The 72,089-nt window shown below is 42.2% G+C and overlaps 3 protein-coding genes across 3 annotated transcripts; 2 read left to right on the forward strand and 1 right to left on the reverse strand.

The window, feature by feature from the left end:
- Positions 1-2,516: 2,516 nt before the first annotated feature.
- LOC133418716 (proteasome subunit alpha type-6) lies at positions 2,517-13,000 on the forward strand. Its single transcript, XM_061707557.1, has 7 exons — positions 2,517-2,679; positions 4,939-5,033; positions 5,711-5,792; positions 9,108-9,263; positions 9,372-9,550; positions 9,727-9,821; positions 12,783-13,000. Exons 1-7 carry the CDS (start codon positions 2,604-2,606, stop codon positions 12,838-12,840), a joined length of 741 nt encoding a protein of 246 aa, XP_061563541.1. The 5' UTR covers positions 2,517-2,603; the 3' UTR covers positions 12,841-13,000.
- Positions 13,001-14,088: 1,088 nt separating this feature from the next.
- LOC133418715 (NF-kappa-B inhibitor alpha-like) lies at positions 14,089-16,451 on the reverse strand. The gene is made up of 6 exons (XM_061707556.1): positions 16,116-16,451; positions 15,426-15,531; positions 15,125-15,332; positions 14,937-15,025; positions 14,571-14,831; positions 14,089-14,462 (listed from the first exon to the last, which is right to left on the reverse strand). Exons 1-6 carry the CDS (start codon positions 16,325-16,327, stop codon positions 14,433-14,435), a joined length of 906 nt encoding a protein of 301 aa, XP_061563540.1. The 5' UTR covers positions 16,328-16,451; the 3' UTR covers positions 14,089-14,432.
- Positions 16,452-33,151: 16,700 nt separating this feature from the next.
- Positions 33,152-46,836, forward strand: brms1lb (BRMS1 like transcriptional repressor b). The gene is made up of 10 exons (XM_061746861.1): positions 33,152-33,381; positions 33,579-33,669; positions 38,884-39,011; positions 39,107-39,186; positions 39,829-39,925; positions 40,666-40,755; positions 40,886-40,950; positions 41,039-41,078; positions 41,283-41,412; positions 44,646-46,836. Exons 1-10 carry the CDS (start codon positions 33,258-33,260, stop codon positions 44,761-44,763), a joined length of 963 nt encoding a protein of 320 aa, XP_061602845.1. The 5' UTR covers positions 33,152-33,257; the 3' UTR covers positions 44,764-46,836.
- Positions 46,837-72,089: the final 25,253 nt, after the last annotated feature.

Consider the following 72,089-nt stretch of genomic DNA (forward strand, 5'->3'; position numbering starts at 1 on the left):
AATCCCTGGTGACAAACGCACACCAGCAGAACGGCACAAGAAGAAGGAAACGGGATTCGGACATCTAGCGACACATATGTAACAGTGAAAGGAAAAATAAATAAGCTTCATTTTCATGTTCCTTCTACATGATGGTATCATTTCCATGTTGGCGTGTTATATGATACAGAAAAGTAAAACTCTCACTGAATGTCACTGTTGGTGACACACGGCTACATTTCAGCTCTTTTTAAATGCAGGTCATAAATGATGTCCAATAATGATATATGTCCATATGGATATTATTATTATTATTATTATTATTATTATTATTATTATTATTATTATTATTATTATACATTGATACAGCTTTCCTGAGAGAACATCCACCTGAAGTCCGTGAGGGCTGAAAGATGACTTCAAGAAGGCGATGTGGGTCGCGTTCTCAGTAAACGGTGATTGAAACGGTGATTTACAGGGAAAGAACCTGGTGCAGCAGAACACGTGCACCTCTTTTCCTGGTAGAGGCATTTAAGCGTTTCGAACCAGGAACCGGAACGGCGGGAGCCGAGCCACGAGACCGTCAGCACTCACGGTGGTTCCCCTGCTAAACCTCTGCCAACGTCGCTCTTATGTACTAACAGGAAATTATAAAACACATCACATCTGCATTTTGGGCCCCACAAATCTTTCTGTGTCACCTGTTGACCCGAACTTTTGCCATGAATTGGACCTCAGACCATTAAGCTCTAAATCAATCATCAAACACAACATATACCTTTTTTTTTAAACTAAAAATAGCTTTTTTTGATAATAATAATAATAATAATAATAATAATAATAATAATAATAATAATAATAATAATAATAATAATAATTATAATAATTATAATAATAATAATACATTTTATTTGTTAGGTGCCTTTCATTGCACTCAAGGTCACCGTACAATAATCAAAATACAAAAACACAATTTAAACAATAGAGAACAGCAAAGTTTGCAGCAGAACACAAAAGACCATGTAAGGTGTAAGTGTACTTAGTTGATTAAAATCTCGATGCTACGTTTAACTCCAAACGTGTCAGACAGATCTTTGAAGTTTCAAAGTAAAACAACTACACAATCTTTGCTGTGTCATCTTTGGTTAAATAATGGATCAAAACCGCTTTGAAATGCATGCAAACAAATGAGAGGTGCACACATGTTGGGATTCTTTAGTAACAGTCATTATTTTTCGATTTTATTTTGCTGTGGCAAAGATATGTAGACACACAGTGAGAGAGAAGACAGATTTTCCTCTGATTTGATGAGAAAAGGAGATAGCCTATGTGAAGTGAAAACTGTGGGCTCGCACACATTAATGAACCCCTGTGGGTTCAGTGTCTATGCAGACTGGGCTTTGTTTTTGTCAATTATTTAATTAATTTGTTTGTTTAGGAAGCAATTGTTGTATGAGAGACGTCATAGGAGTTGCCATGAGAAGGGTTTGCTACTTTTGGCTCTACTTCATTGAAAAACAAAAGAAAGAACAGGAGTAATGTGCAGAAACATCTGTACCGAGTGTGGGTTTGAGGTCCCAAAGCCAAGGTGGATGATACCTCCAAGCATGACGGAGAGGATAAGGCTCAAGATCCTGTGGGACTTGCAGGTTGGGGCACTCGGAGGTGTGAGGCCGTGACCTCCGGCCTGGGACAGTCATGTAAGCGTCTAGTCCCAGGAATACTGCGTAAGCTACTAGGACCCTGGTAGAGGACCCGAACTTGGGAGGGGCAACTGCCCACAGGGGGGGATGGGAGAGCATATAATATAATGTATATATATATATATATATATATATATATATATATATATATATATATATATATATATATATATATATATATATATATATATTCTTATATTCTTATATTATATATATATTTCTTATATATATATATATAAGAAAAATAAATACAATTAAAAAAAAGGATATTAAGTATTTTTATATATGTATATATATATATATATATATATATATATATATATATATATATATATATATATATATATATATAGATATATATATATATATGTGAATATGAAGATGTAAATGTTTATCTTTTTTATTTTTACTTTCATTTTTATATACACGTTCGAAATTAAAAAAATGATTTCATCAAAATCAAAATGATTGATTGATTGATTGATTGATTGATTGATTGATTGATTGATTGATTGATTGATTGATTGATTGATTGATTGATTGATTGATTGATTGATTGGTTGATTGATTGATTGATTGATTGATTGATTGATTGATTCATTCATTCATTCATTCATTCATTCATTCATTGATTCATTGATTCATTCATTCATTCATATATATATATACATTTTTAAAAATGATATTAATTATACATGTTTCATTTTCACAACAACATATGGTCATTATAGTTTTTGTAGTATTTCAGCGCTACATGAAAAACGCTGCGTCACCATGGAAACGCCGTCCGTCTTCCACCGGAAGGAGTTCCAGTTTCTCTCAGTTCCACTTCCGGGTGAAAACATTGTCCGTGGAGTGAAATCAGCTTCAAATTCATTTCATCCCGGCGAACTTTCTCTCGGTCCAATCTAACTTCGCACAATGTCCCGAGGCTCGAGCGCCGGGTTCGACCGACACATTACCATCTTCTCCCCCGAGGGCCGGCTCTATCAAGTCGGTCAGTATCTCACGTTTGTGCATGGGCCGGGTGACAGGTTTCCAGAGCTAACAGGCTAAATGCTCAGTCATGCTTCAGCTCAGCTCCACTTCAGGCGGATAAACGACTCCCTCACGAACGAAAGTGGACTGAAACTCGACCACCAAAGTCTCTTTAGCGGTCTGAGTGTTCGTATTTCACCTCAGCTCCGTCAAAGCTGCAATAAAACCAGGAAAAACGCGAGTGTGAATCGGTAGCTTGTTGTTATATAGTTAGCACGGTTAGCATCGCCCTAATGCAGCTGATTCATTGTAGAGACTTAAACCTCTGATTTAACACAATATTTCACTCGTTAAAAGTCTATATCTCCAAGTTGCACCATTATTAACATATTTGTTTGACTTTGTAGTTTCTAAATGATTTGATTTATGTTTTTAATTTAAAGTGACAGTTGGTTTAGTAACAGGTTTAGTTAATAAAGGGATTAAAACTAAGTAACAGCGTTTTATTCATGTTTACTCTTGCAAAACTTCAGAGTTTGGCAGTAATTCAGCATCTTTTGGGCCAATCTGATGTCACCTGATAACAGTTTTTTATTTGTTACTCCAATTTTCCACATTTTAAGTCTATATTTATATTTAGATTAGATTAAATTAGGGGTGTAACGATACACTAATCTCACGATACGATACACGATATTGAGGTCACGATAAAGATACGATACGATATTATGGCAGTATTTTTTTAACAACCTTGCATGAGGAACATATGACTGGAAAAAATGGTCTTTTATTTGAAAGACACAAAACAATACTGTGCGTTTGTTTGCTCTATTGTTACAGTTTGTAATGCTTTATAACTGTTTAAGTTTTAAAGAGAAAGCCAGGACAACCATTTTCCACAAACTGAACTAAAAGTAAATGTCAGGTTTGCATTATGCATCTTCAGTTTCATACAATAAAAATATTTTGCCACAAAATGAATAGTTTCTCTCATGTATGATTTGACTTTTTTCTTTTCAGATATTTAACAACTAAAAGTAAATAAATACATTTTTAAATCATAAAAAAGATTGATTCATGCTCACTTTATAAGTGTAAGAGGAGATTTATTTTTGTTAAGAAGGTTATTTTGGTAATTCAGGGTTCATTATTTTATAAATATATTCTGATGTAAATCAGGGACTATAATCAGTTTATCTGTAGTGATTAGTCTGTTTTATATTGGGCGGAGTGATACGCCACAGTACGGCACTGCTGTGTTGATGTTCTAAAATCCTACACTGTTTAGCGGACATTAAAGTACACTGGAACTCACGCAGTTGTCCCTGTGTTATCCTACTCACGACCCGAAAAAGGTTTAATTTAATAAGGTAAGGCTTAACTCTACACCAGACTTAAAAGTTCAGAGCTCAAAACCCTGCAAGAGTCCCGTGATCGGGACCGCAAAACGGTACTACTTTCTTCTGAGCGTAGTAAGATTTTGGTCTGCGGGTCGAGGCGCGGCCGGATGCGCGTTTCTAGTCAACACAATAGATTAATATAAATAATCCAATATCGCGATACAGTTTGTCACCTCCACGACACGCATTGTGATGTTTTTGTATCGTGAAATTTCGTGGCACGATATATTGTTACACCCCTAGATTCAATTCAACCTTATTGTCATTACACATGTACTCAAGTACAGAGCAACAAAATGCAGTTTGGCATCCAATCAGAAGTGCAACAGAAAGTATTATAGTAAATACAGTATATATAAACTAAAGGTAAAGGTTGACTTTATTCATCCCCGATTCTTATTCACAGCAGCGCGACGCAGAACAGAAATAAACAGGACAGACGAAGAATATATAAATTACATAAAAAACATAGAAAGATTGTATTCTGGATAAAAAAAACGCTCATTAAAAATAAAGGATATAAAAACAGTAAAAGTGCAGTGGTTTAAAGTGGGTTTTTTTAGCAGTAATGTCATGCGACTGTCACTAGATAATGACAGCAACAAGAACAACAGTGAAAAACTACATGGAACTGTTAAAAAGTCTGACTGCCATTGGGATAAAAGACTTCCGGAAACAAATAAATAATGCAGAGATAGAAACAACCTATCTGAGGTTGCTTAACTAGTGCAAATATTCAGTGCATATTGACTCGGGAGTGTAAACAAATGGCATAAAGTGTCTACAGTGCATATTGAAATATCCATTTCAATGCCTCCTTTCTCTGTTGCACAATTCTGACGTTCATTGTTGATAATATGTACTCATCTTTTTTTCAGAATATGCTTTTAAGGCTATAAATCAAGGTGGGCTCACATCAGTAGCTGTTCGGGGGAAGGACTGTGCAGTTGTTGTAACACAAAAAAAAGTACCGGTGAGTTTGTGTCGTGTTGCAGCTGAACGTATTTCAATATTTGAATTGTACGTCTACACTGGATTGCAATGCACTTAGGTCAGGCCATGAGATATAACTGGACTGACAAATGGGGTCCCATCTGGGATTGTTGGTGGGGTTCCTGTTTCCCCCATGAGAATTGCTCGGTGGTTATGTTCAGGTACATGGGAGATAAATTGTCCCAAAATATGTTTTCTCTGGTTCCAACCTGGGCTAACGATATAAATAATCCCAAGTGTGAAACTAACATGGGGCCTATTTTTTTATATGCCAGATCGGACGGTGTTGGATGCGTATCTAATAAGCTTCTGGGGAAAAAAAGAAAATTGCCTTATTTGTTGTCAAAGACAATCCTGATGTAGTTAAAATGTAAAAAATGTATATTTGAAAAGTGTTATTTTATTTAAATTTTTTCTTGATACAACCCATTGTCAAAAAACTCTTCAGTTCATTATAGACTTATATAAAATGATAAACTCCATTAATTGACCACCAGGCAATGTTATATTAAGTAAATAATGTATATATTAGGTTATTGGCATAATTGTGTTGTGGTTGTGTATGTAACTTACTCACTTAATAATAATTCAGAATATAGTAGTGCTATTGAATGGTGAACCAGTAACTATTCTTTTTCTTTGTCTTTCTTTCAACAGGACAAGCTTCTGGATGCTTCCACAGTAACCCACCTCTTCAGAATAACAGACAATATTGGATGCGTAATGTCTGGGATGACAGGTAAGATAGGCTTGTGATTATGGAGAGGACCAGCTATCAGTATTGCTGGCATCAACACACGTGGGAAACAAATTATGGAATCTGTAACCACAGTCCAAAAGACAGCCTTATTTGTCAATTTTCCTTCTAAAAGTTAACTTTCATATGACACTTTGCATGTAAAATTTGAGATTTTGTAAACTGCAAACATATTTGTCCATGTAGTAGATCTAAAAGATGCTGAGTGAGCTGTATTCAGCATGATGTGATTGGAAGTATGGTCCCATAAAGCCAACTTTGGGGAATTAGATTATTTGCCATCAGATAAGCTAAGAGCTCGATTAGAGGCTAAGTACCACTCTCTTTCGTCAGTGCATCCAGAAACCCAGTCTGCCAAGCCCCTGACTTTGCAAGTCACTTAGCAAAGCAACTTGTTTATTGGAAAAATAAAGTTCATAGAAACTCAAAAATGTCCTTATTTACATCTTATGACTTGTATTTACTTTTGGCGCTTTTCCACTAGTACCTACTCAGCCCGACTCGACTTGTCTCGCCTCGGTTTTGCGCTTTTCCGCTAGGGGTCTAACGTGCCGAGTAGATACTTTTTCTACTATCTACTCTGCTGAGGTTCTAAGCGGCTGAGTCGGCTGAATCTGATGTCATCACACTACAGACCACCGATTGGTCGGGGGGTTGGAGTCAGACGTTTGAGTCAGGAGGCGGAAATCAGTGAAAGAGCGACTCTGACGGCTTCTTGTTCATTTTATTCAACAGGCAATGGCAGCGCAAAAGTCTGTTTCATGATCCAACTCTGAGGTGCAGATGTTCATAAACCTGGTGGCTGAGGAGAGAATTAAAAAGGGATCTAGACAGGCGATAAGGAACGACCAGATCTACCAGGAGCTCTGTCACTTCATAGCTGCTTGCAGCTCCAGCTGACTTTTCAGCAGCGCCGAGACAAACAAACAAAAAAACCGTCGCCGCTTGAAGCCGCTCTTTCGAACACAAGACACAGACCCAGCAGCACAACTATCATCTCCTCCAGGTTCTACATCTTTAGTGTTGTCTTCTTCGTTTAGATCACACAATCAAATACGTCACAGCAGCTTCACTCCAACCCGCCTACTTCTCATCTGGGTATTGAAAAGAAACCGAGGGCAAGGCGAGTCTAGTCGAGATGAGACATGGCGTGTCGAGTCAGGCTTCGTATGTACTAGTGTAAAAGCACCATTTGTGTAGAGCTAACCATGCCAAACGAGATGCAACAACTTCATAAACGGTTAGAAAGGAGGAACCGCATTAATTTTGGTGAAGCACCAAGTACCTGGATGCAGTGATTGTGTACAGTTGCAGGGCTGCCTAATGTGTGATGACAGGGTTGGAGAAATCTGAGGTCAAACAGTTGGCACAGAGTTTACAAACGGCTCCCAAAGCGTCTGCTTCTTCCTTTTGTTTATTCTGTTTTGAAAATATATGTCTGGATTGTTTGGCCTGAAGTAGTAATAATGATAATCATCATCGTCATCTGACGAGTGCGTGTTCACACAGTCGCCCGTAGTTAGCAATCATGCTGGTGACTGGTGATTCACACTGCTGATGGATGTCACAGCAGGGTGTGAAGATGTTGTGCATGACTGAACTCAGCTTGTGGCAAGATTGTTGCAAAGTTATCAGTTTATGAAGTAAATGCACAAGTCACAAACAGTTGTTTGTTTTTTCATGTACGCTTGGTGTGGCAATCCACCTCCAGCAATCGTTTGCACAGAGAAAAGAGCCTCGTTTACCTTCTTTTCAGACTTTTGGGTTGCCAATTCCCCAAATGTTGCATACGCTTCTAAATATCAAATTTGGTGTCACTAACTTTAATGGCTAAGTAGTTGTCATTTCTACTGTATGTAGTGATCTCCTGCACCCATTTTCTCTTTTAAAACAAAAATGGTCTTCGTACACAGGCCACGGCTCGTAAACTGGAAATGGCGGGTTCGGCTTCCCTTCAGAACCAGAACAAACGTTGCTCCAGCCAACCACAGAACAGAGTTCATGCTTGTGCTTGGAAAGTTTGAGATGGGGACGCGTTTTCTCTGGAGGAAGGAGGAGGAATGTTCTCGCTCTGTCTTTTGTTGTTTTCTTTTAAATATCAGCAATGTGATGCCACGCAAAAATCCCTTACCCTACCTTTTAAAAGAGCATACATTAGTGAAATGCTAGTAAAAGTTTTAACTGATTCCAAACATTTGTAGTTTTAGTTGGTTTTCAGGCTCTTTTTCTTCCCAGACTTCCCTGAAACATCTGAATCTGAAGCTCTGAACTTAAAAACTCTTTAAAAGTAGTGTTTTGACTTGAATAGCGATTAAGCTTTGGGATTACTTGACATGTTTTCTTTCACAATAAAATCTGGGAATACTGTAACCTCTCATTGGAGATTTAAGATAAGAGCTTGATAACAGAAGGAACCAGAGGTTTAGAAAACTACGAGGATTTTTCTTTGTTTGACAGTGAAGTTGAGGAAACGTGTCCATTTTTAGGTCTGTTAGGATTCAAGATGATGTAGATGTAGCAGGGAAATGTAGGAATAATAGAAGAAGGAATTTTATGCTCCAAGGTAAGAAGCTTTATACTCAAAGGTGATTGTGGCCTGTAGAAGTGCACATGATGAATGTGTGCATGATAAGTGTTTGCAAGGCTAACGGACATTTGTGCTAGTTGGATGCTCCCCTGCAACTGCAAGCACTTGTTGTAGACTGCGTTGCTGCAGGGGGTTTGTAGTTGTGACAAACTAGAGGTAAAGAATATTATACAGATCATTTGAATCAACACGCCTGCCGAAAAACTAAAGCTTGGGAATAGATGGGCCTCCCAAACGAACTGTGAAACCAGTTTAGAGGTATATTTGGTCTCCAAAGAGGTGCAAGGACAACTGAATGAAGATATTGGAGTGACCGTCTCAAACCCAGTCTGATAAAACATGTCAGCGGCATTGAAAAGGCGTTTGGGAAGCAGAATACCCAGAAACAGGACTCAACCCACCAGTTTCTGGAGCAGCGCTCTTGTGAGAAGCTAAACCAAACTGATTTAGTTTCAAAATGTAATTGTACTGAATACAAACCAAGAGCGTGCAAACTTCTGACTTTGAACAAAGTCCCATGTTAATCCTTGAAGAAAATATCTCATTATTCCGATTAAAAAAAAAACAACAGAAAAACAATCAGGAATGATTGCAGACCTTCAGCGGGAAACGTTTTTCTCAACCTTCTGTTGTTGCAGATGTAACTGCTTTTGACACAAACTATTTATTTTTTCTGTTCCCTCTTTAAACACGATCCCACCCCCCCACAGCTGACAGTCGGTCTCAAGTCCAGCGAGCTCGCTACGAGGCGGCCAACTGGCAGTACAAGTACGGTTATGAGATCCCGGTGGACATGTTGTGCAAGAGAATTGCTGACATCTCACAAGTCTACACGCAGAACGCTGAGATGCGACCACTGGGCTGCTGTGAGTTCCTGCATCTGTCTGCCGCACCTCCAAGGACCTTTTTATGCGTTCAGATTCCAGACTAATCTAACACTGCCTTGTTCGTGGTTGCCGGGTGGGAACCTGCAGGTATGATCGTGATCGGCGTAGACGAGGAGTACGGCCCCCAGGTGTACAAATGCGACCCGGCCGGCTACTACTGCGGCTTCAAGGCCACCGCCGCCGGCGTGAAGCAGACGGAAGCCACCAGCTTCCTGGAGAAGAAAGTGAAAAAGAAACTGGACTGGACCTTTGAACAAACTATCGAGGTACTAATCTTGTTTTGCTGATGTAGGATGATGAGGGAGGGATATTCTGGTGGTTTCCAGCTTATCCCTTGTTTTATAACCATCTTGTTTCCTTGTGGAAATTATAAGAGCTGTTAAACTGTAAAACACAAATCATTAAATTGCTGAATGGAGATTTCTTTCCCGTGTTCCCTCAGACGGCAATCTCTTGTTTGTCAACTGTGCTCTCCATTGACTTCAAGCCCTCTGAGCTGGAGGTGGGCGTTGTCACAACACAAGACCCCAAGTTCAGGTAAAAAAAACTCCAAATACATAAATAACATCACCTTGTTGCAATGAAACTTCTACGTTGTGACGATGTGGCTGCAGTTTAAAGCAATTTTGATTACCGTATTTTCTGCACCATAAGGCAACGGAATATACGGTAAGATACTGTACTATAGTGGCTGGGGTTGAGTTATGTATCTACCTGATGGAGCTGCGCTACAGGGAATAAAACAAAACAAAAAGAAAAGTACCGTAAGTCAAACTTTATTAACAAAATAAAAACCAGCTTTCTGAAAACCTCATTCACTCCCAAATAAAATGCGGAGGAGAACTTTTCCAGTTCATCCCAAAATCTCTCGAAATCTCCTTCTTCTGGGTCGGAAGGGAACAGCTGGGCGACTGCAGCATCCGATGGTCCCGTCTCGTCACAGTCGCCATTATGCGAGTCGGCGTCGCTGCTGTTGTTGAACGTCTGACGATTCCTGCCTTTGTGATACCGCTGTTACTTCGGCCACATCGACTACATTACCCAAACTCCCCGACTACAGTAACAGAAATTACTGTAATGATCATATATAAGGCGCACTGCCAGTTTTTGAGAAACTTAAAGGTGACCTATTATGGCATTTAATGTATATTTTAAACAGGCCTTGAATGTCTTAAAAACAATCTAAAGCTTGTTTTTTCTACATAAATCATAAATCCAGCCTGTGGGCCCTGTCACTAGTTTTACCGCTTCTAACCTCTTTTTCTGTGCTCCATTCTAAGGGAAGGGGGGGGTATGATAATGAGGCTCTGTGCTGATTGGCTCCCTGAATGACGTGTAGCAGGGGAGGAGGATAAACCTCGCTCCGCCAGAGCAGCCCGAGTCTGTAAATAAATCCCAACACTGAATTTTCACAAATGGCAACTTTATTGTTAAAAAAATAAAATACGAGTTGTATATAAATAACATTTATGCACTATTTAAGCCGGATCTACCCGGCGGATGCTGAACGCTGGCCCCGGAGCCACGTCGGGCACCCAGCGTGGCTCCGGGGCGCATAGCCCGTTACCGGTGATCAAACCGACAGATTTCTTTGAAAATCTCGGAGGGTGAAGCTGGTCCAGCCTGGGACAGACCCCAGAAATCCCTGCTCCCAAAGCGGCTGGGAACCTGGACAATTTAGTCGGACGGACCGCGCTTTGGGAACCAGAAAGTAAGCTGGAGCAGCGCGCATCACCGCGGCTTTAACCGGGGAATCTGACCGGTTCCGACCGGCCGGGACCGCAGGAACCGGCCTGGACTGGTAGCAGGGACTCCCGGGGACTGACCAGCGCAATTTCAGCCGGATCTGCCCGGCGGATTCTGCGCGACGGGCGCCGCAACTCCACGGCGGGCGCACAGATCGGCTCCGGAGCGCATCCGCGGCGCATCGCCCGTTACCGGGGATCAAACCGACAGATTTGCCTGAAAATCTTTGAGAGTGAAGCTGGTCCAGCCTGGGACAGACCCCCGGGGACCCAGCTTCCAAACCACCCGGGAACCTGGATGATTTAACCCGGATCTGCGCCGCGTCCGACTGGCTGAAGGAAGCCCCGCTCCAGCCAGAGCCAGAGAGCTGGTTGTGGGCGTGGTTTCAGCAGCGGAGGCTGAACCTATGGAAATGAGCGCCTATGGTGACGTCACCATAGGCGCAGATTCAGAATGGCTCAAAAAAAGGTCACTAACACTGGGGGACTCTGTAAGGCGGGGGTCAGAGACCCTGCAGAATTTCATGGTATTTTGTCTCCCCTGTGCTGGCAGGGTGAGGGGAGACCACTTTATATATGTTAAAACAAGAAAAAACCTGTTTTTCATAATATGTCCCCTTTAAAGGCTCTTAGGTGCGCCTTATAGTGCGGAAAATACGGTACTGAATGAATTGCTTTGTGACCTCATTTTTTTCCTATCAAGGAAATAAGCTACAATATTTGCAAAAATGTAGGTGGCCAGTGATGACAGCCATCCATCAGCTGCCACTTAAAGAAAACAGAACAGAGCACCTAATTGTGCTGAATTTCTGACGTGAATCTGGACGTTTTCATGTGTCAACTGATGCCTACGTGGTTTCAGAGCCCCAAGTGGTCATTCGAGGAACTGCACATCTTAGCACCTCGGCATTGGTAGTGGTTTAGCCTGATGTAGCATCCTGGGGACACGAGTTGCTTTGTTTTTGTTGGAGACACTAATTTTCTGTCAAACTTCTCATCCATTTCAGGGCGGCCGCGGGTCCTTAAAAAGTCTTAAATTCCATTTAGCTAAAATAAGGCCTTTAAAGAGGGGAATTTACTTATCTTACACTTTGAAAGTTCATTAAATAGTTTTGAGGAATAATACATTTGTTTTCCAGTTGTTAAACATGCACTTGCTTGACAACGCCTCCGTCAGTGTTGCCAGATTGGGCGGGTTTCAGCCCAATTGGGCTGAAAAATACAGGACTGGGCGGGTTGATTACATTTGTGCTGCTTTTCCTGGTTTTTACTAAATGTTTAGGAGAAATTATTAACAAAAAAAGTTTCCATTATGGGAGAGAAAAGTTGAAACCTACACAATAAACTCACTGATATTATATTTGATTTAATCTACTCAATTTAATTGAAGTCTTTGTTTGGAGCCGGAACTTTTTTGGCTTCATTTGCTTACGACTTGAAATTTATTCCGCATTTAATACGACGGTTTTAGCAGAGAGAATGTTTGAATCGGGCAGTTTTTTCATTATTTCGGTGGGTTTTACATCGCGTTTGGGCTGGAACCTGTCAGATCTGGCAACCTTGACCTCAGCGTTGGATTTCTCAGTGACTGACTTTTTTGTCTTAAATTTTGTTTGAAAATGGTATTAAAAAGGTCTTAAATTTAGCTTGGTCAAACCTGTAGACAGCCTGCATTTATCCAGGATGCTTTGCAGCTGCAGTTGGGATGATGGTAGATTGTGTAGTTGGAGTCATCTTGATGTTTTCCCTGCAGGATCCTGACAGAGACCGACGTAGATGTCCACCTCATGGCTCTGGCAGAGCGGGACTGAGCAAGCAGACCCATCACCCGCTGGATGGACTTAGAGCATGATGGGAAATGCAGTTCCCAGATGGAGGCTGGTGTTATCTTTGTTTGCTGTACATTTATCCCCCCTCCCCCACCACTGTTTAATTCAACAATTAAAAAAATAAAAGTTTTTGGAGTAAAAAGATCCTCTCTTTTTATTTAAATTTCAGAACCCGTTTTGATCATTTTTACAGATGAACATTTTAAAATGCGTGTAAGCCTTTGAGCTCCTGCACCTCTGCTGGGTTTAGCAGCAGGTGAAAGTGTTTATGGGAACATCAACACGTGCCGAGCTCCACCTCTGGGCTTCCTGTCGTGGCTCTCGGCGCTCTCAAAAATCACGACGCGCCGAGGAGCTGCTTTTACTACGCTATGAATCATGTGGAACAGATCTGACCTCATTTTCTCTACTTTTTTTTAAGAAACAATGTCAGAAATAGATTACTTCATCTTACCGGAATTACTCTTGCGAGAGCGAGACTTGGTGTAGCATTCCTGTCAATGATCATGTCCAGCTCACCATCCCTGAAGATTCGTCATCAGCAACATGTCAACACCACTTTCATTACGTCACTCTTTAAATCCAATTAATGCTTTCTCATAAAATCAGGAGTTGCATTGGGGACTCTTGTTTGAATTAAAGTTAATATTTCTGTTTATACGGTACATAAGTGCTTCTTGGGCCATAATTCAGACTGTTTCCAGCTCTGCTTGTTTTCTGTGACAAGTTTCCCCTCCATGTTGGGGAAGAGTCAACGCTGCCAGTTGTTTAAAGAAATTCCTCTCAGAGAAAAAACCCCGACTTCACCAAAAAGGGAAGGTTTGTACTTCCCAGACTTGAAAAGTTTCCTGGTCGTTGTGACACGGCCGTAAATCCAAACTACTTGGGAAGTTTCCCCCCCGGTACTTGTGTAAAACATTTCCTCCTCGGTGAACGTCGTGCCGGATTATTCGAGCACAGTTCCTCTTGCGCTGCCCGGGGACTTTCTGCGCGGTGACTCAGAGACCTGCTGACCTCGCCCAACAAAGGAAATCCCAAACTGTTCCCAACGTGGTCGAGCTTCTTTTTTCTTTCTGTTTTTTGGCCTGTCGTTTACACGTCTGGGTGATAACTCCCTCATGACTCGGCGTGAGTGAGAAGTGACGCTGGAAAGGCCACAGAACAGTCATCCTCACGGAGAGGGAGATTCAACTCTTGGCTCATTCAGAGAAAACACGCCAGTCCCAGCTGTTTATATTCATAAAACATTTTATTTTAACACTTTCTTTTGATAATAGTGTTTAAAATTCACATTAGGTACAAAAATAATATCTCTGTATTTACAATATCTTACACGTCTTTGTACAATAATACAGTTCTACAGTTGCTGGAGGACCGCGGTCGCTCCGGCGGGGTTTCTCAGCGCTCTCGACCGGACCGGACGCCATCTTCATTGTCGCTTGCGGTCCGGGGGTCGGCAGCTTTGGGCCCGGACCTGGACGGGTAGGAGGAGGGGGAGGCATGACCCCCGCTGGGCTCGGAGAACCCAGTAGCAGCTTGATGTTTCCACCACCAGCAGAAGGGCGGCCTTGGCTTTACTTCCCGAACTTGATGTCGTCATAAAGCTGCAGGAAGAGAGAAATAATTAAATTTAATGATTCGTTGCATTTAGGATTCGATTGTAAGGAAATCTTTCGTTAGTCAAGATGGCGTCGCTCTGAAACGTCGCGTACCTCTTCGTCGAGCAGGTCCAGCTCCTCCATGTCGCTCTCGTCCGTCTCGCTGTCGGGCAGCTCCCTCAGCTCCTGCGCCGTCCGGTCGTACAGCTGGCTGCGGATCGCCTCGTTCTGCCGCCCGTAGGTGAGGTGGTACGGCGCAAAGCCGCCGTAGTTTAGGCAGTTGACGTTGGCGCCGAGCTCCAGGAGCCGGCTGACCAGCGTGGGGTTCTCCAGGTCCACCGCCAGGTGAAGCGCCGTCCGACCGCTGCACGGTTCCTACGGAGAAAACGATTCAAAACATGGAGTTAGATTCCTGGATCCGACTTTTTCGTCGTGGACAGAAGAAAGAAAGCGTCGGGTTTCCGTATCAAAGACGCCTACCTGTGCGTTGATGTCGGCGCCGAGCTGAACGAGGCTTTCAACCAGAGAAATGTAACCGTTGATAGACGCCAAGTGGAGGCAGTTGTGTCCTGTGAGGAGGAAACGAGGAAAGCTCAGGTTAAAAACCCATTTCCACGAAAACGGGGCTCCGACTTTTCCTTGGTTGGTCGTTGGAGCCAAATACCCACCACTGTAGTTGGGGAAGGAGGCGACGGCGGCCAGGTGGCGTTGGCAGTTCTGGGTGATGACGCCGAAGCAGGCGAGCGAGCCGCGCTTGCAGGCGATGTGGAGGGCCGTGTTGCCGCTGTTGTCCACCAGCAGCGGGTCGGCGCCGGCCTTCAGCAGCCTGTCCACGAGGGCCGGCTGCTCCGTGATCACGGCTAGGTGGAGCGCGGTCTGCAGAGGGACGTATCGGTTATTACAACACCTGCCACAGGTGGGGATCACGCAGGTAAACCCTCCCCATTCCACTGTCGGGCCGGCCCTTACCTGTCTCTGGTGGTTCTGGAAGTTGAGGAAGGGGTGCTTGTGGGACAGCTTGATCATCTGAGCGGCTTGTTCCGAGGCTTCGTGGATGACGGCCAAGTGGAGAAGCCTGTGAGAAACAAGAGGGGAGAAAAAGGGGTTAAAATAAGCTCTTTAAATTAAAAAAATAAAACAAACTACACACAGGGGAAGTGGTTCCAGTCATGTAGGAGAGAACAAAGCCCCGAGCAGTGGAGCGTTTCGCAAGAGTGGAGTTTTGTCGGGTTATTTCCACCAGTTGTGGCTTGACACATCTGATGCTTTATCAGTTACTGGCAGCGCGCCAGGGACTTTCCTGAGTGCGCACAGCGGACTTTAGCCCCGCCCGCCGAACACACACTCACACACACTTACACACACTCACTCACACACACACTTGTACACACAAGCACTTTTTCTTTTCCAAATATCTTCTATTTTGGTGCAACTTTCCACATTTCATTGCGTTGTTTTGCAGCTTTTCTTCGATGCGCTCCGGTGCTCGGGTCTTCATCCACCTGATTTATGGTCCCGCGTTACACCGACGCGCAACCTACGCAGTAGGCTACGCCGTAACCCTACGGCGTAGGCTCTGCGTCGATTTAACGCGGAACCATACTTTTTTTAGGCTTGAAACCGCTTAAAATGATGATAAACGCGAATAAATCCACTTACGTGTCACCGTCCTCGGTCGAGGCCGTCCTCCAGGGCTCGCATTCCTCCGTGTGGAGCTTGTCTCTGGCCGTCTGCGAGGACAGGCTGAAGTCCTCGAAGTCGCTCACCAGCTCGTCCTCCTTCAGCGAGTCCAGGCCGCTGTCAAAGCGCTCGTCCTGCAAGTGTGCACCCTTCCCCTGCTTGCCCTCCATGCTGTCCAAGTTATAATCCATTTCTGCGTGTGTTCTGGTCACTCCGTGGACGTCCGTTGCTGAGGTTTGTGTGTGTGTTTGTTTGCGTGTTTGTCTTGCAGATGCGTCCAGGTCGGTGCGTAAAAGCGCAGTGGAGCGGCCGAGGGAAGCGCGCTGGCTTATGTGCGCTCTGAGGGGAGGAGCCCTGGCGGGGATTTCCGATTGACTTATCTTTGAAAAAGCAAGGGAAATCACACTGTGCCTGTGCTTTTGTGAGAAAAATCCCCCCCCTAAAAAAAGAGAGTCAGAATGAAAACTTTGTAGTTTCCTATCCGACACCTATTTATTTCACCTGCGACGTGCGGTTCGGGGACAAAAGTCGGTGATTTCAGTGAATGAGACACGAGGGGCATGAATGAGATGCAGCAGCAGCCCCTGAATGGATCGTGAAGAATTCCCTTCTTCACAGGGGGAAAATATGTGTTTCAAGTGGCTAACCAACCAAAACACAGAACTGCACATTTTCCTACTGCTTCTGGCCCCAAAACGCATGCGACTTTCCAACATTTCAAAATGCAGAACCCTGGTACATGCTGTGGTTGTGGATTATTTTTATTTTCCCCTGAATATAAACGAGAAAGCATAAAACATATGCATCTTAAATAAATGAATTTAAATTCTGCAAAATGTTTGCAAAAAACATCCTGATCAGTGACTTCAGATTTGGTCAAAAGTATTTATTTATTTTATGAAGCACACTTTAGACTTTTAATAGTGTGGATTAAAGAGGGATTGTTCTGTTGGTTTTGTTTAAGCTGCTCTGGTCTGCACAATAAATAAAATACATAAATAAATCACCTCGGTCAGTGGTTCATAATTGTCATTAAACTTGTGTTTGTTGAGTTTAACAGGTCTTAACTAACCCAGATCCCCGGGAACCTTCCAGGCCGACCCAGAGCCAGCCGGCCCCAGAGGTCTGTTAGTACAATTAACACCACAGCAAACAGTATTATCTCTAAAATAAGATAAATAAAATGAAATAAAAAGTTTTATTAGGTTTTTTTTCCCCCGCTGAAGTCAGGTTTTGTAAATCATAGCTAAAGTGAAGATGGCGAGCTGTTGGACACGGTAGACTAAATAAATACAACTAATTACATATACATTTGTGATTTAATATACATTTTTAACTGATAACATTCATGGAGACATTTTATCATCGGAGGTCAATGCAATAAAACTTTATCACTCCTCAAGGAGGAATATGTCACAGTAACTGTTTACATATCTTTAAAGAGCTATTGTAGATGGGGGATTTTCCACATTCCTTTTAATGTACATTTTTCTAACTATTGAATTTCCACATCAGATGTGGGGGGGGGGGCTGCTTCTGAAACATTCCCCATGGATGCTCCTGCATGAAAGCAACGTTACATGTTCAAGAAGTTCATGATTTATCATCAATGCATGTGATTGACACTCTTCAGGAGGTGAAATCCTGCAAATAAAAGTATCTGAAATTCTGGAAACCCCTGCAGCAACAGGAAGACTGTTGCTGTTACAGTTCTGAGGTTTGTTTGTTTCCAGTTTAGAGAAGGAAACTCCTCACTTACTAAGTGGCGTGACAGAGCTACCTGCCTGTGCTTCCCTGATCTTTAAGACAGAAATCCCAGGATTACTTGTGTTTGCATTGTGAGCGCTGGGCGGGGGAGGAAACATAGCAACGGTATCTAAACGCAGCCGAGCGTGTGCACCTTTGTGGGAGGGGTGGTTGCTTGTGGTTACGGTTTACAAGCCAAACAGGTACACACCCAGGAGGGGCCTGCTCGCAGAGGCCCCACCGTATCAGCATGCGTGTGAGGCTGCGTGACATCAGATAAACGTCACTTGTCTCCTCTGCGTTGGATTCCAGACATTCTTCCTGCCCTGCCAAGTATCATAACGAGGAATCTGGGGACAAACTGTTCTTGCAGCCGAGCGTGTTTTCCTTCTCCCCCGGTCGTCAGGATTGCATGTTTATGTATTTACATGGTTAGATTGACTCTCCGCGCGGGCAACGCTGGGACTTCCACTTTTGGGAAGTCGTTTTTGTTAAGCCGTGTCAACGTCTCCTGTCTCTACTTGCCTTGTTTTCACAACCGGTTGCCGTGGTAACCAACTGCTGAGAGAGTTTCGAGCACCCGTACGTGGCTCTCTGTCCACATGCTGGTGCAGCGAGACCCGTCTGAGTCAGTGCCAGGCCCCGGGGTGGAGGGGGGCATCACACCCTGCTGGCGTGGTGAAGGCAGCCGGGTCAGCTGACGGAGCAGCAATCAGGAAAACTTCCCCGTTTTTCTCTGCTGAAGTTCAACAGCCGCTGCAGTAAGTCCTGCTGCTGCAGGGAGGGCTGTAGCGCCCCTGCGGGGTTTCCTGAAGCAAAGTTCACGTCTTTGCTGACGTGCATGAGTGAAACAAACAAGCTTCAAGGTCCTTCGTGACCTTAAAGTAGAATTTAAAGAAGCACAGAGAAGTTGTTGGGTTTTTCTTTGTTTTTTTTCCCCACTTTAAAATATCGGTTTTGATTTCATTTGCAGGAATTTATTCAGACTTTCATCCAGCTGTTTATACTATCGGCTCAAGCTTTCCAAAGTAAATTTGTGCTTCTCAGCGTTGTGTCACACATCAACAACTGTGACAATTAAATCCCAAAGCCAGCCGTGCACCGGCGGAAACGTTTTAATCGGTTATAGACTAAAGATTTGTCAAAAACTGGAAATCTACACAAAATACGCCATACAGTGACACACTTAGTGTGAGACAAGACTAAATTCTTGCAACAATATGAAACGTGTGATTTTACCATGGCGCCAACTGTGGAAATTGTCTCAAACCTTGAAACCATTCATGAAACTGTTAATTATGTAATCAGCTTTGGTGAGTAAAGAGAGTAATGACGGAGAAATGAAAGTGACCAAGGCCTAAAACAAGTTATTCTTGTACAGCGTTTTCAAAGCGACTTGATCTCCAGGTCTGCGGAGGCGCCGGCTGGGCGAGAAGCTGCAAATTCCTGAGTAAAGCCTTCAGGGTTTAAAGTGACTGTATGTAGTAATAACATGAGTGACCACATGGGGGCAGCGTATCTGATGAAAGTTTACGTGTCGGCTGCATACTGACAGTATTACAGGCCGTGCCGGACCGTCCCCACTCATTAGCCTGGTACTGTCAGCGGCTCTTTCTTCAACACAGCAGATCTCATTTAACCTTTCATCTCACCACGCGTCACGTCATGGATTTTCTTAAGAAAAAAGAAAAGAACAGCTTTCACCCAGAAGATCTTGTAAAAGTTGTTAAACTCTGCTTAAAATTATTATATTTTTTTATAAGTAATGAATTGTGGGGGATCGGCCTGCAGAGCTATATTTAATCCTTTTCGTAATTTTCTGTAAATTTTGACAATTGTACGTTTTTTTTTCTTGTTAGATGAGAAGTTTGCAAAAAGCATCCATAAACCCTAAACTAAAACAGTTTTTACAGTAATAAAATCAATGAATATATCACTCTTTTCCAGCATAATAAAGAATATTTAAAAATAAAACGTTTGTTAATTTTCTTGGAAATTCTGAGAAAATTAATCAAAGTTCTGTGCTGTTTTGATATATTTGTCTTATTTTATTTTATTTTATTTTATTTTTCCTTAATAGCTTATTCTGCAACAATAACATTTAAAATTAAACTTGTTTAAAAAAAATATGATTTTTAAAACTTTCAGGATGGATGAAATGTTAAAGATATATTTTATTACAGAAACATAAATACTTGAGATTTGTCGCATCTTTCATTCACTGGCTAAATTTCTTAGAAACTCTGAGTGCACGTTCTTCTATCTTTGTGTGATTTTCTTCTCAGCAGCTGCGTTATTTTATTTACCTGCAACATCTGATGCAGTCCAACACAACGGACTGAGTTTACCAGCTCAGACTAAAATACACCGCAGAAATGTCTTTAACGGACATTCTTAGTGGTTAGAATTAATGCTAATGCTTTAAATTTTTTTCCCCCTCAAGAGATAAAACCTTGATGATGATGAAGGCTGTTTGAGTGGGCTGGCATTATAATTATAATAGTGAAATTACATCATGGCTAAAGTGTGAAACTGAAACGCTTGTAATTTCTGAAGAGCATCCACGGCTGTCGCTTGAAGCAATACTTGTGACATTTGTGAAGTGGGCAAAAGACTCACCGGGACACGTCAAGCTGAAGTGCGCCGGCCACACAAGCAGAAAACATGAATGTAAAATGCCAACTGCCACATCTGCTCACCATCTTTTACCACACGATAACACATGATGACTGGCTGCGTGGGGTTGGCAGGGGTTAACAGGGGCTGCAGGAGCTGCAGGAGGTGCAGGAGGTGCAGGATTCTTTGTGGCGTTGGCTTGGTGGTCAACACAGAGAATCTCTAATTCTCTAATTAAAGCAGTTCATAACAAAAGTACTTGAAAAAGTCATTTGAGTGACAAACAAAAATTGATTATTTGCAAGCGTCACCAGACCAGCAGCAAGCTTAATGTAACTTCACATTCAAGGTAGACAAAAGTGAGGAAGTCCCAGAAAAGAATGTTCAGATAACTTACAAAGAGATGTTTGCTATAATATATAACTTTTGGACACGTAAGTGAAGTTTCCACTGCAGGGCAAGGTGACACAGCGGTTTGGCGATCATGTTGCTGCGGTTTTGCTTCACAACATACCACATACTGTATGTTTGGTTGTAGATTATGAAGGTTGTTATTTTTGGGTGTGTCCAACACAGGACTGACAGCTACTCCCAACAGGGTGATAGACAGACTTAAAGACTGGATGCAGCCTCCATATCTGACAAATGAAGCCAATGCAAAAGTGACGGCCAAGTACGGTAAAGGGTTGCTAACGGAAGTCCGATTTCAGAGGAGTTCATCGCAAAATGACACCATTTGATTACAGTTTTGATTTGTTGTTTAAATGTTCTTTCATACAGTTTGCTTTTAGTAAATTAATGTCCAATTATTAAAAAAAAAAAGTATAAAAACGCCAAGTGTGCATTAATAAAGGGCTTACTCTACTAAGGTCTGTAAACTCTACTAACACAAAAGATGTTTATATTCTTGTAGAAGATCATCACAAGATAAATTATCCAACTCTTGGTTCTTGCCATGTTTGTAATTTAACGTGAAAGAATATTTTATTCCAAAATGAAGATGATGCTGCTAGTTACTCTGTTACATATTATCTATGGTCCCACCACTGCCACATAGATGCAGTCCTGAGCTTTTTCATTCATAAAAATACTAAAAAGAGTTACATAATTAGTAACGACGCATTACTAGCATTCTAGTATCTGCCAATTTATTCTAGTGATGCAGTGACTACCTCCTTAGCAGATGGGGGTCAATGGCGTTGTGGCTTGTATGAAGCTAAGGTGAGAGGTATCCAACCACTACGCTACTGAAGGCACAGTTTTACCTTTTTCATACCATGCTGGACTGGCTAACTGTTTCCACCAGCCTCGTCTCTAGGGTTTCATCAGGTCTTGCTACGTTCCCGTTCCTGTGCCCTCACCTCCTCAGCCAGTCAAAGCTGATTCCTACCCTTCATTCGTCTGGCTCTGCTGGAGGTTTTTTCCTGTTAAAAGAGAGTTGTTTCTACCTCCAGCCTTCCCCTCTCTATCTCTCAATACACTAGCAATCCTGTAGTTAAAAACACTTTAAAAATCTGGGTTCAACTTAGACGGAGCTTTGGGTTTAAAAACCTTCTCCATCTAAGTCCCATTCACAACAATCACCTTTTCCCCCCAGCTAGGTTAGACTCTGGATTTGCTCTATGGCAGAGACGAGGCATTCATAATTTTAAGGATATGTACATAAATCGTGTTTTTGCAAGTTTTGACGATTTCTCACGCAAATTTGGCCTACCTCGGTCTAGCTTATTTCGTTATTTTCAAGTTCGCCATTTCGTTCAGCATCAAGACCCCAACTTTCCACATATAACATGGCCCTCCTTTAAAAACGCAACCCTAACAAAAATCAGGGCAGATTGGGAGAATGAATTAGGGGAGGACTTGCAGGAGGACATTTGGGAAAGCGCTCTATTAAGAGTTAATGACAGCACCTCCTGTGCCAAATTAAACGTAATACAGTTCAAGATCCTACATCGCATGCATTTTTCCAAAGCAAGATTGGCTAAAATATATCCTAACACAGATGCGAGTTGTGACAGGTGTCAAAACACTCCTGCTGATTTAACACACATGTTCTGGTTGTGTCCTGCCCTGGTAAATTACTGGTCCAACATCTTTAAAACGTTATCAAAAGCACTGAATATTGATCTTCAACCCGATGCTGCTATGGCCATATTTGGTACCACAAGTGTTAGATATACAACATTAAAGAAAAGCTATAGAAATATTATTGCATTTACAACGCTACTTGCAAGAAGAAGAATACTATTGCACTGGAAGTCAAAAAATCCACCCAAAGTGTCTCTATGGTTTAGCGATCTGACACATTTCATACAGTTGGAAAAGATCAAATATACTCTCGGGGGGTCCAAGGACAAATTTTTCTCTGTCTGGGATCCGGTGTTACTGTACATCAGCAAACTTAGAACTGTGCCCACTTAGATATCGCATAGCAGCCACCTGTATGTGTGTGTATATGTGCTTATGTGCATGTTGACTTGCTATAGTCATTATTGGTCTGTTTTATTTGTTTTTTATTTTTTTTCATTCAATTTTACAATTCTGTTGGTTAGGTGTCCAACCTGTTCAGGGGATGGGAGGGCAGGGGTGTTAAAATATAAAAATGAGCATTGTGAACCTTTTTGTATCAGTATCCATGTGCTGTGCTATTAATGCTCAATAAATAAAATGATCAAAAAGAGAGTTGTTTCTGTCAGCGGTCGCCTTGTGCTTGCTCAGGATGGGGGATTGTGACCAAAAGTGAATATTCAGTTCATGCTCTTGGTCGTCTTTCCTGGACTGTCATTGATTGGTATTATACTTTGAATTGGACTCCATTGGAATAAATTGAATACTAGTATTATAATGAAAGGTATTTAATTGCGTTATCTCTAACTGGACTGCACTAAACGTGTTTGCTTTCTGTGTAAAAGTCCTTGAGATGACTTGCTGTGAATTAGTGGCTTAAATCAAACTAAACTGATTTAGGAGTTAAAACAAAAACATGATTGTGGTATTTCTCTTCTTCTGGAACACATTTACCAAAATGTCTCAAAAAACAAGTTTACAAAGTAAAAGATAACTGTGAATCCAAAGTTGTGTATGACTATCTATACAAAAGGTCTAAAAATGGATCCAGCTTCCCAGATGTCAACCGTGACAACCTCCTTCCTCTGTCAGTGGGAGGCTGTCACTTCGTATTACAGTAATACCTGACAGCCATCATGAACCAGCCCAGTTCTTGGGTGGGTCCTGTGACACAGCACTCAGCCTTTACACAGATTACACTCACTATACTCACCCCTGTATTTTCATAGCATGAAAACAAGACTATTTTTTTTAAATGACAATTTTCACACGTGGCTGTTCTCTATGGATTATTAGATAATGAGCAGGAATCATGTGAGACAGAGTACTTCTCTGTTAAAAGTACCTCACCACAGTCACGTTGCATGAAACATCATACGTAATTAAAAAGTTAAGTCATATAACCTTTTACCTCTGAATGTTTAAAGCATTAAATCAGTTGAATGTGATGATTTCATTCAATATCCAATCAGTTCGTAGAGGCTCTTTCATTTGTCGCCTCGCATTGACATTCGATGGCATTAATAATGCCCTTTTTGCGACGAGCCGCCTTGTTTCCTTCGCTCTCTTTTGTTACGACTTCGGAAAATCTTATGGAAGACATCTGACACACTGATGCATTGATTGATACTTTCAAAGTGAGGTGAAAAACTTTGAGATCCTCCCCTGTGATGCCTTGGTTTCATGCTGAATGTACAAATGCATACTTTTTCGGGGAAGCGTAGGCGTCTTTCACAGTAGGGGTAATACCTCTGTTTCCGTCGCCAGGCATTCCCACAGGGTTACACACCAAACATAGACGAAGGAATTTATCTGATATCTGCTGTCCTACCGTTCAATCTGCCCTCCAGGGGCACGTACATTAAACTCCTACTGAGGCACCAACTCGTCAATAATTAAATCCTGCATCTGTGAAATGCTTCGTAGTGAGCTGTATGCGCTTCAACTGCTGGCCCTTTTGTTTTTGTCACAGATCTGACAGTGAAAGTGAAACAACAAGTGGTAAAAAAAAAAGTTTTTGGCCTCATATGTTAATATTTATGCAAATTTGAGTATTCTTATCATGCTTTTATACTGTAATGTGCAGAGAATAATTAAATCTAAGTTATTAAACTACTGCGTGTCAGCCTTTTTCTACAATCCATGGTGATAAACAATTATGTTTGTATACATTGCATTCCAAAAACGTTATTTACTGTATGCAATTATAAGAAGTAGAAAAAAAAATTCCCAACAGTTTGGCAGAGTTCAGCACGCTATGTCCAGTGTCTAAACTTGTATTTTGCACAGTAGTGTCTCTACACAGATGATTTCAGCATGCACAAGCCATACGGGATGTACATAGTCACCACCAGGTCTGTTACGTAAGACTATTGCAGAAGTGGCTCCAATGGAGTACTTGTTAATGGTGTCTTGATATTCAAAACTTGACCTGAGCCTAAAAAAAGACAACTCATTTGCAACAACTTAATTGGCTTGATGGTCAACCAGCTATTAATGCTGCGATACCACAGTAGAGTTATGGTTACGGGGGCCACAAAACAATGGTAGATTTCCCTGTAGAGACCCTACCCTCACTTTGACTTCAATGTAATGACATTTACGAGTCCTGTCAGAGGCTTAAAGTAGCAATTTATTTAGATGTAGGTTGATTGCCCCAAGTAGGTAAGAATTTGCTTCAAAAGCATTTTTGATTGGAGCGGCTTTGATCAAATTAAAGCCTATATCTTTACCATCTAAGAATAGCCCCAGGGTTGGTTTGACTCATTATTATTCCTTTAGCTCATTAGCTTCATTTTTGCCACTTGAGGCTTCAGTGTTGCAGTCCATGTAGACCTGAGTCAGTGTGGCTTAGTTGATCTCTAACATAGTTAGCAGGCTTTTTTAGGCTGCCTCTCCAAGAGCGGAGTGATGTGCCCTTGTTAATTATTGGCATCCTGGGGGGTGGGGGAGGCGGGTTGGGGGTCGATGTTGATATGCCTCAGCAATGACAAGACTGGTAGTTGCAGAGGTGCACTGGCATGCATGTGTTAAGTGGGAAGGACCACATCAATGAAACTCTCTTCGCTCAGCTGATCCTGTGGTAATGGCTTGCTGTTTGTAAACACACACTAATATACACCAGTACGCTGACGATGTCTGGTTGCTTGAAATCACCGACGGAGAACCGCAGTGGTTTAACAAAGATGTCTCTTTATTACACCAGTAAGGCAGAACAGACGTTGAGGCAAAAATGTGCTTGTATAGAGAACATTATGGGCCCGATTTACTAAAGGTTTGCGTGTGTTAAAACGTGTGCAAACTTGACAGCACCCGCAAACCAAAGTGCCAGCTGATCTACTAACAGCGTGCAAAGAGGACTGCGTCTCTCAAATGCGCAAAATTGCACACGCAATTCAGTTAGTACTTTTGCCCTGATGAATAATCAATATGGGGCGTACCTGCCAGAACGCGCTAAATACTGGGAGGGGAAGATGCAAATTGCTCCATTTACCACGCGCAGTGAGATTTACCAAGCCTGAAAGTAATTGCGCGTATTGTGATTGCGTCTGTATTTAATACGTTTGAAAGGAAGGTGCTAATCTGCTGCTGCTGTTATTGTGGCAAGGAGGCGACATCCAAAATCAAAGAATACGCAGAGATAGAGTCTTTATTCTGCTGCATGCTATTTTAAAAATGGTTGCACAAGTTTTATTAAAGGCCACTTTTTCTTTAGTTCTTCGCCTTATATCTTTGCCACCTTCTTTTATTGTGCCTCCCTCCACTCGCCCACAAGCAGGCCAAGCCTTTCTGCAAAACTTTGTATTTTATTGATTACTTATCTTATTGAACGTGAAATCATCCTTCGTAAATTACATTTAATTAAAACCCGTGCTTATTAATCACAAAACACAGGTTAAACATCATGACCAAATCTGCTCCGTCCCGCTGTGTCAGGATCAGCGCAGAGACTGCAGCTTCGCCTGAATTATGGTTCTGCGTTAAATCGACGGCGTAGCCGACGGCGTATAGGGTCGCGGTGCGGTGTGCGTCGCCGCGTATCCTACGCCGTCGGTTCTGCGTTGGTGTGACGCGGAACCATAAATCAGCCTGTAGTGTGCGCTGTGCGCTGTTCTGAACACTTCTCTTCTTTCGGATGATGGTCCCGTCTGTCACACATTTACTGTCAGTGTTTGCTATATAATATATAATATTTGCAATATACTGTGGACATCTGAATAAAAACGTAACTCATAAATAGATTGAATCAAAGCGCTCTCCAGCTCTGCGTCTGATATAGCTGATGTCTTTTTCTCCTCAGATCATGCCGAGCACCGCCGGGTCACGTAAACCCGACCAATTCAATATTAAAATCAAATTCAGTCCTGTGGCCCGTTTTTCTATTTCGTATTTTTGATCTGTGCCTAAAATTGAAATATGAAAAACCAGACGTTTTTCTGTTTTTTGTCTTACCAACTGCATTTATTCTATCGCAGGTTTTCTCCGATATTGCGTTTCTTTTGGTAATGTTTAAATTTCTTTGCTGTAGTTCATGAATGTGTTTATTTGCCTCTTCCACTAATATCTCTAACTCCAACTCGTTCAATTTCATTTTGCGCTTGTGACTGTGCTTTCCATCCAGACTCTCCATGGCGCAAACGTAAGACACGCAACACCTCATTTAAATACTGCAGTTTGCACCTGTTATCAATTGCGAACGCAATCTTAGTTGATCACCCGCAAACCACGCAACAACTGCACGCGCAAACTTTTTCAGTGCACACGCAATTTAGTACTCTTTATTTAGGATCTTAGTAAATCGGGCCCTATGTGTTTCTTCAAAATATTGTTTAAGTTTGACGTCTTTGGAAATTCTCATGTCTGCAGCCACCAGCTGATTAGCTTCGTTGAGTAGAAGTAGACGATGCAGAGGAAGCAGCTAGCCTGACCAAAGTTGGGGTTTAAGTGTCACCATCACCACGTTGCAAGGCAGACACTGGAGTTTCCGAGAACAAATTTGTACAAACAAAAAAGTTTCAGCATGCGACTCACTTTAAAACAAACACATTTCTACTTTTACCATTCGCAGAGGCGGATCTAGGGGGTGGCTACTTGGGCTCAAGCCCCGAATGTTTTTCCAAAAGCCCTGGATCTGAGAAAACAAAACAAACAAACAAACAAAAATCGTCTGGTCTAAATGTTCAATTCGGGCGCAGGCGCGGCGGAAACAGTGCGTCAGGTGCCGTCTCTCGCACCGCCGAGGTCGGTGGCGAAGCGGTCACTCTGGACGCAAGCGCAGACCGAGCTGGTGTTCTGTCGATTTCTGCTGCTTCGTCGAAAAATGCTCCCGCCGCATAAACCGATAGCGTCTATCTGTTGATTTTTGCTACCCTATCAGAAAAAGCTCCCTAAAGGTTTTCTACCTTTGTAGAGCTACAATTTTACTGTGTTTTACTCCCTAAACCACTTCCTTTACCCTCAAGTGGCCCTTGTCTCTTGCCAGGCTGTCTTTGTATATAAGAATGTTCTTAATGACCTGCCTGGTTAAATAGAGGCGAATGACTGAATGAATATCAAATAAAGCGGTAGAATTGTTTTTTTTCTCTTTATCGTATAATGTTCACAAAATGTAATGCAATTAATGTCATGGATCGTGTATTTTGAAGGATCAAATACTCAACATCCCATGTTATCCATTTTAAATCAATATTTCAGGGGTAGCATAATTTGATAGTCCAGTAACGTCCTATCAAATAATGCTCCCGTCACTTAATGCATTCAGGTAAGATACTAATCACCTGTCACTGCAGGATGAATCTCAGCATTCCTATACCTCAATTCATCCATTTTGAATCAATATTTCAGGGGTAGCATTACATAGTCCAGTAACATCCTATCAAATAATGCTCCCGTCACTTAATGCATTCAGGGCACGGGAAGCATCTAAAATGATCTCTGCTGGCCTGATACTGCGCCGCAAAATATGTAAAATTATCTAAATATCTTAAAATATTTGCCTGCGCCCAAATTGAAAATGTTTTAATTTCACCCTGCCGCGCTGTGACAACATCTCGGCGTGTCCAATTGGAGAGAAGGTGGTGGAGGGTGAAAAAAAAATTACGGGTTGTAGATCAGAGACAATCAGGATGGAAGAAAAAATGGCTGTGAGTCTGTGTGAGGAGCTGTGGGATACGAGACTGCAGGCCTATCGTGACATCAATAAAAAGGGACAAAAGTGGAGAGAAATCTCCCACAATTTGGGCATACCAGGTGTGTTTAAAAGTGGTATAAAAATTTTGGTAGTGGTAGAGAGCTTTTCAAACCGAGCTGTAGGCTACTGTACGTCCAAATGAGTGGGAAAAGGATGCCAGACCGGAAAAACTTTTTTTTTTTTTAACTTTTTCTGATGAAAGAAACCAGTTCAAGCAGCTGCTGACTATTGTAACATTTATATAGTAAAAAGGTCTGAATTTGTTGTCCAGTGCTTTTTGTTCACATTTTCACCACCTGAGCACCTGTTAATGTAAGTTCAGGGGTAATTCTGAGGTTTCTGTGCTGCTTTTTTCATGTTGTGTTGTGCTGTCCTGTTTACTGTTTAACTCAGCAAGAATGAAAATAGGCTTAAACTTCTAGCTGTTACGTACATCAGCTAACCTGTTAGGCACACGCCCCACCGCCTTCGTGAGTTTTTGTGGTGTTACAGATTCAGAATAGTGTTTGTCGACTTCAAGATCTACTTGAAGATGCTAATGAAACGGTGTGAACAAGCACTGAGGAGCTCAGCAGGATCAGGCAGTGTAATGGATCTATTGAGCAAAATAGGCTCTGAATATATTAAAAATTCAACAAGATGACATTGTAGTAGGCAGAGGAGGAATGGAAGTATATAGCCAAACAACTGTATACATTCACACTTATGGAGAATTTAGAATCACCAGTCAACACAACATATATGTATTTGGACTGTCGCAGTAACCGGAGTACCCGGAGTAACCGGAGAAAAGCCACACAAGCATGGGGAGAACACACGGTCTCCATACAGGAGTAAAATGAAAAACTTCTTGCTGTGAGGCCACGGTGCTGATGCAAATCAAATAATATTATTTAAAATTAATATACATATTAGACACGTTTTTCAGAGCATCCACAAAGTAGCTGCAGTAGTTAACTAAGGCTGTTACAAAAGTTTATGAAACCAATACAAGCCTTTATCTGACTTTGAATTTTTTAAATATGAGTGAAAAAAAACTTGGCAGGCAACTGAGCACATATTTTCTACAAATTGTCCAAAAAAAAAAAAAAAAAGAGAGTGCAGCAGGCAACCCAGCATGTACTTCAACTTTGACTTTCCCCGACTTTCCTCCGTGTCAGTCTTCATTGATTAACTGTGCGTCGTACCGGCATTGCAGTGGATGAGACTTTCAGAAAAATAACTATTATGAGCAACACGACAAAAACCACAAACGCAGCTCAGACTTTCTGCCCTAAATGCATGTTAAACCAGCAGTTTCCTGACGGGTCGTGAGAAAACGTACGCGACTGGCAGCCTGTTACACAACACGGAAATAGTGTGCCAACCAGACCCACCGCCAATTAACAAAGCAAAATTTTCACTACTGTAATGTGCAACTGGTAAAATTAGAGAAGTTTCTGCAGGCGCCCTGCCTCCTGTCTCGGTTTAGGTGTCACCGGCTTCCTGCCATCATCACAAGTACGAGAACACACGTCTCCGTCTCAGCTGTGTGTCGTCTTAACCAGTTAAACTGTACTTCAGTATTTTTCATATTTAAACTTCGTAGAGGTCTTTCTGTTTGTAGTTCAGCTTTTTAAACTAACACTAATTCTTCATCATGCAAAAGTTAATGGGAGCCAGTGCAAAAGATTGTGATGCATGAAGTCCAAGATGGCCGGAAGAGGACGCCATAGACGTGGGACATGCCGTGACTGCTGTGTGGAGTCAAAGCTGCCTTTTAAGGACAGGATATAAACACAGCCAGCAGGAAAGACATGATTCATTTTGGGAAATTTTGCACGAGAAATCCCAATATCCAGCTTGAATGTCCTATATTTACTTAATCATAGAGCATTTCACCTTAAGGAGCAGAGAAACACACTAAAGGACTTCAGTGGAAATTGTCACGCAGAGTCTGGGATCTGCTGCAGAGAGGATCTTGGTGGGCAACACCAGACAGACAAAAGATGATGGAAGGGACATACTAATTCTTTTTGAATAATTATCTAGATTGTATGTACTAATGTTTATTTGTGAAACTAGACACTACTTCATACATTATAAAACAAAGCAAAAAAAACAAAAACAATCCACAATAGTGTCACGCTGTTCAGGGTAAAGGTCTTTACCGCCCTCACGTGGTTGAAACATGAACTGACACTGGTGGATTTTACCAGGCCCTTCATAAACACCTGAAGGTTGGGTAAGAGAAGTTTTTATGAAGGCTTGAGAAGAACGCCTTGGTGTCCTGGAAGACCTGGAGGATGTCACCTGAAAAAATCTGCATGGATAGATGGATGGATGGATGGATGGACGGACGGACGGACGGACGGACGGACGGACGGACGGACGGACGGACGGACGGACGGACGGACGGACGGACGGACGGACGGACGGATGGATTCTTACACAGACAGCATTTGAATAGTGCATAAACTGAAGTACTATGTAGGGAAAATATTTTTTCTTTCCATATTATATTTTCTCCATATATTTCTATATTAAATCCACTCACTTCTTCTTAAAAAATATATATTTTTATCTCATTTTATCACCCAGTGCTCCTACCTAAGTAACAACCCTGGGCATTGGTCACTGAGCTCAAGCCTCCTTCTTTGCTTGAGGGGTAAGCAGGCCCTACACCCAACAGGGCTCATGAAAGAAAGTGGATTTATTTGACACTTTTGACACTTTGAACTTCGGCAAGTCGTCTCGACCACATCTACATGGCTAAATGCATTGTTTAGATGCCGTGTGATTAGCTGATAACATATTTGCGCTTTCAAGGGAGTGGTAGTCTAGTGGCTGCAGAGATGGGTTGGGTCTGGAGGACCTAGTTTCAAGGACCCTGGAATGGCAACCCAGATGAACCACCTTGGGCTCTTGAGCAAGGCCCTTAACCCTTATTTCTCCCCGGGCAAAATGGTGTGTTTTTTTCTCTCAGATGAAAGTCTGCGAAATGACAGTAGAAGAACCAGAACCAAGCAAGGTGAGGCAGCGTTCAGTTATTCTGCTCCTCACTGGTGGAACAAACTTCCTGTAGACCTGAGGTCTGCTCCAACTGTCAGCTCCTTTAGATCAGAGCTAAAAACATTACTGTCTACTCTTAAATTAAATACCTACCCGCTGTACTCTACTGCCCTTACTTTTTAACAACTTGTGCTTTTTATTTCTTATCATTTTATTTCATTGTATTTGTTTTTACTGTTTAATTGTGTCTTGCTGCTTTTAATGTTGATGTAAAGCACTTTGAATTACCTTGTGTTGAATTGTGTTATACAAATAAACTTGCCTTGCCTAGAAGTAGTAACAAGTAATTAAATAGGTAGAGGCCTACCTATGTGTGTGTTGTGTGTACTGCTGCTGCTCAATTTCCCCACTGAGGGATAAATAAAGGAATATCTAATCTAATTTAATCTAATCTAATCTAAATGGCTGGTTAGTTATCATGGAAAATATGACTGAGCTCATTGCCCATGTCGCTGATTTAATGTCTTATCCAAAGAAAGGATTTTAAACGGATAAAGACGGATTTAACTTTCCCCCAAAGTGGCAATTCTACACTTTACAGCATTGTACCAGCACCAATAGACGCCCCATCGAGCGCTGAGCCGTACGTCAACATCGCCGCCATATTGAATGTGGCAAGACTGCGCTGTAAACTAATACAAGTAAATGGACTTATTTTCATAAAGCACCTTTCTACAAAGAAATGTATGTTTTACGTCTCATTTATTCATTCACACACGCACTAATATACTTGGGAAACTTTTAGGCACCAAATATAATATATTTAATTTTCTCAGATGACAAAAATAACTTTATTGATCCAACATTAATGTTATATCAGCTATAGAGAACAAGGTAGTGCCAAAAACCAATATATATCCCCCCTCACAAAAATAATAAAAATAGAGAAACATATTTTCTCATCTACAAAACATATTTAAAAATTTTCAAGTAACAAAATAACATATTTGAACCATTTTTCAGACAATAAAATAACATCCTGGTCCTGTTTGCGGGATGGAGAAGACGACGTGTCTACAGAGCAGCAGAAACAGCTTTTATTGTCTGAAAAATGGTTCAAATGTTATTTTTTTGTCTGAAAAATTGTTCAAATGTTATTTTATTGTCTGAAAAATTGTTCAAATGTTATTTTATTACATTATTTTATTACTACATAGACTCTAGTCTACAGTCTGTTATGTATGTATGTCTTTGCCAGCACCCACATACAGTTTAATAAAAAAAAATAAAAAAAACTACAAATCCCTACAACCTTTCAGCTGTTGTGTCATGCCGACATCTGATTGGTCGACGCCCTCAGCGCCTCTCCTGATTGGTCGAGGGCGCCCACGTGGTTGCGTCCAGATGGTGGCTGATGCGGGCCCGGGCTAAGCTCTCTCTCTCGGGGGGTAAATGTGAAGCTTTCACGGCCCCGTCACGCCGTCTGACACCGGCTCCCCTCCCGAACAGCGATGCGAGAGAAGAAAGATAACCACCACGAAGACATGGACGTGGACTACCCCGAGCAGGACGGCAGCAGCTCGGACGACGAGGACACGGTCAGCTCGTCCGTGTCTGAAGATGGAGACAGCTCAGGTTGGAGCAGGAGGCCGGGGAGGCTGTAATTAACCTCAGAAAGAACAGAATACACTGTTAATCAGTAAAAACACATAGAACACAGAAGCAGCGAGGTGTTGAGCAGCTGCTGCTGCTGCTGCTGCTGCTGCTGCTGTTGTTGTTGTTGTTGATGATGATGATGATGATGTCAGACTGGTTTGTTTTCCTCTGGGCAGAGATGGATGATGAAGACTGCGAGAGGAGGAGGATGGAGTGTCTGGATGAGATGACCACGCTGGAGAAGCAGTTCACGGACCTGAAGGAGCAGTAAGTTTCCTGAACACAGCAGATGGAGGTCAGAGGTCAAAGCGTTTTAAGATAAGATATTCCTTTATTGGTCCCACAGCGGGGACATTCACAGTGTACAGCAGCAAAGGGGATAGTGCAAGACAAGAGGCATCAATAGAAATAATAATAATAATAATACAGTAATAATATCAGAGTATGAGACACTATGGGCCCGATTTACTAAGATCCTAAATAAAGAGTACTAAATTGCGTGTGCACTGAAAAAGTTTGCACGTGTTGTTGTGTGTTTTGCGGGTGATCAACTAAGATTGCGTGCGCAATTGATAACAGGTGCAAACCTCAGTATTTAAATGAGGTGTTGCGTGTCTTACGGTTTGCGAGCGCAAAATGAAATTTGACGAGTTGGAGTTAGAGATATTAGTGGAAGAGGCAAATTGTTGTGCCATATTCAGCACCCCTGCCGTGAAAAGCACCCCCTCGTATATTCAATGATAAGTAGACCAAGAAAAAAAACAACACACTGACACTCAATATATTTATATATACACACTCACACAAACACATACTTAGGAGTTTATATTATATATATTTACAAATATTATGGAAGACAACACAGTAAGCAGGCTATTAATGACATCAATAACCATTTACCCGATTTTTGTTATCTGTGACTGTGATTGTGGGAAAGTATGACTATTGTGGAATCAATGAGCGCATTTAAACATGAATCATTAACACAAAACTGGACGCTAAACAGAACGTGACACGGAATGAGAATATCATTTTTGTCATTGTGTGTACGTTGTCATTTGTAGTAAATTAAACATGAGCATTTAGTCCTTTTTGACATTTACTTGTGAATAAGAGATCTGTGGGTAATACATGTCGACGAGGGGGTGCTTTTCACGGCAGGGGTGCTGAATACGGCACAACACCTGCCGGGGTATGACACGCTATAGCCAACTGCAGAACAGGCGCACAATAAGAAACACTTTTTTCTCCATGAAAACACGTGATTTATTTATTATCACAAATAAAAAATGAATGTGCCTCCTGTGGCAACCTTTTGCTGAATAATACTCGATTTAACATTCAAATAAAATATTTCTCCTTTTGCATGTGGAGAATCCTCACCACAAGTTGAGCCATCCCCACCCCAGTCCTCAAATCAGGCACCAACAAGCATCGGTGCGTAATGCTGGGCAGATTAGCACCTTCCTTTCGAACGTATTAAATACAGACGCAATCACAATCCCCGCAAAAACCTTCAGGCTTGGTAAATCTCATTGCGTGTGGTAAATGAACATATTTGCATTTTCCCCTCCCAGTATTTAGCGATTTCTGGCGGGTACGCCCCATATTGATTATTCATCAGGGCAAAAGTACTAAATGAATAGCGTGTGCTATTTTGCTCATTTGAGAGGCGCAGTCCTCTTTTCACGCTGTTAGTAGATCAGCTGGCACTTTGGTTTGCGCGTGATGTCAAGTTTGCACACATTTTTACGCACGCAAACCTTTAGTAAATCTGGCCCTATAAGTCTTGGGTGGGTGGAGAAGTCCTGCCTCAGGTGGAGGAGTTCAAGTATCTCGCTTCACTCCTACTTTTACTCCAGGTGCTGAACTGTAGTGGAAAAGAAACCAGGCCGAGTTGAGTCGAGCCGAGCTGAGATGAGTAGAGCTGAGTAGTTGTTAGTGGAAAAGTACCAAGAGACTCTCATCCACCCCTTGATGCTCAAACTCAATAAATCAAATTTAAGCATTAAATTACTTGAACAGATAATGCCTCATGGAAATCATTTTGCAGACTTAAATGTGTCATTTTAGTCTGAACGATGGTTTATCTATCTATTTATATTCAATTATAGACATATATATATATGGGTATATAGATAAATTAAAGTTATTTTTTTTCACCTGCCACCATTGGCTTTTCAAACAAGTCACAACTGATGAGTAGTTTCAACTTGTTATAATGTAGTTTGTTTTTATGTGGTTTGTATGTGTTTCTGGAAACTTTGGGACTAAGACCCCCCCACCCCAGTCAGAGACTCTCATCCTCCCCTTGATGCTCAAACTCAATAAATACATTTTAAGCGTTATTGCCACTTGAACAGATAATGCCTCATGGAAATCATTTTGCAGACTTAAATGTGTCATTTTAGTCTGATTGATAGTTTATCTATTTATATCCAATTATATAGATATATATATGGGTATATTGTAGGGCGGCAGCTATGGAATATTTTGGTAATCGATCATTCTATCAAATATTCCATCGATTAATCGGATATAACATACTATTGCTTAATTAAAGTATATAATAAATACACAGTAGAAAACAAGACAGATCACTTAATAAAAACAGCCAACGTTTATTTACATTTTATTTATTTATTTATTTATTTATTTATTTATTTATTTATTTTTATTCACACACACACACACACACACACACACACACACACACACACACACACACACACACACACACACACACACACATGTGAATTGGTCTCCTGGAGAAGCTATCAAAAGTTTTTGGTTGGAGCCAATGAACATAAATACATTAGATAAATACATACATGCTCTACACTTATAAACACACTTAACAATACAACATGCACTTTATACTAGACTACCACTTACATTACAACATATCACATTACAAACACTTAACATGAAACATTTTGTCAGAATCATCTTTATTGGCCGGGTTCGAACATTGTCCAACAAGGAATTTGACTCCGGTAGTTTTGCTCTTTGGTGATAAAATAAAATAAACAATAAAACAAAGATACAGAATAAACAGTATAAACATTTAAGGTGCAGCAGTTTGAGGTAGAGAGAGAAGAGAAAAGAAAAGAAAAAGGGACAGTTCTGAATAAAAATAAACATAACCTATTTACAATTTTACAGGGCAATTATACAAAAAATACACAAAAGATTATACAAAGAATACACAGTGAGGGGTGCAGCTGAGTGAGGCAGACATGGTTGTCAAGGAAGGTGCTAGATGATTTTTTCACGTGAATGGTTACTCTGAGACTCTATTATTTGTGGGAGTTCATCAGAGCAACAGCTTGGGGGAAGAAACTGTCCCTGTGTCTTGAAGTTCTGGCGCACAGAGCTCTGTAGCTCCGTCCAGAGGGGAAGAGTTGGAACAGTCTGTGTCCTGGTGTGAGGGGTCTGCAGAGATGCTACCTGCCCGTTTCCTGGTCCTGGACCGGTACAGGTCGTCGATAGATGGGAGGTTAGACCCAACTATCCTCTCTGCAGACCTGATGGTCCGTTGCAGTCTGTGCCTGTCTAGTTTGGTGGCCGATCCGAACCAGACAGTGATGGAAGAGCAGAGAACAGACTGGATTATGGCAGAGTAGAAGGTGATCAGCAGCTGCTGTGGAGGTTAAACTTCCTGAGCTGGCGTAGGAAGTACAACCTTTGCTGCGCCTTTGTGGTCCCGAAGTGTACATTTATAGATATGAGCTTATCAATTGTTTCTTTAACTGGCGTTTGAATATGGAGATGGACTGTGACTTTTTAAGGCTATCATTCAACTTAATTATGCATAGTAGAAAATCGTTATATAATAATAAAATTACTTCAAACGTATTTTTTATAAGTATCAAAAATAAAACAAAAAATATTCTTTTTTTTTTTTAAAGATTTTTTTTGGGCTCTAGTGGCCCTTTATTGAGATGCAGACTGGAAAGGGGTAGAAAGAGAACGGGGAAGACATTCAGCAAAGGTGCGCAGGCTGGATTCGAACCCGTGACCGCTGCAGGAGGAGGACTGTAGCCTCAGTATATGAGCCGCCGCTTAACCCACTGCGCCACCGAGCGGCCCACAAAAAATATTCTTAAACACTGCCTTTAAATTGTGCATCTTCACATTAATGACCAACACGTTTAAACAGAAATGCTTGGCTGTGGACCGGGACTTGGAACAAGAGTTACACAATGTGGACTAGGACCGTTATTTTTAATTTAAAAAGGAGGTTAGACCCAACTATCCTCTCTGCATCTTCCATCTCTTCCTCTTATTACTTTCGCTTTGCTGAACAGCTGTACAGCAAAACTGTTCTCACACGTTACGAAAATCCTGCCGCCGTCTTCTTCCGCTTTATAGGGGACGCATACCTGTTAGCCGGTTGTGTCAGACTAAAAATTAATTTTTTAATTACACAAGGCTTCGAGGCAGACGGAATTCCACGATTATTTGTTGTAATCGAGTTATTTTTCGCATGCCACCATTGGCTTTTCAAAAGAGTCACAACTGACGTGTAGTTTGTTTTTATGTGGTTCGTATGTTTCTGCAAACTTTCCCTCAGGGGTAATAAAGATACCTTCGGCCTACGGCCGGGTTTTCTGGGTTCGGCTGTCCTGCACGTTTTAGATGTTTTCTCTGCTTCAGCACACCTGATTCGAGTGAATGGATCCTCATCAGCTCGTCATCAAGTCTGTTAATGAGGCGTTTATTTGAATCAGATGCGTTGAAGCAGGAAGTGCACAGATGTAATGTGTGTCCTCTGGGAGAGTTGACACATGGGGAAACTGGTCATGGCTTAAATATCATAGAGACATTAATTTAATGTTTTTATGTGGTTTACTGATTAACACTGTAGGAAGCAATAATACGTTTCCAAATTCAATCATTTTATTTATTTTTGATCTCTTACACTCATAAAATGACCTTTCGGGTCTGTCCACATCAAGAACTATGAATAACTAGCGGATATTGTTCCATTTAAAGTTGATTGTGGAGTCCACACCCCAACTATCAGACCATTTAGTCGACAGTAGCATCTAAAACACACTTACAGAGTTGCGCCAGTGAATTTTGAACTGTATCTGTTGTCTTGATGAAATGTTTTTATCCACTTTATCACTTTAGTTCATTTTCATCTATTAGTCAAAATGGATGGAGAGAAATTCTACTTTAAGAACCAATAATATACTTTACCAAATGCTCCTTTTCTCCGGCGGATGCTTTCAGATGTTTTTATTGATCTTTCTCTTTGATATCTAATTTCTGTAGTAGCAGGACATCATTCAGGGACAGGGCATTTTAATCTCTGGTTTAATTAGTTTTGGCAGTGGATTCAAATATGTTTTATTTGTTGGTGTTATTCATGGTACTGGTTTGAATTCGTCGGCTCCCTGAAGGGATGCAGGAACATTTGAGTCCGAGCCAGTTGATTAATGCGCCCTGCCTTGCGTGTCTCCCGCCTTGGAGGTTGTATAAGGAGCGTCTGAGCCAGGTGGAGATCAAGCTGCAGGAGGTGATGAGCGGCTGTGCCCAGGAGTACCTGGAGCCGCTGGCCAACCTGCAGGAGAACATGCAGATCAGGACCAAAGTGGCCGGTGAGCTGCGCCGCGCCGGGACAAGCGTTTTCTTCTGGAGCAATCTCAACTAAAACATTTACCGTCTTTGTTTCTTTCCTTTTGACTTCTTGCAGGGATCTACAGGGAGTTGTGTCTGGAGTCGGTGAAGAACAAATATGAGTGTGAAATCCAAGCTGCTTGTCAACACTGGGAGGTGAGGGGTCAAAAACACAACGGAGGGTTTTACTCTGATTCTTGCCTTAAAGGGGACCTATTATGGCATCTGATGCCTATTTAATGTCTTAAAAACAAGCTTTTGATTTTTTTTGCTAAATAAATTAGAAATTCAGCCTCTAAGGAATGTCTTTATCTTCCCAGTTGTTAACCTCATTATCTATGAGGGATTCTGAGTGGGAGGGGCTATAATAATGAGGCACTGTGCTGATTGGCTGCCTGAATGACGCGTAGAAAATGGCGGAAACTCCAGCCGGCGGAGTTGTTGTTGTTGTTCCGGCCAGAGTTAGTTGTGGGCGTGGTTTTACGCATCGCTCCTGTCGTTACGTAACGACAGGAGCAGAATCTGAACGGCTCGTAGAAGCCACATGACACTGGACGGCTCATCCGGGCGGCTGTACAGACACTGCAGAATTTGGTTGCTTTCCTCCTTCTCTGAGTTGGCAGGCTGAGGGGAGACCACTTTATATATGTTAAAGCAAGAAAAAAACCTGTTTTTCATAATAGGCCCCTTTAATTTGCATCTAAATGGAGTAAAGATGATCCCTGTCCTACTTTGGAAGAAGGTTTTATTCTAATGACTTTTATTCCACGATGACTGAAGCGGCTCTCTGCCCTCCAGAGTGAGAAGTTGCTGCTATTCGACACTGTGCAGAGTGAGCTGGAGGAGAAGATTAGGAGACTGGAGGAGGACAGACACAGCATTGACATTACCTCAGGTACCGCGCCGGGCCTCCAGCTACTTATTCTCATCTTTTATTCATTGTGTTTTCAATAAAATGCCAGAAATCCAACAGAATTTGGACTCATTTTATTACAGTTTGTACACTTGCAAAAATAAGCCTTGTATTCCCAAATCTAATTTAGTTGTTTCATATTAAACAAAAAATATCTTTGAATCAAGGATTCTCTTTTTAAACTTTTTAAAAGTTCTTTTGTTCAGTTTAGTTACAATCCTTCAGCCGCTAAAGATGTCTGGAGAATAATCAGAGGATCAATGATCCACGGAAAGTTTGCACATATTGCGTATAAATGATTAAATTGCTCACCACCTGTTGGACCCGCTCCCCTCTGGCAGACGGAACCAGAACCAGAACAAACAGACTCAAAAACAACTTCTTCCCCAAAGACATCACTTTTCAATCAATACTTTTTTTTAACTCATCTCGCACTTTATATTTATCTTTTTTTTTTCTTTATTTATCTTGCACTTTTTTATATATATATATATATATATATATATATATATAATGTATATGTGTGTGTGTGTGTATGTATTTATATAATTTGGTATAATTAGTTTTTTACTTATCTTGCACTGATATGACGACCAGCACCTGCAACTTCAGTGTTATGAAATATGAACAATGACAAATATAGAATCTTGAATCTTAAATGTTGGAAGTAAACGCGGAACTGTCGGACGTAAAGTCGTTCTGATCTGTCCTTCACTTTCCAGAACTGTGGAACGATGGACTGCACGCGCGGAAAAACAAGAAAAAAGACCCGTTCTGTCCCGTCAAGAAGAAGAAGCCTGTGGTCGTGTCTGATATCCTTTCTCAGTGCTTCCCCCCCCTGTCTGCTGTCTCAGCAGGAACCTCAGCATTTGTTCAGATGCATGTTTTCCCGCCTCTTCACTTGTGTTTCGCTCCTTAACCCCTTTCTTTTCCTCTTTTTACGGCCTTATATCGTTTACATGCTGCAGGACTTGGACATCCTTGAAGACTGGACTGCAATCAGAAAGGTATTTATCTGAACGCGGACACAGAAGTGGCCTGTATCCAAGTAGTGAGTTGACCTTCCAGGTTGTGTTTCCTGCCCCCCCCTCACAGGCGATGGCATCTCTGGCGCCGCACCGGGTGAAGGTGGACGGTAAGAGTTTCTTCTCGTCCTTGGTTACAGTCAATATCTGGCGAGAGCGCCGGGACCGCGCTGCGCCAGGCGAGGACGGGCTGCTCGAACACTTTGAAGCTCAGAGACTAAGAACACACTGACGTCTCTCTCCACCTTTCTGTTGATGTTTTGTGTTTCATTGCTGTTAACTTTACATCCCTCTCTGCTCTTCTCTGCCTCCAGTTCCTGCCGTGAAGCCAGACAGGCATCACCACGTGGCGCGCTCCGAGGACGGCCGGCTCTTCTACGACAACCAGTGGTACTGCAGGGGGCAGGCCATCTGCATCAACAGGAAGGACGAGTTCCCCAGCAGGTACGAGGCCCGGGGGAGGGTTTGATGTGCAGCACCTAACAAAGTGCTTAACCAATGACCTCCACAGAGATGTGTGAATATATGAGGGTCTTAGTTTGTTGTATATTCTGCTGTTTGATCTCTAGAGGAGATCTGCACGGAGGAACGGGCCAAAATACCAGCAAGAGTGTGTGAAAACCTTGTGAAGACTTACAGAAAACGTTTCACCTCTGTCATTGCCAACAAAGGGTATATAACAAAGTATTGAGATTAACTTTTGTTATTGACCAAATACTTATTTTCCACTATAATTTAACAATTGATTTGGTAAAAATCCTACAATGTGATTTCCTGGATTCTTTCCCCCCATTTTGTCTCTCGTAGTTGAAGTGTATCTATGATGTAAATTACAGGCCTCACTTAGTTTAGTTTAGTTCAGTTTATTTTCGGTCATGACATCATAAAAAAAATAAAAATAAGACAAACAGCAAAATAGCTTTTACAAAATTTAAAATAAAAAAAAAAATAAAAATGACAACAAGGAAACTAATACATTGTTCAAAGAAAACATTACAAAAAAAAAAGAAAGTTTCCAATATACAAATAATATCCAGACCGAAAAAGGTGTAGGCTGAAGCAAAGCTTATTCATTGCCTACCCTCAAAAGGATTATTTAAAGTACGGAAATAAAAGAAAGAAGTAAGAGATAAGTATGACTGCGAGCTTTAAAACAAATTGCCTCCATGGGGATAACAAAGATCATGTCTCTTATCTTTTTAAGGGGGAGAACTTGAACTGGTGGCTGACTAAAATACTTTTTGCCCTGTTGTATATTCTGCTGTTTGTGTACAACATTAAGATATCAAAGACTGGTGCATTAGAGTCAAACGTGACGAACCGCTCGGCCTTCAGATCTCATCCAGTCCAATGTGAGCAGAACGGCAGAAATATAATATTTCATATTTGTGACGACACAGTGGTCGACGTAGAGCCGGGACACACCAACCCGATAACCGGCAGTTGGATGAGGTCGGACACTCGACTGGAGTCGGTGTGTCCCGTGCAGTCGTCCGTTGGCGTTCATTTCGGCCGACTCGACGCGTAAAATCATCCACTAGCCGTCGGCCGTTATGACCAATCTGATTGGTGGAGTGCTAGTCCTCGACTAGCGGATAAGAGTTAACTGGAAATGACAATAGTAAACATACTAGATAAACAGCGATGGCACAGATGCTACACTTTATCATGGCATTTGGGTTGTGTTTGATTTGATTTATATTTTCATTATTAGCATCTTATTCTCGATCCTTCTTGACTTCTTTCAGACATGAAAACAGCTCAGTTCAGAACTTGAGACGAGAGCAATCCGTCATTTCTGGTTGTCCTTCTTTCCTTTTCTTTCTGGGCGACATCCCAGATTAGCTCCACCTGCAGTTATGGGGACGTATTACGCTCCAGTCCATGTCGGGTTGGTGTGTTCGGGAGTATTTTTTTAACCGACCCCGAGGAGACGAGAGCCGACTTTCAGGTCGACCGAGTCTTTTTTTGGGCTCTAGTAGCCCTTTATTGAAGTTGCAGACAGGAAGGGGGTAGAGAGAGAGAATGGGGATGACATGCAGCAAAGGTGCGCAGGCCGGGATTCAAACCTGCGACTGCTGCAGGAGGACTGTAGCCTCAGTATATGAGCCGCTGCTTAACCCACTGCACCACTGAGCGGCCCAGTCCGTCTGCTTTTCTGCCGACGATTTTCGTTGGGTCGGTGTGTCCCGGCCTTTAGACGCGCATCTCAAGCGTGTGTTATCTATTTGAGGCGGAGGTTTATTTTCTCTGTAAATGCTCGTCCAACGACCAGAAACCCATGTTGGCTGAGATGAAGAGATGGGAGCGGTGCGAGCTGAGTGAAGATGAGATTACAGTGAAATAATTGTGGGATTGACCAGTTGAAGCGTTGCTGGTGGCGTTTGCTGCACCACTGGACCACATCACTAAATGTAACCACTGGTATTAAAGACTAGAGACGAACCGATCGACCAGCCAGGGACCAGAACTTGCCACAGTTTATTAAAAGCTTTTACTTGTTCTTTACTTGTTCCCAGAGTGTCACCTCCATTCATGACATAAACAGAATTGTCCGCCTCTCTCTTCCGCCGACTTAAAGGAAGTTCTGATGCTGCACTGGTTTCAGAACCGGTTCGACTTGGGGAAACTTTAAGACCTGGTTTGCTTTTCCATTAAAACCGGAGCCGAGTCTCTACGTCTCCTCCAGTGTTTATCCCTCCTTTAGTTTTCCCTCAGAACAGACGTCTCGACGACGGTTACACACAAACGTTGCCACAAACAGGATTTACTCTTGCTGAGTGGATCCATAAATATCAGTGAGTTATCCTGAAACATCTAGAAACGTTACATGATGACGATAAAAACTGTTTTATTTTATTTTGTTTGAGACAGCCGTTTTCTGCGACACATCGGGTAACGTTCACAAAAACACACACTCAAATCCCAACTGGTGTTTATGTATTAATGCTGCTATAAACACGATTTAGCTGCTGGTTTGTTTTTGTTTCCTTTTTACTGCCGCATTCAAAAACACTGCTGATAATTAGACATGAAACTTTTTAGATTAGATTAGATATTCCTTTATTTATCCCTCAGTGCGAAATTCACATTGCACACACATGCATACACATACAGAAAAAAAAGGATAAAAAAAGTAAAAAATATATAATTAAAAAATATGAACAGTACATGAAGAAGAAGAAAAAAGCAGCAAGACCGTCTCCGTCACGGACTTTCCAGAGGATTCCTTTCTTAGACTTTTTCCCCCCGTAACTTAGCTGACGTGACTTTTTTTAGTTTTTTTTTGGTGCACCAGTTTCCTGGCTCTGTTTCCTTCGCGGCTCGTTGTTGAACACGAACAGACCACTGGAACCACTTTGGTAGGACCAGTGATGTCAGCAACCGGACTCAGCCCTCCTCATGAATGGTGGTCCTTCTATTAATAGTTCCTACATTTAATTGATTTCTTTTGTGTCCTATCAGCTTTCAACAGTCCCCTAAATTAAAGACGGCAACTAACTAATTCCAGCTTTGTTTTCAGATCCCAGAGTTTCCTTCAGCTCATTTAAGACGACGTCTCCAGCTCTCGTTGCAAACTCGCTGTTTATTTCATGCAGTTGGCTTCACAGTATCTCTCCACTTAAGCAAAGCTTCTCCATTTCCCTTGCAAATGCCTGCGTGTGTTTGTCTTGCAGCGCCGTGATCACCACCATCAACAACGACGAGGTGTGGTTCAAGCGGCTGGACGGCACCAAGTCCAAGCTGTACATCTCCCAGCTGCAAAAAGGCAAATACACCATCAAACACTCCTAGAAAGCAAGACAACACTAGCACACGCCCGTATACTGTACATCCGTGTTTCTTCCCCTCTCTTTTCTTGTGTTTGTTTTTTTTTCCACGTGGTATTACTTAACGAACGCAGAGACGGACCCTTCCTGTGCGAGGAGACCTCTGTACGTGTTTGTTCATATTATCGACGAGCTCACGAAGTGTCGACTCCTCTGGGACGGAGATTATTGTAAAGTGCTGCTAAAAAGAAGGGAGTGAGGGTGAAAGAAACCGGAGCAGAGGAAGCTGTGAAGCGCAGAGCTCGGTCGCGTGCCTTTCTGAAGCCGGGGCGACGCCTCGGCCGACACGGCGGGACGGACGTCCCGGACTCTCAACGCAGACGAGGACGCTGCACGTGTTACACTTGAACTTCATGCTGATACCTCTTAAAACCCACAGGGACCCCGGAACCATTCAGAGAAGGACGAATGCGAGTAATCAATTTTGAGTTTGTGATGACTTTGTTAGAATAATGAGATTAAACTTTTCTTCAAGGGGGTTTTTCGTGGAGATCCACTCTGGAAGTATCGCGCTAAATGATCTCTCGGTGATTAAACGCTGGCTTCTGATTCGACGGGAGGCGGACGAGCCGTTTCGCAGCTTTGGAGAGCGAGACCACCTGAGATCAGGTCCAGTTCAGAATCAATACCTAGATGGGTAAAACTTTTTAGATGGTAATGAATATGTAAAACAGTCTGCAATTTGTGTCTAAAAGCCAATTTCCCTGTTTTTTTTAAATTTTATTTATTTTATTTATTTCTATCTGCTCGGCCACTTTAGACGAGGTGTCAATCAAACACCACGATACTTAAACTACTCAAAACCTGGATTCAATTGTTTCTGGATTGTGACAAATTTCTTTGTCAGTTCTTGAATGGTATGCTTTTATTTGTGAAATTGCCAAAAAAAACAGACATTTTAGCTTGAATCCACACCAACCTTTTAACTGAAGAGATCTAACTACAGAACAAACACAGCGAATCGCCTTTTCTTTGCATTTTCACAAACTGTGTCATGTAGTCTGTACAGTCTTACAGGTTATTTGGCCTTCAGCGTTCTGGTTCTTGAACTGGACCGGGTCTAAAGTCGCCTCGACGCTCTCAAAAGCAGCTCAACGGCCTACGCTAAATCTGAAATGTCAAATCCGAAGCCGACTCAGCGTCGTAGGTTTTTCCAGCGCTTCACATTTACGTTGAAACCAACTCTCGCTGCCGAACAAACAATGGGAGATCCTGTATCTAGACTTTTGTTTTGTTTGTCATGTTGCCATATGTGTGATTGTGCCTGAAATGAGCGATTTTTATCCAAACCCCCCCCGTATTTTAGTGGAGAGTTGGACTTTAAAGCCACTCGGGGTAGCGATGTCACTCCTTACCACACGGGGGCAGCAGACAACAGCGTAGAACGTATAAAAGGACCATCCTCAGTCATTAACATGGTATAATCAAATCTACCCCCCCCAAATCCCCCCGTATGGTCAGACATGATGTCGTTACCAACAGTGGCTTTACAAAAGGTTTGTAAAGCAGTTTTCTAATTCTTTTTTTAAAAGATGAACTCAGAGGAAGCCTCAAATCTGTAAAGTGTAGTGCCAGTTCTCTCTTTTTCTTTGTTTTTTTTGTTTTTTTTACTTTTTCATCTCAGTTGCTTTACTTTATGTGGTTCTTTTGCCAACATTAAAACTTTTTGTCAACGCTGATGTATTGACCATAAAAAGGGCAGATTCAGTTTTCTGTGTTAAATCTCTCCACTCATCCTCTCTGTGTGTGTAAATTACGACTGGGACTGATCTTGCTTTGCGTTGTATTAAAGGAGCCTTTTATTTCTAGCGTTGTGCACGTACTTACCTGCCAACCGTGTTGTGGAAGTGTGTTTCCAGCGTATATCATGGGGGAAAACCTGACATTGAAGCCTTACGTGATGTTATTTGAGGAAAGCTGTTGAAAAGTCCTGTCATTTTTACTTTTTTCTGTTTTTTAATCTTTATATGCATTATGCTTACTTTTACACATAAGTGAAAATAAAAACCTTGACATTATGCCAAATGATGTGCAAGTGCTTAAAGATTCTGTTGTATAATGTTTGTACAGTTATCAGCAAATTATTTTCAATTTTGCATCTCTCATTATAATTCTGTGTTCTGCAAGGAGCCCCGCAGGGTTTCTCCCGTGTGCTGGGGGCCCCAGGTTCAAATCCCTGGATTGCCCTGGATAATCACCTTGAGCAAGGCCCCCCTAACCCCCCTTACTGCTCCCCAGGTGCTGTACAAACGGCAGCCCACTGCTCCTAGTTTGACTAGAGATGGGCTAAATGCAGAGGAAGAATTTCCCCATTGTGGGACTAACAAAGGAAAATTATTACTATTATTAAATCTCATGATCCTAACCCACTTTAACATCTGCAGGATACTCTGAGCCCCCCCCCCCCACACACACACACACAACCTACAGGATCAATGAATCCAATTCCAGACACCACAGGACGTCCTGGTGGGTCAAGAGCGGTCTTGGTGGTTTGAAGGGGACCTGAACGATGTTGAGCTTGTGGTTCAGATGTTCCTGTATCACATCCTCCATCGAAGTGGAGGTTCGTGCAGCATCTCGGAGACGTTCATGGACTGTTATAGTGTACAAGACAGTCTGAAAGGCCAATGATGCCATATATTTATTCAAACAAGGCTGTTATAAACATAAAACTGTAATTAAATACAGACACATGCAGATGCACCAAAACATGAAATCAAATGCAAAATACAAATAGTTAAAAATTCTGTCCATTGTGTGCAACGGCATCTCAATTATCTGAGTCCGAGACAGGGCTAGACCAAAAACTGTCGAGGCCGAGACCACAAGTAAGTCGTCTCAAGAACTACAAGTCTAGATTCAGATGTTGCTGTCTCACATCTTCCATCTAAGTGGAGGTTCATGCAGCAGCTCGGACACGTTCATGCACTGTTCCAGTCTACAAGAAACTAAGTCCCGGACCCGTCTCATAACCGTCCCCGGGTGACTTCTTCATGATTCAGAAAAAGCTGCTTATTTGGGAGAAAGTTGCTGAGTTGTGCTGGGTAATGGCTCTCCAGGTCCTGCCAGGAGGCCACTCGCTAGATTAACACTTTGTCCTGGTATCGACTCGATGCTGAAGCACCGCTTTCTCGACCCACTTGTCTAATCGAGAACCGCAGCAACTTCTGATCGATCCAAACAAGACTGCTGATCAGATCTGGCGGCGTCGTCTGAATTTTGAGGGAATCAATTAAAAAGGCAATTTAGTTGAGGTTTCCTTCTCAATAGAATCAAACTCAATTTCTTAAAGTCGGTGTAGTGTGGTATAATTTATCTGGAGGTGCTTGCACTTCGTCAAGGCCTTGACATCTCGGAGAAAGCATCTAAGTGGTGCCACTTTTCCACTGGACACAAGGTGTCAGTGCAGCTTCGTGGTGGAGGACGAGGAGCATCTGCACCGGATGGGAGGAGGGAGGCGGTTGGTTAATCTGGGGCACCCTGCTGCTGAAGCCTTCCAGCTGATGAAGAGAGAGAGAGAGAGAGGACTGAGTTTGATCACAGCTCGCTGGCCACGTTTGCTGCTGCAACAGAGAGAGAGAGAGAGAGGGAGGAAAATCCCCATCACCGCGTCAAAGGCAGCGGCGGCGACAAGCAGGCGTCCAGCCCGTCGGCCTCTGCAGGAGACGCAGCATCTTCAGAGGTTTCCTCAGACCTCGCCGTGCTGTCACAGTGCACACGAGCAAGTTTGGGAGTGAACGTCCCATCTGCTCCCCAGAAAACAGGGGATCCTTGTTTGTTTGCACTCTAATTGCGTCTCTCACTGAAGCCGGGCCGTCCCGAGGTTCTGGATGGTTCTGGGTGGTTCTGGGGAGCCCCTCCCCGCCGTGAGCCGGGGCTCTGACGGATGACAGAGGCCGGCCGTCTTGGGCTGCATCCATGTTTAACGAGCAGCCAGAACCGCGGGGTCATGGGGGCGTGTTTACTGCAACGCTGGGGCTAATTAGACCGTGAAAGTGTCTCGCTGTGCTGAATTACTTATGTCCCGGCCCCTTCGGTGCGAGGCACGTGCACGGCTAGCGTTACTGTCTTCACTGGAGTCGGGCGCCGCATGCGGACGGCTTTGTGCATGCATGCATGCGCTGTGAGCCGGCCTGCGCGTGGGCGTGCAGCTTTGATGCTCATTGTGTAAGAGAATGTTATATTGCACACATTCATAAGTTACCATCAGAGGGACGAGGTGAAGCTGCTGCTGCTGCTGACGGACGAGGAGACGGAGAGAGAGGATTCAGATGAGATGTCAGTGGCCCATAATTCACCGTCCGCACTCTGCTTTTCATCTTCTGCTGGTTGCACTCGTCCTCCGCCTCTTGAAGTGGCACCAGGGAGACAAAGTGACGTGAAGACGACCACAAATAAGACGTTTTTTTTTTCTTCTGTAGAATTTATATTCCACATCAAGCTGTTCACCGAATTATCCGTCTATCCATCAGCTTCCACCTCTCTGAGCGCGGTGGGAAGATCTGAGAAGGGAAGGGAAGAAGGAAACTTGTGCAGGAGAAGTTGTCCTCTGTGGATTGAAACACTGCAGCAGGAGGAGGAGGAGGACTGGTTCAGCAGGGGGTAGACTTGTAGTCAAGACGGCCTAAACCGAGACCAAGACACTACCAAGACCAGAGAGTATCAAGACCAAGACCAAAAACAAACCCAGTTATTTCCTGATCCTGCGTGATTGTAGAACATCAGCTCCATCCTGGTTCAGCTAGTTTCCATACGAGTTGTATTCAACTGCTGCACAATAACACAGAGAAGTGGATGTCTTATGTTGAACTCACTATAAATGTTTTCATCCGATATATCTCTCAAAATATCAGCTGAGATCAGAGATTTGTGGCGACTGCACTACCGCTATTTCTACACTATTGGAGGATTGACTCCAGTGCTTTTAAGGATTGACACGACTACTAACTAGTCCCAAAGTCCTCTAGCAGAATAACCAGCCTCCAACACCCCCCTCCACCTCAGAAAAGTCATGAATAGTAAATGTTACTGATTTAAATTGGACTTAATTTGGAGATGAGACGTGAATTTTAGATATTAAAGATACAATTACCAACTTGAAATTACATTATTTACCATTATAGTAATCAGATTATACCGAATATATACTACAACCCCGAAAATCCACACCAACATATTCCATCCTGCACAAATTATATTTCTAGGAAGCACAAATACAACCGAACAATATCAGCACTCTTGGTCACTTTGTGGTTATGAAATTGTGCTTTTTTTCTGCCTTCTTTTTTTAGATCTGAAACTACTCAAAACGAACACAAACCGCTTCTCTTTTCTATAAATGAAAGAATATGAATACATTCATCTGAAAAAGAAAAAAAAAATGTCCCTGTATGATGTCATCGGAGTCTCGCGTCATTACTACTACAGTTAATCGAAGTCTTGCAGCTATCTGTGAACTTTGACTGGGTTTTTCCGAGAACGTTGAATTCACTTGGATCACTCTCCAGCTAAGTTTTCAGGCAAGCTTAATGCTTTTGAGAGGAGTTTTTGGTTAGGTGAGTCTCGCATAGTGAACACCCGAGATGTCCAGTCCTGGGAAGATCGTCAACTGTCGTGAAGGTTTTCTGCCAATGTTTCTCACCATAGCATTATAGACTCCAAATTGTTTGGAAATAGACTTAAAGCACAATCTTGGACTATTGGGCAGCAAAAGTTGCTTCAGTAGCAACATTGCTGATGTCTTTTCTCTTTGGCGTTGTGTTAACACACCTGAATGCTCCAGACCAGCAAACTGCACAAAACAAACCAAAACAAAACCCTTTGCTTTTACAGAAGTGTTCACACTTGCAGGTGATCAATTATTCAAGCACATTTAATGAGCAAGGCTCGGCTGCTACTGGCCCTCATAATGTCTGCAGAGTTTAAAACGGACAGAAGACGGTAAGTGCTGCGTTTTTGTCCCGGACATTTCTCAACAGGATTTTCCTCGTCAACGGCTTTCCTTTCAGAGGAACCCAATCAATTATGTGACTATATCCAGGCTGCTCATCAAAGACGTCCATTTCTGATGCACATGTGGTTTTATAGCCCTAATTTGTTTCCTGCCTTGCAACAGATCCATCTCCAGTCCACTCAGAGCCAAAGCCGAAAAGATATATGACATCATCATCTCTGTGATCAAATCAGCAGCAGACAAGATCTTTATTGAAGATGATGGATAGCATCGTCTTCATGGGTGTCCAACTCTGAGGGTCCAGCACATGCACATTTCCTGTCTCCTGGTTTGATACGGATCTTACATTGTGAAGACTCGGACACTTGCTCTGCGACATCACCCGTAAGGTTTCTGAAGAAGTTTTTAAAGGCTCTTTTTAAAAATCTTAAGGCTCCTACACAGGATTTTGGTCATCTTAAAAGAATCGTGGAAATGTCTTTCATTGGACGTCCAAATCAACCGTCCCAGATCGCACACTGGGAGTGGCTTGATGTAATTTCCTGACGTGCCAGATATCCTACAACTCTGTTTATCCAATTAAAATCCAACTTGAACCAAATCCAACGCGATTCTTTGAAAGAAAAAAGAAGCGAAGCGTAAAACAAATTAATCTAATTGGAAATCCTCCGTCACCGCTTATTTTGGGAGCATTTTTGGGCACAAATCAAAGCTGCAACAGAACGGTTCATTTTCACATTTTGTTTGTTGACTGCTGACGACGCAATCCTGCATCCCTTCACATCACGTCGTAGCCTACCACTCAGGGGAGACCTTGCTGCAGTCTACACGTTATTCTTGATGTTTTACTCAGGATGAATCAGATCTAAGTCAGAGTGTGAGATGTACAGATGTGCCATGTTGGTAGGAACTGACAAGCATGCTCACCTTACAAGTGAGCTATGGTTCTTACTGATGTCTGATCAAAGCTAACCAAACATCTTCATTTTAGATGTTACTACCAAAAAAATTGTGCTTCCAGAACTGAAACTGAAACTCTGGAAAGCAGGCCATGACCATTAACCACCCCCCTCACTACACTTTATATAACTTTACCTGAAGATGGAAATAAAAATCAAATCCCTCTACAGTTGTCAGGCATGTCAAATAGAGCTGTGGAGAACGAGACTGCCCCTTGAATGAGACTGTAAATAGGTAAATATGTTCATTTCTGCTCTTCAGCTGGACATTTTAACATTGCTCTTGGAGCCAACCCCTAGTGGTCAGTCGAGGAACTGCAGTTTCCTTTGCTTCCAGGTTTTTTTCCTGCTTACAAATTGGATCTAGTCTCGTGGTATCATTATGTTTGCTTTGCACTTGCTCACACCCCCTACATAAGGGAGTGTTGGGGGTTAATATTCAGACATGGTGTGAAGAGAAGAAAGAAAACATGTCTGTACTTTCCTCTCTTCCCCGTCTGCCATATTTTACTATTTAGGTGTATGCATCGCTGATTTCTTCTGGTCACGTGGGGCTGGAAGAGTTTATTTTTAACCACCCTCCACTGAATCTGACTGAGGCGGCTTGACTGAGCATAGTTTAGTCCCCCCTCGTCTGCCCCTCTGTAGAAAGCCCCGGTTTATGCTGTGGGCATCATCCATCAGGCCATTAATACAAATACGACAAATATCTGTTTGTGTAACCTAAACCACTTCTAGTCTAGTAATACCAAAAGCTTGTGTAGGTGGACAGTGATATAGTTAAATGCTTGTCCTGGGCAGACCCCCCCGAGGCGTCGCCAGTGGCTTAGCTAGGACTTCTGAGGACTTCTGTGTCTGATAGCATCATCACCCTCTTGCAAGGAAACATCTGTTGATGCATCTGTATGTTGGGTTTGCAGTGTGATGTTTGTACCAGGTGTAATGATATTTGAAACCAGGACAGATTCAGTCAGAATGAATATGAAGGTAACGTTAGTTAGCATCGTGGGTTGACATGAGCTAAGCTAAAGTTGCTAATTTGTCTCAGCTAAGTTAAAGTGGGCAAACTCCTAACATTTTGCCCATTTTTTGAATCAGTGTTTACTGGAGTTGACCCTCATTGATGGTTTCAGTTTTGAGGGGTTCTGGGTAGCCAGCTTGGTTAAACAGAAGCTAGTCCTCCTTCCACTGGATCTGGTGAGTTTGACTCTTTTTTTATTATTATTATTTTTATTATTATTACGTTTATTGAACAGGGACAAATGTATCAGACATTATTTAATAAAAAATACAAAACAGATGTCATACGTACAGGTTTCTAGCCAGAGCTAATTTGCAACCCCTGTCCCTGGTTAGGCCTTTACTTACATTTCAAAAGCAGAGTTAAAACAAAACATGCAAAACAGAATAAAGACAATACAAAGACAAGAAGCAAAAACACAAACCAGATAAGGACAGAAAACTAAAATAATACAGTGGTACAGTATGTTAAAGTCAATGTTCACGTTTTAAGTCAGGGTTTCAGTTTTAAACTTCAGAGGAACAACAAAAGCCGCATTTATACTTCTGCGTCAAAGCTACACGGTAGCTACGATAGATTTGTTCTTTGGTTTTGAATCTCTTGCCAACGTTTCTTCCTCAGTCGAGTAGAACGATAGTTAGTTTGTTGGATGCTCAACATTTATTAGCTCAAACTTTTCTAAAAATATGCTTAGTTTTCTCCGTTGCCGTGTCTGAGCCACATACGAGCAGCAAAACAAAAAGAAACACCACAACGAGCTATGGTGCTGCAGGCACATACCCTAACGCTGCCCCCTAGCGGTTGGTGGTTTTATTACAGCGTGACACAAACAACACAGAAGTGTAAATGCCAGTGACGGCAGCAGCAACACATGACCGATAAAGACGATGAAACTGAGTCTGTGATGTCACAACTGAAGAAGTTACACGATTGTGGATAGTTTTTTGATTTTGTGGTGATTCTAGACTCCCAAACATAAGCTCTCCAGCACAAAAAATGTTTTTTTTTTCTTCTTTCCCATAAAAGGTGCCCTTTAAAAAAAGTTAAAGTGATGAACTCCACCTCATCCTTGTCATCCGGAGTGCAAACGCACTTCCTCTTGGCCTGGCATCTCATCCAGGTTGTTGAGTGTTACTTGGCTGCTTGCAACCTAATCTGGATCCGTTTTAAGTATTTAATCTGCACAAAATTGAAATTTTGGATGAGCTATGTGGATTATTGTTTTATTTCTTTGTTTTGATGGTTTTCCACGAGGCGTTTTGCAGGTATTGATGACATTTGACACTGACCTTTTCCCGGGTCATTGTTTTTAGCTCTTCCTCCGGTCTGAGGCTGTTTTTGTCCAGTGAAAGTGCTCAGATCACTGCTTAGGTTTCAACTACAGAGCTCCACCACGCTGGCCAGCCTCTGAACCGCGTATGTCAGGTTTGTTTTGCAGGACAGAAGAGGTGGCGGTGTTACTTTCCAACTCCACACCCACTTTCCTCAGACACCAAACAGTATCTCCTCATTATTCCAGGTCTGATATGCAAAGTAGTGGCAGGAACCACTCGCGTGGCAGGAGCAGAGGAAACAATTTTGTTTTTGTGCATGTGTCATCGTTTAAAAAAAAAAAAAAAGTGTGTATTTATGCCCCTCCCTCTTTGTGTTTCCGTGTCTTGATTGGCTCTTAAAACCGGCGACGAGGCTTCATCCAAGACTTTAGCACCAAGTACGTTTCAGGTTTCTCCCCAAACAGATAAGCGCACACATCTTATCCAGCTCTGGCAGGCTCGGCCTCCCGCCATCGCCGCCGGACCAGTATGGAAATGTAGTCAAATAGGCAACTGACATCAGCGATACACTACAGGCGCTTTGTGAAGTCTGAGCGATTCTCCTGCCTCACAAAACTTCTTTCCTGTCAATTTCAGTTTACACTTAAAGTGCACATGTGCAAAAATGTGTTGCATACGTCCAAGTTAGTGTTTATAACATGGGCCTTGCTGGCTGCACACAGGTACGCATGTGTGCGCATCATGGCGAGCACGTTTAGCTGCATGTGGCAGCAGCAGGGCGAGGAGCTCAGCCGGCCACTCGGCCGTGGCCCTAATTGGCTGTTGTTTACAGGATGCTGACAGAGCTCTGCTCAGTCTTGAGGGTTTGTAAAAATAATGATGATAATAAAAACAATTCATCTCACGAGTTCCCTACTCTACTTTTTTTTTTTAATTATTAAAAAAAACAACATTTTTTTATTTTTTTATTATTTATTTTTATTTATTTATTTTTTTTTGTCTGCATATATATTAATGGTTAATACCAAGTTTGGTAAAATCTAAAGCATACATATGCATTTTAATATATAATCTAATCTATCATGCTTTTTTTTTTTTTTTTTTTTTTATATTACGTATTTTTAAAATGCATCATGCTGCCGGAGTTTCTGATCATGTCCGTCCCTTTAGGACTTGAGTTAACAGGTCCTGATTGCTGCATCCAGCGGATGCAAAGCCTCATTTCACAAAGCTCAATGTCTGATGTTTTATTTTTTTGTATTTTTTCCAGCTACGACAGTAAGATCATTATAATCAACAGTTTAGTAACAGTAACAGGCTCTACCTACCGTAAATGTATTTAAAGGTAATCAAAATCAGCCCTTCAGGAAACATGTAGCTGGTTTTGAATCAATGTTCATTTAAGATTTCCTCAAGATGTCCTTGACTTTATTTTATGTATTCTATGTCTTCATCGTACATATGTGTATGTTTTATTGTCTTAGATATGAAACGTATGTGTGCTGTCTTGACCAAGACTCCCTGGAAGAAGAGACCTTGTATCTCAATGGGACATTTCCTGGATAAATAAAGGTTAAATAAAAAATAAATAAATATTAAAGCTGCAAGCAGCGATGAACGGGCCCTCGCACTCACGTCCTCCGCCCCCCATAAGCATATCAGAAATGACACCACCCACGACTTCCTATGTCAAACCATTCAAAAGTTATAGCAGAAAATCGGACAACCTATCAGAAGAAGGGGCGGGGCTAATTCAGGCCAATGAAGCTCAAGGACTCAATACAGAGTCAGATGACACCACCCACTACTCTCTATGTCAAAACATTCAAAAGTTATAGCGGGAAATAGGGACAACCAATCAGAAGAAGGGGCGGGGCTAATTTTCACCAATTATGGTAAAGGACTCAATACCGAGTCCCATGACACCACCCACGACTCTTTATGTCAAACCATTCAAAAGTTATGGCAGAGAATAGTATTCTAGGGGGCGCTGTTGAGCCGTTAGGCCACGCCCATTAATGCAAACCATGAAATATCAAATGTATCGCCAGGCCTGGCTTGCATGCAAAATTTGGTGACTATCAAATATGGACAGATGAAGGGGGGGCACGCCTTTTGGCGTCTAGCGCCGCCACGGTAACACTTTTGAAAGAGAAAAGTAATGCGCGTAGTCGCAAGATGAAGACGCACATTTTGACGTATAACACACCTGGGTGCACATTACGGTTCAGGCCGTATTAACTGCCGAAGGAATGGCATAAATTGCGCCAAAGTGACACGATTAATTCAAAATGGCCGACTTCCTGTTCGGTTTCGGCCATGGCGCCAAGAGACTTTTCTTTAAGTTGTGCCATGATACAGGTGTGTAGCGATTTTCGTGCATGTACGTCAAACCGTATTGTGGGGCTTGAGGCACAAAGTTTTCCGGGGGGCGCTGTTGAGCCATTTTGCCACGCCCATTAATGCAAACCATGAAATATCAAATTTATCGCCAGGCCTGGCTTGCATGCAAAATTTGGTGACTTTTTGGGCACGTTTAGGGGGGCAAAAAGGCCCTCCTTTTGTCAGAAGAAAGAAAAAAAAAAGAAAGAAAAAAAAAAAAATTCCTACAGATACAATAGGGCCTTCGCACTGAAGGTGCTCGGGCCCTAAAAAGTAACTGAAAACAGAAGCTACAGAAGGTAAAGGGGGCGGGGCCAGAAGGGGGCGGGGCCAGCAGGAGCATATAAAACGCAGAGCGAGCATGAGAGCTCGTTCTTCTGTTGTTGCTGGTGAGGAAGCATCTCTCTGAGCAAAGCAAAGCAATCTGAGCTTAGTTGTATTGTGTGCCAGGCCTGAAGAAGAGCCAGAGCGGGTTGAAATGTCGTTTATTGGCACACTACTTTATTTGTTTATTCGAAAATGAGAAAATAAAAACAAAGTTTTTTAATTTTCTTCTGTTTATTGGCACACTCATTTATTTTTTTTTATTCTTTGTGCCTTTGCCTGAAGAAGACTCTTAAAAGAGTTTAAACATTGCGTCGAGGCACACATTTATTTTATTGATTATTAATCACTTTTCCTAATTATTTTTTCATTATATAAAAAAATCCTAATGGTGATGAATGAGTGAACAAGCGTCATTGGGAGCTGCCCGGACAGACCGGACACCTGTCTATGGGGGACAGGTTGCTTTTCCTAACCCTAACCTTAATCCCATTCGTCTAAAATTCAAGCCTTAGATTTATTGTATTTAAAAACAGGATTAAAAAGACTTTAATCTTAAAATAGGTATGGCATTCATTTTTTTTTTTGTCTTTATTTAAAAAAAAAAAAGGTTACGAGTTCTCTGTTTTGAAATAATTAAAATAAACATTACATTTTGTTAAAAACAACATTAAAAGGTCTAAAATAATATAACTATCATATTTCATTTAGTATTCAAGGGGTTAAGACAGTAAATCATATATGTGTAAAGTTGCTGGTCAATAAAGTTACCTTACCTTCCAACACAGCTGATTCAAATGAATGGGTCATTATCAGGCTTCTGCAGAGCTTGATGATGAGCTGATCTGAATCAGGTGTTGAAGAGGGAGACAACTAAAACATGCAGGGACAGCGGCCCTCCATGGATTATTAATATTATAATAATGAATAATATTAATAATAATAATAATAATATCATTAATTAATTTGACTGTTTATGTTTAATATGTATATTTGCAATCATGTTTTAAACAAATATATGATTTTTTTTTTTAATCATGCAGATCTTTCCCTGGGTTTTTCCCAAGGAAATGTCACTTTGGAAAGCGAAAGCATTAGGGTCTAAAGAGCTGTGGCATCTACAAAAACCTGAAGGCCTTTTAGTGTCTATGTAATCAGAATCAGAATCAGAAAGGGGGTTTATTGCCAAGTTTGTTAACACACACAAGGAATTTGTTGTGGTGATTGGTGCAATACAGTAAAAATAAAAAAAAATATAAAAGCAAACAAATATATGGAGATAAAATAAGAGATAGAATAAAGTAAAATGTAAAATGTATAAACAGAAATGTACAATATGAGGATTAAAAAGTGCCAGATATGAGTCTTTACAAAAAGTGACGTAGGAAACCTGTTAATCGTCAATTCAGAGATGACCCCAACCTCATCTGAAGATTTAGCTTACATTAATATATTATTATATTAATATATATTATATTGGGACAGTGCAGACGTGCTTCACAGCTCTGAACCAGTGTTTCTTTGTGCCTTTGAATGAAGAAGACTAAAGAGTTGGAACGTTGCATTGAGGCACACATTTATTTGAGTTGGCACACATTTGTTTTACATGTAGTAAAAGTCAGGGGGGATATAGGCCTATATTGTTTTTCGGCACTACCTTGTTCTCTATAGCTGATATAACATGAATTACTCCTATGTGGGATCAATAAAGTTCTTAATTTTTGCCGTCTGAGAAAATTAAATATATTATTTTGGTGCTTAACTGTTTCCCAAGTATATTCGTGCGTGTGTGAATGAATAAATGAGACGTAAAACGTAAATTTCTTTGTAGAAAGGCGCTTTATGAAAATAAGTCCATTTACTTGTATTAGTTTGCAGCCCAGTCTTGCCACATCCAATATGGCGGCGACGTCAGTAGGCGATGCAATGATCTGATTGGCTCTCCAGAAACCCTTTGAAACCCGTGCAAAAGATCTCTGATTGGCTGTTAGTTTTGGCACGTCAAAACACTGCCAAAACTCGTAGTTGTAAAAAAAGTTTGTAGCTTTGTGAAAAAAGTTTGTAGCTTTGTAAAAAAAGTTTGTAGCTTTGTAAAAAAAGTTTGTAGCTTTGTGAAAAAAGTTTGTAGCTTTGTAAAAAAAGTTTGTAGCTTTGTAAAGTTTGTAGCTTTTGTAAAAAAAAGTTTGTAGCTTTGTATCTACAAGTGCAAATTTTTTTTGCAACTGCAAATATTTTTTGCAGGTACAAATATTTTTTTTTTTTTTTTTTTTTTTTTTTTTTTTTTTTTTTTTTACCTTGTCTGCACACATATTATTGATTGATACCATGATGGTAGAAACCAAAAGTGTATATATGTGCATTATTACTATATGTAATATATACATATATATACGCACACATATGCGTACACATACATAAATATACACATACAAACCCAGTGTTTTTTTTTTTTTTTTTTTTTTTTGGGGGGGTGGGGGGGGGGGGGGTGACGACATCCACTGCCAATCCAGGAAGCAGGAACACACGGAGACACACGTCAAGCACTGGAAATCTGCAACAAAAAAACCACAAACAAAGCACGAGACCGGCACGGAGCCAACCAAAACACGAACAGCAATCGACCTAAATCTTGAGATCTGATCGCAGTCTGAGCTAAGCTATCGCTACCGCTACCTAAACCCAAAAACTAGAGAGCCAGCATGCAGGTGAACAAGCCAGTGTGTATGTCTATGTGTGTGTGTGTGTATGTATATGATCATGCGTGTGTGTGTGTGTGTGTGTGTGTGTGTGTGTGTGTAAGTGTAATAAACCAAACAAAGCTCCACCTGAAGTGTATCTATAGTGGGGGAGGGGGGGGAGCGACCCCGCCACCCGCGAGACCAGAGGCCGACAAGGAAGAGCCCGGAACCCAGGCCACCGGCAAACCCCACAGAGGGGAGAAGTAGGAGGGAGGCAACCCACCGCCTGCGAGGCCCCCCCCCCGCCCGGCGGCGGCGGAGGGGGCCCGCGGGCGGGGCCCCCACGGCGCGGAAAGAAGCAGCCAGGGATCCCGCGGCGGCGGACCGCGACCCAGGCAATCCCCGGCCACCCGGTCCGGGCCGGACACGCGGCCAGGAGGCCCTCACCCTTCAGGCCAACGACCCCCACCCGGCAGGGGGCCAGCCTGCCCGGAGAGACAGAGCCGCCCCGGCCGCCGACGCGGGCAGGCGCACCCGTCCCCCACGAAAGTGGCCCTCCAAGACCAGAGGGGCGCCCCGCCGTAGAGGCAGCGGGGGGGACCGGAGACGGGCCCGGAGAGAGGGAACCCCCCAACAAGGCGACACCCGCGCAGGCCCGACAACGGAGGGCCCCAGACCCAGGCATCCCATTCATTCATCCATTCACCTATCCAATACCTATACTAATAATAATATAATATACTATACATAATAATAATAATAATAATACTAATAATAATAATAATAATAATAATAATAATAATAACCATCTTTGTATAATATAATATTGATAAATTATTAAGTTTTTGATGTCCTGCCAATGGAGGCTCAAATCCTCCATGGCAGGATCCTTCCATACCGCATTCTCACCGACACAGACATACAATCACGCACCGTTTCCCCCTCCCCGGGGGGGTCCAGCACCGCCAGAAGGCACCCCAGGCTGCACGGCGGGCCCCGCCAGGCCCGGGTAACCCGACCCACCCGTCCGAGGCCCAGGCCGGTACAAATATTTTTTGCACACGCACAAAATATTTCTACAAGTACAAATATTTTTTTCACACGCACAAAATATTTCTACAAGTACAAATATTTTTTGCAAGTACAAATATTTTTTGCAAACGCACAAAATATTTCTACAAGTACAAAGTTTATTTACAGATACAAAATACTTATGGCATTAATTTGAGCCCATAATCTCGTCGCTTGGTGCATTCACACTGAAAGCGTCAGTGCCTGCAGCGAGGCGGGGGTGGGCGGGTTGTGGGCGGGGTTTCAAGCTGCGCTGCAGAATTGGAGGGGAACAGGTGCATAGAGCTTATATATGTATTGTTCACATCTTCGGTTTCCTCTTTCACCATGGATCACACTTTAGGAAAGCTTCTTTGTATTTCAGCAGTTTATTCGCTGAGTAAACGCAGGGCCCGGCGCCGTCGGTCCTTCTGGGTCCACAAAGTGCTGCAAACCCGTGAACTCCACGGAGAATTTCATCATCTGATTTCGGAGCTACGTTTTGACGATGCTTGGTTTCAGCGTTATTTCCGACTGAACAAGAGTGAGTTTGATGCTCTCCTTAACAAGGTTGGTCCGCGGATCAACCGGATGGACACCACTTATCGGCGACCCATCGGTCCCGCTGAACGGCTGGCAGTCTGTCTGCGGTGAGCACCGCTGACACATACACACCACACACTGGGTAGTAGCCAATTTGGTCATATTATTTAAACTGTGTTTTCTGATTAATAAGCACGGTGTTTCACATGAACAGTTCAGGTAAAAACGGCAGTTAAATCTGCTGGATATTAACTCATTACACTTTTGAAAGAGAAAAGTAATGCGTGTGGTCGCAGGAGGGAGATGCACATTTTGATGTATAACACACCTGGGTTCACGTTACGGTTCGGGCTGAATTAACTGCCGAAGGAATGGCATAAATTGCGCCAAAGTGACACGATTAATTCAAAATGGCCGACTTCCTGTTCGGTTTCGGGCATGACGCCAAGAGACTTTTCTTTAAGTTGTCCCATGATACAGGTGTGTACCGATTTTCGTGCATGTACGTCAAACCGTATCGTGGGGCTTGAGGCACAAAGTTTTCAAGGGGGCGCTGTTGAGCCATTTTACCATGCCCATTAATGCAAACCATTAAATATAAAATTTTTCGCCAGGCTTGACTTGGGTGCAAAATTTGGTGACTTTTTGGGCATGTTAAGGGGGGCAAAAAGGCCATCACTTTGTCAGAAGAAAAAAAAAAAAAATTAAAGCTGCAAGCAGCGATGAACGGGCCCTCGCACTCATGGCCACCGCCCCCATAAGCATATCAGAAATGACACCACCCACGACTTCCTATGTCAAAAGGGACAACCAATCAGAAGAAGGGGCGGGGCTAATTCAGGCCAATGAAGGTCAAGGACTCAATACCGAGTCCCATGACACCACCCACGACTCTCTATGTCAAACCATTCAAAAGTTATGGCAGAGAAAAGTATTCTAGGGGGCGCAGTTGAGCCATTTTGCCACGCCCATTAATGCAAACCATGAAATATCAAACTTATCGCCAGGCCTGGCTTGCATGCCAAATTTGATGACTTTTGGAGAACTATCAAATATGGACCAATCAGATGAAGGGGAGGCGCGCTTTTTGGCGTCTAGCGTTGCCACGGTAACACTTTTGAAAGAGAAAAGTAATGCACGTAGTCGCGGGATAGAGACGCACATTTTGATGTATAACACACCTGGGTGCACGTTACGGTTCGGGCCGTATTAATTCTCGAAAGAATGGCTCATATTGCTCCAAAATTACGCGATTAATTCAGAATGTTCAAAATGGCTGACTTCCTGTTCGGTTTCGGCCATGGCGCCAAGAGACTTTTCTTTAAGTTGCGACATGATACAGGTGTGTACCGATTTTCGTTCATGTACGTCACACCGTATTCTGGGGCTTGAGGCGCAAAGTTTTTTCTGTCTGAACCAACCAGATGAAGGGTGGGCGCGCTTTTTGGCGTCTAGCGTCGCCACGGTAAAGCTTTTGAAAGAGAAAAGTAATGCGTGTTGTCGCAGGATGGAGACGCACATTTTGATGTATAACACACCTGGTTACGGTTCGGGCCGTATTAACTGCCGAAGGAATGGCATAAATTGCGCCAAAGTAACACGATTAATTCAAAATGGCTGACTTCCTGTTCGGTTTCGGCCATGTCGCCAAGAGACTTTTCTTTAAGTTGTGTACTGATACAGGTGTGTAGCGATTTTCGTGCATGTACGTCAAACCGTATTGTGGGGCTTGAGGCACAAAGTTTTCTAGGGGGCGCTGTTGAGCCATTTTGCCACGCCCATTAATGTAAACCATGAAATATCAAATTTTTCACCAGGCCTGACTTGCATGCAAAATTTGGTGACTTTTTGGGCACGTTTAGGGGGGCAAAAAGGCCCTCCTTCCGTCAGAAGAAAAATGAAAGAAAAAGAAAGAAAAAAAAAAAAAAATTCCTACAGATACAATAGGGCCTTCGCACTGAAGGTGCTCGGGCCCTAATAATAAAAATTCCTGCAAATACAATAGGGCCTTCGCACTGAAGGTGCTCGGGCCCTAAAAATTCCTGCAAATACAATAGGGCCTTCGCACTGCAAGTGCTCGGGCCCTAAAAATAATGGTATACAGTAATCCCTCGTTTTTCACGGGGGTTACGTTCCAAAAAGAACCCGTAATAGGTGAAATCCGTGAAGTAGTAACCTTTATTTTTTTTTACAATTATTATACAGTACAAGGCTTCAAATTGTGGAGATCTGAACGGGAGAATCGGTGCAGAACGTTTTGTTGACACTATGGGTTTTGGAGAAAATTTGCAAACTTTAATCTGACAAGCTGTTTTACGTACATGTACATGTACAGTACATATTAAACCGTAACGTTATTGACACACAGGAAGTGAAGAAGCAGGGAGACTATTTAGCCAATCAGAATCGCAGAACACAATGCACAATGCAAATCCGTGAAGCAGCGAGACGTGAAAGGTGAACCGCGTTATAACGAGGTATTACTGTACTTGATCCAGTAAGGAACACAGGGAGGATGGAGGGCCCCCAATGGACAAAAAAAAAAAACCTCTGGGATTAAAAACTGGGGAGAAATATTTGAAATGAACCATGTTCAAAGAGGAGAAAGCCTTCCGCCTCAGGGTGCTTTTACCCAACGCTTTACTTTGAAAGGCGCCAATGATATCACATGAATGCACTTTGCTGTCATTGATAAAAAAAAAGGACGAGTCTTTTCAAATTGTGTGTAATTTATGTTATAGGTTATATGTCATATCCTGCGTGCCTTCCAGCTGTGCAGCGATGTTGGACTCAGTCAGGCATTGACAGAAAGAATAACAGCATCATTGTTACCTTCAGGTTCAAATGTCAGACTTTACAGTAGAAATACACGCATCTGGACATAGATGGGGACAAAGTCCCGATCGCACAGCATCGATGTACCATCTGCTTTCATCGACTAGAGGAGGACAGGGGTGAAATTCCTTCACCTCCTGTCTTTGACAAGCCATAATCAGCTCATACTGCAGGAATGTCACGATGGACAGAAACGTGTACACGAGTACCGTACCGCTTCAATGTATGTGCCTGGCGTTGTCAGTCCACCAGACGAATTTAATACGGCATGAAAAGCGCATCAAATCTGCTCTTAATGACTGCGCAGAATTCAAATGGTGTAATCTTCTTTAGTGATTGCTCAACTGACCTTTGACCCCAGGTTTTAAAGCAGATGTCTGCCGTGCTGGACCAGCTCGGCACGTACGAGTGCGTTCATGCAACAAAGATTGTCAATTGCTTTGATGAATTACAGTATTGTGTGTCATGGCCCTGGGGTTACTGCTAACTGCATACTTCCTGGAAGAATCCCAGAAAAGTAGGAGACGACTGCTTGACGCCGGGGGGGGAGGATTCGCTTTGAGAGCAGCTCAAGCGTTGTTAATTCCCCAAAACTGGAGGGAGAGTTTAAAAGGTGAAACAGCCGTTTGGCTAAGTGCAGAAGGAGGGAGAGGCAGATGAATCGTTGGCCCGTCAGGGAATGACCCCACGTTGTGCTCTTTAACGTTACATCACTTTCTTCATCCTCTGAGTTTTCATCCTCTTTTTCAGTGTTCACTTAACAAATGTTGGAGTCACACCCTGCTGGATGTTGTTATTGCCTTACACTGATAGGCGGCAGGGGGGGAAATGAAAACGTCCTCAGTAAAATTTGCTAAAAATAAACTATTGGAAATTAGTATATATCAGCATTTGCTTATCATCTTAGTATGTAATGTTTTGGCCAATTTTGAAGTAATAGCTGCCCAATACGGGGCCTAATAAAATCATTTTAAAGTTTGTCCTTCAAAGACCAAAAAAGAGGTGAAACGGGACAATATAGCCTCGGAAATCTTCCTACAAGGAGGACATGAAGAAAACTGCAGTACTTCAACCGACCACTAGAGGTGGCTTCCAACCGCAAGTCAATCTCCATTGAACCCTTTGTTAAAATGTCCAACGTTACATGACAGTGGGTGAATGTTTATGTACCTCTTAGCTGAAATTATATACAGCCATGAATTTCTTCATGGCCTTTTGATTGACAGTCTGGGATATCAAACAGCTAGCTGTCACTTTAGTTGCTAAGTGAACCCGACTTCTGAGCTGTGACCTAACAGACCGTAATCATCCATTAAACTAAAATGTCTTGTCGTGCTGTTAACCGTGCTGAGAAAGCTTTGCGGACAGTTTTGGGGTGGGCTGGAAAGGTCCAGGGGTGAAGCTATGTTCACCCCTGGTTTAGGGGTTCGAGCTTGGGATAACCAGAGGACGCCAGATGAACCACCTCTCTCTCATCAGCTTCCTCCTCCAGTCGACCGATCTTCACCTTGGATCCAGTCAGAATCCTTCCAAGTTGACTAACTGGATTACTAGCAATCGGGTAGTCCTGCTCAACCAGGTTGGCCAAACCTGGCAACCTAGGCGACTGAGCAACAGCTTGCGGGGCGCCCAAAAAAAGCTTTAAACGACTCACCAGAAAACCTGCAAGTTTTTCCGGTTCTCAGGAAGTCTGTGGCGCTTCCATCAATCAACAATGTTCTCGTTTTTTAACATTCCCCATATCCGTCAACCGTGCAGCCTGGTGTGTTATTCTGATATGCAAGGCTCTGCAGGATCCACCTATGATGAAACCGTGTTGGCCGGAGAGAAGAGGAGTCCCTGAAATGGGATATCCTCCTCGAAGCCATCAAACGTAGCCTTTGAAGGATGCAGCTCCTGAATTAGGACACGGCTGATATTTAAAAAAGCCTTAAATTAATACAGAAAAGGTTCTGGCTGAGCGTTTCAGACAAACTTCTGATTGTGAAGAATAAAGACATTATACGCAAATCCACTTTACACCCTTAAAAAGCTTTATCCAGGTTTAATATCAAAGAGTCAGTGACACTTTTGCTTGTATTGTGAAACCAAAATAAAAAGGAAACTTATTTGTAAGTTAGCAAAAGCTTGAGATAAAGTTGAGGAAAGTACCAGACGTGATTGTTTAGGACCGAAGCAGCTCTGCGTCCTGCCTCCTTCAGGTTATTGCTGTGAGCTCGTACCTTTCTGGACGGGCGAATCCGTCTGGTACGGACAATCTCTTGTTGTGTTATATTCATAAATTTTTATGAGCAAAGCCATTTTAACGGCCCAGAAACCATAAAAATGGTATTGAACTCTCTTTTACGCCCAGTTTCTCATCACTCTGAACATATCTCCTGTGGTGGGTGAAACGCACATTTCTCTTTCCAAAAATCACCTTAATGCGCCAACCTTTTTAAAGGCTTAGCAAACTGCGGTGATTAGATAAAGCTGCTCATGGGTTCAGAGCTTTTATTGGTGATTTTGTTTTTCCCGCTCTATCAGGTGGGTAGCATTCAGATATATTTAAGTGTACTTCAGGTTTCAATAAAGCTGTGCCACAAGTACTGTTAATAGCAACTCTGTGTGACCCTTTGCTTTTCTTTTTGACATTTGTGTTTATACACTTTTAAAAGGAGCGTGAGCTTGGATGCACATGGATAATGAACAGTATATTACATCTCTCTTGGAGGACTGATTGAGACAAAAACAGAATAAATGAATAGATAAATAAAAGCAGCCATTGTTCAGGCCATTGCAGCTAGAAATAAAGGGTTGAACATTATCAGTTTGGGTTTTGATCATCGTCTGATGATACCCCTTCCTAGCAACCTCCTCGAAACCTTTAAGGGAATAACTTGGCATTCCCAGTCCAGCCGAGGGATTTAATCTATCCATCGTGACCTGGGGCGTCCTCCCGGTTGGACAAGGACAAAACACCTCTGTACATTCAGGACGTATCCTGACCAGATGCCCAAACCAACTCGGTTGGCGCCGAGAGACTACTCCAGTGTTTCGCCCTGATGACTGAACTTCTCACCCTCTCTCTAGTGGCGCTTTTCCACTAGTACCTACTCAGCCCGACTCAACTTGCCTCTCCTCGGTTTTGCGCTTTTCCACTAGGGGTCTAACCGTGCCGAGTAGATACCTTTTCTGTAACTATTCTGCCGAGGTTCTAAGCGACTGAAACGGGCTGAATCTGACATCATCACACTACAGGCCACCGATTGGTCGGGGGGTTGGAGTCAGACGTCTGAGTCAGGAGGTGGAAATCAGCGAAAAAGCGACTCGCGGCTTCTTGTTCATTTTATTCGACAGGCAATGGCAGCGCAAAAGTCTGTTTGGTGATCCAACTCTGAGGTGCAGATGTTCATAAACCTGGTGGCTGAGGAGAGAATTAAAAAGGGATCTAGACGGTCGATAAGGAACGACCAGATCTACCAGGAGCTCTGTCACTTCATAGCTGCTTGCGGCTCCAGCTGACTTTTCAGCAGCGCCGAGACAAACAAACAAAAAAAAAGCGTCACCGCTTGAAGCTTCTTTCACTCTCATTTTCGATATTTGACTTGATATCGAACACAAGTCACAGACCCAGCAGCACATCTATCATCTCCTCCATGTCCTACATCTTTAGTGTTGTTGTCTTCTTCGTTTAGATCACACAATCAAATACGTCACAGCAGCTTCGCTCCAACCTCCTACTTCTGATCTGGATATTGAAAAGAAACGAAGGCAAGGCGAGTGGAGTCGAGACGAGGCGTGACGAGTCGAGTCGGGCTGAGTAGGTACTAGTGTAAAAGCGTCATAAGAGAAAGTCCAGCGGCCCTGCAGAAGAACCACATTTCAGCCGCTTGCATTCACAATCTTGTTCCTTCAACCCGCAATTCGTTCGCTCAACTCGTTCCACACCACAGTCGGCAACTACAACGTCTGCATTACTGCAGACACAACACCGACCCACCTCTCGATGCCCCACTTCTCTCTCTTTAACCTCCAGAACAAGATCCTGAGACAGTTAAACTCCTCCGCTTGAGTCAGCGCTTCACTCCCAGCTCGGGGAGTCGGGAGTTGTTCGCACCAGCCAACCGCTCCATGAGAGCCAAAGATCCCGGCTTGATGATGCAAGCAGAACCACATCATCCGTGAAAAGCAGAAATGAAATACTGAGACCACCAACTTGGACCCCGCCTGCCCCTTGGCTGCACCTAGAAATTCTATCCATAAAAGTTAATTAAAAGCCATAAAGACCTCTAATCATTAATTGTACACACTTGGTCCAGCTCCTTCATAAATCTATTCTCTTTCTGCCCTAAAATGCTTAAGCTGTAACTTTCTACTTCCCCCCTCGTTTGGAGTTCTGGTATCTACGTTGAAATTAGCCGAGGACTGTCCTGTCTTCTCGGCCCCTTGCTGCCACCTCACAGCCACAGGACCATGAAAGAGACTGCTGTTTTCAGAAAAACCTTTCACTAAAGGTATCACAGACATAATGGCTCACAATCCCACAGCTGAGCGTCACAACCTGTCATTTCAATCTGTTTTACAGTGATTGTGGCCTTTGTTGCCGTTGCTCTCGTCCGTTGATTGTGTCTCTCTTCTGATTTTAATATCCACTTTTGTCACCTGAGAGACAAGCCACGATAATTTTTACGTGAATAAGTCCAATAGACTTGAAATGATAAATAAAGCTCTTGAAATTCCCAGCATCACATTTTGGTCATGAAACGACTCACAGCTCAGACAAATGTATCCATGGTGTCGCCTTAAGTGTTGACGGTTGCCTCGGGAGGTTTCAGGTGACAGGTGAGTCCAGAGCCGTTGACTGAGAACAGGGGTGTTTCTAGACCTCCTGGGGGCCCTGGGCAGGAGAGACCAGGGGGCCCCCAGAATCATGATGGATGAAGTCCAGGACCACAGATCAGTAACGAAATATTTTATTTTAAGCAATTAACATATAAAGTAAATAATATAACTATCTTAATGAAAACTTTACAACACCCACTAACTTATTATGTGGCTATGAATTCACTTTACACAGACTTTAATGTGAAGTAAACTTGCTTTGCGGATTTTTTATAATGTAACACTCATTCCAACTTACCACAGTCACCTTTTTTCTTTTCATCCTCTTGTTTTTTTTCTTTTCATGTGCTCAAAGGGATATGCTCGCTTCATTTTTTCAAATTGTGAATCACTATTGCCTCACGTATGCTGGCTAGTAAGGGGGCCCCATTAGGGAGATTCCTGACTGTCATTGCAGTGTCTATGGGGGTTTCAAGTTGTGTCGCTGATATGAGGCGACATCAGCCGTCTGTCGTGCCCCCCCCCCCCTACTATCAACTAACCAGTGACAACTTGGAAAGGGCCCCATGAGGGGCATTTCTGATGTGTTGTCGTTGCAGCGTCAAAAGTAGTTCCATTATTTCGTTGTTGACGTCAGCCGTCCCTCAGGGCTCCCTTCCATAAAATACCCTCCTTTGTTGTCTGTAATCCTGTAAAAGAGGTCATCATTTTATACTGGATCGAAAAAGATATGAAACCGTCCCTTGGTTGAATTAATTAAAAGACAATGTCTTCCTTTTCTAGAAAATGTAGTGCCTGTCCCAAATATGTACACAAATATTTAATTTCCTGTCAGACAAACAGACAAATAACTGCTCAGCAGCGTTAAAGCTAAGACAGCTAGAGAAAGCTGTATGTTTTTTTTTTATATGATTTATATTTCTTATATTCTTATATTTCTTATTGTTTGCACTTTTGTTTCTTATTTGTCTTGCACTGGAGAGGTGATGCTGCTTTCAATCTCACTGTACCCAGGTACATTGACAATAAAGTATTCTATTCTATTTTAGAAAGGGGATGACTTTTTAGTTGTTGTCCTAAAAAAAGTCTTTAAATATTGTATTTAAACCAACAGGAAGGATTACTATGAAATAACACAAACCCTCTGAGAGCTTTTCTTTTTTATTGCTTGTGCAGAGCGCCAAGAAATGAGGTACCCACTTTCACATGGAGGTCGCGGTATAAAGATGCGGCCTCCGCTCCGCCTCCACTCTCCAGCTGTGCATTCACACAGATCCCACAAAGGCCCAGCATCACCTCCTTGGTGTGTGCTTTCACAAAGCATTGAGGTGTTTCACAATCTAGAGGTGGCGCCTTTCCTCCACTTTGCAGTGAGCCAATAACAAGTCCATAATGCCTCTGGTCACTGAATAAGACACGGCAGACATCCCGCCTGCTCCTCTGGACACTAAGATGGCGGATTAACTCAAAGCAGACGTCACGTTCTCTCTTGTTTGGATCTAAGAAAAGGGTTTAAGATCTTTCCAGTGTTTTACTGCAGAGCTGAAAGCAACAGATGTCCAAGCTCTGGTCCCTGCGCAACTGGTACTCAAAAAGCAAATCTGGGGTAGACAGAAAATCCAAGATAGAAAGTCTAAAACAGGTTTAAAAAAATGGGGGACTGTGAGGGAAGAAAAATGAGGGAGGAAAAATGACAAAACAAAGAAATATAAAAATAAATAAATACATATAATAATAAATAAATGCACAATATATAAATGTATAAATGCGTAAATAAATACATTTATTTATAAAATAAATAAATACACATATAAATGTGTAAATGCATAATTAATAAATATAATAATAAATATAAAAATAATAAATACACATATAAATAGATATATAAAAAAATAAATATGTTTTGCTCATGAAAAGGGCTCATTCTTTTTTTTAACATGTATTTGTATTTATTTATGTATTCATTTGTGTTTTTTTAATAATTTTTTGTGTATTTCTACATTTATATATTTCTACATTTCTTTCTTTTTAGATGAATACATTTATATGTGTATTTATTTATTTTATATTTATTTGTTGTTTTGTCATTTTTCAACCCTTATACAGGGTTTATCCGGTTGGCTGCTTCATAAATGCTTCATTTCTACATTTCTTTCTTTCTACATTTTTATATTCATATGTGTATTTATTTATTTTTATATTAATTTATTTATGCATTTATACATTTATATGTGTATGTATTTATGTATATGTGTATTTATCAATTTTTAAATGTATTTATTGTTTCCCTCATACACGGTTTCTCAGGTTGACCGCTTCATAGATGTGGGGCTTCGTCTGGGAGGGCAGGAGCCTCACTGTGGGTTCTTGTATTAACGATGGAAACTTTAAGCAGGACCTGAGGGTCCGCTGAAGGCGTGAGATGGATGTTTTTGGACCAGCAAGCAGGGCATTACAGTAATCAATGCAACTTGAGATATAGACACGCATCAGCATCTCCGGGTTGGCCCGACAGAGAAACGAGCAGACTCTGGCTAGATTCTTAAGGTGATAAAACCTGTTTTTTACCACATACTTAACATAACTAAGCTCTGAGTCAATAAAGACTCAGATTTCTTGAAAGACAATGCATGTAATGTTGACAACTGTTTCCCTCCTAGCCTTGGGACAGATATCTAAAACGTTGGTGTTTTCCCGGTTGAGTTGCAGGAAGTTTTCTGCCATTTATGATTTGATATCTAAAATACGATTAAAAAGGTCATCAGTTCATCGGGTCATCAGAATAAAGGGACTACAGAGCCAGAATTAACTGGCTGTGTGAATGGGGCTCGTGAAAGTCAAGCTAAAAGGGAGACAATATAAAGTCAAGCCTGACGAACCACACCCATTCACTCTGCAACAACTCCCTGGTGAATAAAAGGCATTTCCACTAGTAAACCACGTACTGCACCAATTGCAACACAGTGTAGTCAAGATTGCGTGATGACTCAGACGGGAATATCCAAGAACCACTAAGACGGTTGCAGAATTGCTATTAATGCCAAGTTTTTATTGCAAAAGCAACAACTGCCATTCAACCAATTCCTTTTAGGTGTCTGATACCGGCCTTCGTCACATTCCTCATATCTCTGATTGGTAGTTTGCTTATTAAATGACCTCTAGGGCCATTTTCCTTTCCATTGGTTTGCACTTCCTCCTGGAAATCAGAGTCAAATCCAGAGGAACCGGACTAATTCTTGACATCAGAGAGGGAAATTAATTTGGACGTCAAACCCGGCTGACGGAGACAAACCAGGAAAGACGTTCTTGTTGTTGCATTTGGTTATTCAAAACGAAGAGTTGCAGAAAAGGCTGAATCGAGAACAATGGAAGCGGCGAATAAATTAGTGGCACACAGCCACACAACTCTTACATCAGAAATGGCGTGTGAGTCGGCGTGTCCAAA

This window comes from Cololabis saira, chromosome 18, assembly GCF_033807715.1.
Source record: "Cololabis saira isolate AMF1-May2022 chromosome 18, fColSai1.1, whole genome shotgun sequence".
NCBI lineage: Eukaryota > Metazoa > Chordata > Actinopteri > Beloniformes > Belonidae > Cololabis > Cololabis saira.

Bases quoted from the DNA above. Each gene is read 5' to 3' on its own strand.
- LOC133418716 (XM_061707557.1), top strand. From the start codon at position 2,604: ATGTCCCGAGGCTCGAGCGCCGGGTTCGACCGACACATTACCATCTTC. The intron at 2,680-4,938 runs GTCAGTATCTCA...TCTTTTTTTCAG, and splicing joins GGGCCGGCTCTATCAAGTCG to AATATGCTTTTAAGGCTATA. The intron at 9,822-12,782 runs GTAAAAAAAACT...TTTTCCCTGCAG, and splicing joins ACACAAGACCCCAAGTTCAG to GATCCTGACAGAGACCGACG.
- LOC133418715 (XM_061707556.1), bottom strand. From the start codon at position 16,327: ATGGATTATAACTTGGACAGCATGGAGGGCAAGCAGGGGAAGGGTGCA. The intron at 15,026-15,124 runs GTGGGTATTTGG...TCCTCCTCACAG, and splicing joins CTCCTTCCCCAACTACAGTG to GACACAACTGCCTCCACTTG. The intron at 14,463-14,570 runs GTACGCGACGTT...CTCTTCCTGCAG, and splicing joins TGGACCTGCTCGACGAAGAG to CTTTATGACGACATCAAGTT.
- brms1lb (XM_061746861.1), top strand. From the start codon at position 33,258: ATGCGAGAGAAGAAAGATAACCACCACGAAGACATGGACGTGGACTAC. The intron at 39,187-39,828 runs GTGAGGGGTCAA...TCTGCCCTCCAG, and splicing joins CTGCTTGTCAACACTGGGAG to AGTGAGAAGTTGCTGCTATT. The intron at 40,756-40,885 runs ATATCCTTTCTC...TCCTCTTTTTAC, and splicing joins GAAGCCTGTGGTCGTGTCTG to GGCCTTATATCGTTTACATG.